Raw genomic sequence first — 71,479 nt, forward strand, 5'->3', positions numbered from 1 at the left:
CCAACTTCTTTTCAACTACTTTCTCTCTCTGCCAAATAGTTTTCCTCTGTCTGTCCTTTAAATACACCAAAAGGTTTGCATGCTTGGCTTTTTTCTATTTAAGGTTTGTATCTTCTTGATAAGTAGGCTCAGATTCTACTTTTGCTTTAAGAACTATCTCTACACTAACAACTTCCAAATCCATATCTCCAAAACTGCATGAGCTTTCTTCACCAATACTAGATCAGTACTTCTCGTATTAACTTCAAATATAACATCTAAAATGCAATTTTTGGGGTGCCTGGGTGGCTCAGTCAGTTAAGGGTCCGACTTCAGCTCAGGTCATGGTCTCGCAGTCCGTGAGTTCGAGCCCTGCATTGGGCTCTGTGCTGACAGCTCAGAGCCTGGAGCTTGTTTCCGATTCTGTGTCTCCCTCTCTCTCTGACCCTCCCCCGTTCACGCTCTGTCTCTGTCTCAAAAATAAATAAACGTTAAAAAAAAATTTTTTTTAATAAAATGCAATTTTCCTTTCTGACTCCATCTCACCTACTTTTCCCATATTTATTCACCCATTCATTCAACACATAGTTACCAAGTGCCAGCCATTATTGATGACACATTCTTCCAAGGTAGACACTTGGGAACCAACATTCATTCTTCTCAGCCCTTCTTCTGCTCAGGTCAACTGTGAATCGTAACTCAGAGAGGTCTCTTAGATTCAGACCATTTCTTCATCCCTACTAACATTTTAGCCCCAGTCATCATAATCTCTCACCAGGATGCCGGCTGCTGCAACTTCCTATACATTTTTCCCTGCCAGTGAAGTCAGTCTGTTTTCCACACAGTTGGCAGAATTATCTTCCTAAAAATAAATCAGGTCATGTCACTCCCTTTTCTGAAAAGCTTTCACAGCACATAGTGGTGGTAGGGTCTTTGAACTAACTGCATTGGAATCAGCTGGGGAGCTCATTAAGCTGTCACTTCCTGAGCCCCAGACGTACTGCATCCATCTCCTTAGAGAGAAGGCCTAGGAATCCCCATTTTTAACAAGTTCCCAGGTGATTCTTGTTTCTACTAAAGGTAGAGGAGACCTACTGGCCTGCAGGAGAGAACCCAAACTCCTTAGGCAGAAATACAAGGTACTTCACCCTCTGGGCCCAAATGGTCTCAGTTCCCTCCACTCAATACCATGCATCCTACACATCTCTCCTATCTAGACACCTCAGGCCCTCCCATACCTCCACACCATTCTCTATACACAACTCCTCTGCCTCCTTCTTCACCTAGCAAAACCCTGGTCAACCTTCTTCAGTGAATCCTTCCCTAACCACCAACTCTTTCTCCATTAGTATTGTCTCTTCCTCCTTTGTTCTTCTTTCTTCATACCTTCATTGTGGCCAGGCACTAGCCCCACTGAAACATAATTTACCTGTTCATGTGGTGGCCTCCCAAATAGACTGTGACCTAATGGTATTATCCGGCAAGTTAAAAAATCTTTATAAATGTTTAATGGGTTAATTAATTACTTGATTCACTGGGTCAACCAATTTATTTATCTAGTATTCATTTTGGGTCTATAAGAAAAAGCTAAAATTCTTGTACAATAAGGAAAAACAACCATTGCCATGCAAGCCAGGCCTGCCTCTGGAATTTACAGGTTCTAACCTTATAACAAGTTAGATCATCAAGAAACTCCCTGTTTTAGCTGCACACACTCCTCATAGAATTATAATTTCATGTAATGCTCTATTGTAATGATTAATTTTATGTGTCAACTTACCTGGGCCATGGGGTACCCAGACCTTTGGACAAACATCATTTTCGGTATATCTTAGTGTTTCTGGATGAGATTAACATTTGAATTAGAAGACTGAGTAAAGTAGATCGCCCTCCTTGGGGTGGGTGGGTCTCACTCAATCTACTGAAGAACAGAGTAGAACAAGAAGACTGAATAAGAGGAAACTCCTCTTTATACCATCAGCTTCCCTGATTCTCAGGCCTTTGGACTCAGACTGGAACTACATACATATTGGCTCTCCTGGGTCTCCAGCTTGCCAAATTGCAGATTTTGGGACCCCTCAGCCTCCATAATCACTTGACCCAATTCCTTGTAATAAATCTTATTTGTTTATTTCTTTAAATACATATCCTATTCTGTTTCTCTGGAGAACCATGGCCAATATAGTCACGAACTGGCCATTTGAAAACTATTTCTATATCAATCCCCATTGAAAACCTTGTCTATTAATTTAAGTGCTCCATTGAAATAGTAATAGATACAACTTGAGTGTGCTGCTGATGCCCAAATGTATATCACATCCCTGAGTTCCATACTTACGGATTCAAGTGTCCACTTTACATCTCAACTGAATTATCTCATAAGTAACTCAATTTGACCATGTCCAAAATAAAACTCCTGATCTTGCTCTCCAAACCAGCTTATGCCCAGTCTTTGCTATCTTAAAAGATGGATCATCATTCATCCATTTGTTCAAACCAAAAACCTAGAACAATCTCAATTCTCTCGTTCTCTTCATGCAGCTAATCAGCAAGTCATATTGATTCTGCTTGAGTCCAAACACTTAATCCCACCTCCACCAACTTCATCCTGGACCAAGTCAGCATTTTCTGTCACTCAGACTTTTGCAATAGTCCCAATAGGGACTCCAGTAGAAGACCCAATTGTTCTCCCTGCTTCCACTTTTGCCTCCTGCTGGCTGTTTTCCGTATAATAGCTAGTGGGAATCAGAATTAGACACTACGAAAGATAACAAAACTTTGCCTCTTCAAAATTTCCAAAAGCTCCCCAATCACACTTGGGGAAAACAATCCAAATCTCTACAAAGCCAAACATGGCTACCTTCTCTAGCTTCATCTCCTACCAGTCCCCTGCCACTCACACAACTGCTATATCCCTCTCCAAGTTTCCTCCAGTCTTACTGGTTGATTCTCAAATATATGAAGTTTTTTCCTATCCCTGGTCCTTGGAACTTGCTGTTTCCTTACCTGAAATGCTCTTTGCATGGCTCTTCTTATCATTCATGGTAAGTGCTCATATGTCACCTCCCCAGAGAGACCTTCCCCCTGCCTCCCCAGCACTCTCTATCCCATTAATCCACTTTGCCTTCAGAGCACTCATCACTATCTAATGAGTTCTTGACTCTCTCTCTTCACCAAAAACCTCATGAAGAGAGAGAATTTGTTTTTCTTATACACTTCATATCCATGGTCTGGAACACAGCACTTGCACAATAAGTAACTGAATGGGCAGATTCTTCTAGTATGTAATACCTAAAAAAATTCAATGTTTGCAAACTGATATGTATCCTATGATGAGACATGGAAATTATATAATTCATCATGTTTCTCTTTTTTCTTAACTTCTAGGAAGCCCAATTCCAAATTTTGTATTTAACAAAATTTTAATTAAGTAAAAAATTTTAATTTAAGTAAGAAAGCAAGAGTTATCTACATAAAAAAGAGAAATTGATTTGGTGAGCTGGACACGGAGGACCCACAGGCAGAGCTAAGCTTGACATAAAACTTAGTGGAGAGAAAATCTAGAAGGGATGAAATGTTGTCCAAGAAAATTCTCCTGGAAAAACTGGTAGAGAGAAAGTGACTCAAGAAGAAAATAATTTTAGGATGTCTGAGGAGGGCCTAGAAGAAAGGTTAAGGTATGGATTTAAATCTTGCTGGAGAAATAATGAAGAACCCTTGGCAAGGTGGATGAGATTGAGGGGAGGTGGGATAAACGTGGGATTAAAGGGATGGGTGCAATAGATGACTTTGTCATTAACAATGACTGAGGACTGGAGGTAGGGATGCTAAAGACATCCCTTCCATCTGCCTGTGGGCCCCAGACTGAGGGGAGAGACACAAGACAGGGGAAAAGACAGGGAGAGCTAAGTTCTGATAGAAACCTGGCAGGACTGCCCTTCTCTGTTAGTTCCTGACACTCAGCCTAATGTCCAGCAGACATGTTAAAGACCAGCACTAACTGTGAAGGCCAGGGGCAGGAGTAGATGCTGGCATGGTGGATATAGCGGTTGTCCCCAGGGGCATCTTTCCAGCTGGCTGGGTACTTCACAAAACTCTTTGGCAGTGGCTACAGTACTAGACAAGTGCAAGGTTTTGGATTTCTGTAGGTATTTCCCCATCCCCACATGCCCCTTGATTCCACAATTTGCCTCCCTCACACCAAGAGAGGGCCTTGAGATCCTCCTTATTAAACAAAATGGACAAGCACAATCGAAGGAACACAGTAGACATCCCATATCCACAGCCTGTTTCAGCACCCAGAGCCTTCTAATGGACACTTTACTCAGACATTACTGTCTATACAGGAGCCCAGAAATAGCAAGGACAAAATGTGAAGTTTCCCCTGAAAATTCTGCCAAATGACTGCATGTTAGTCAGAGTGACTCATATAATATGTTAGGGTCTTTGTAGGGGTTTTTTATGCTGAGTACAGTTTTCCATCACTGAGACATTTACCTATTCTAGAGCAGGGAATAGATAGATGGTAGAGCCAGTTTTTCAACATGCAGGGGAGAGCACTTTTGCTCAAATGACTTTTGCCTTATTTGGGGCCAGACCTAGAACCACTGACATGTCATTTAAAACCCCTCATAAGCATTCTTTAAGAGACACATTATTAACCCTACCAAGAAATCAGGCTACACTGATGCAAGACCTAAGAGGTCATTCATAAATCTAATTGGTATAGGCAAACCAAATGGAATACATTCATGGTAAATCTTGGAAAAAATGGTCCACTAACAGCTTCCATTACCTTCCATATGGCACGGCCATATGCATGGATGGAGGATCCCCTCCATCCTCAACGCACGTGCTCATTCTATACTTACCACACATACATACATCACATTTCATACTTACTATCTTCCAAGCACCATGTTTACAGCACCATCTCAAAAAAGCCTCCCAACAACCCTGTGAGGCAAATACCACTATTACCCCATTTCACAGATGAGGTAACTCAGCAAGGTTAAGCCCTCACCTGGTTGGTAGAGCCAGCATTCAGATCCAAGTGTTCGGACTCAGGAGTTCCCATTCTCAGTCTCTAGGCTATGCTGTCTCCCATCGGATGGCATAGGGCCATTAGTAGAAATGCCAACATGCAACTGCCTCTGAAGAGAAAGAAATGTTCCAACTGACCAGGATGGATTATGCGTCAGAGGCAGAGGAGATGGGTCATCTTGAAGCTCTGAGTATACTAACTCTGTATACAAGTGGTTTTGTTTGCTAAATTAAATCATATTGTCAGCTAAGCTTACAGTAATGCAGCAATCACTTTCACTTTCTTCTAGTTTATAATATTTGAAGTTTCCTCCTAAAAAACAACCACTTAAGCTTAAGAAAACACCTTCTAAATGATTTCTGAAGAGATGAAACAATTGTAAAGACTTTGCTAACTGATCCCAATGCAGAGAGACTCTTAAACCAAAAACACTTTTTAATAATTTTTTATTTATTTTTGAGAGAGAGAGAGCCCATGAGCAGGGAAGGGAGGGGGCAGAGAGAGAGGAAGACAGAGAATTCAAAGCAGGGACCATGCTGTCAGCACAAAGCCTGATGTGGAACTCAAACCCACAAACTGTGAGATCATGACCTGAGCCGAAGTTGGATACTCAACCAATTGAGCCACCCAGGTGCCCCTTAAACCAAAAAGTTTAAGCTCTGGGTCTCAAATCCCTGCAGAACACCACACACAGACACACACAGACATGCACACATACACACCCCACATATTCATCACACAAACATAAAACGCACATACTACACAAACAACACACACCACAAGCAAACACACCACACACATACCACACACTCCACTCACACATCACAGCACACATTTATTCGTCACAAAAAATATACCATAAATAGCACAATACACCAAACACATGTACATAACACATATATGCCCAACACACAAACCACACACCCATCATATATACACACATATACCACACACACAACACACACTCAGCATGTACACACGGCACACATACACGCTAACAGTAGAGTTGCACCTGCTGCCTATGCTTGTGATACTTAATTGTGGTGTGATATTTATGATGGAATTCATTTTCAATTTGAAGAGTACAGCTCCATAGGGGCAATTGTTTAAACTTGAGAATAAATTAAATGACAATTTTAGTTAATTTTTATAGTCAAAAATGCAGTTTATATTAAAAAAAAAAGTATGAGGCTTCAAAAATCATACTCTTAAGCCTACTGAATCACTGTAATTTTAAAATCTTGAATCTGCTATTAGTGGGGGGAAGGAAATCTATTTTGCAATCTGGCACATTCTTATGATGAGTTTCTTACTGTGACTCATGCCATAGATACCTTGTGCAAATGTATAAGAAAATAACCAGACTGGTATGTGAGGAGAATTTCAATGATGAGAGAAAAGCTGTTTGGGTGCATCAAGCCCTTCCCAGCCTTCCCAGCCTTCCCAGCCTTGGGGCTACTAAGGCTGCACACATCATGCCAAAAAAAAAAAAAAAAAAAGTATTCTCGCAGAGTGGGGAAGAACTTCATAGGACACCAGTAGGGAAAAAAAGGGGGAAGAATTTTTAAACTTGCCCTATGTCCACTGAAAACCACTCTTAAATCTAATAGCTTATATTCTAGCTCTTTTCTTCTCCTAATTCAAAATCTTTTAGCTAAATAGAGCCCCTCAACTGTCTTCAAGCTTAGAGCTAGGGAGAGTGAATGGAGGTGACGCAAAAGAAGGAAGTTGAGGAAGTTAATGGGAGATTAGGCTTCCTCCATGAGTGGGCTTCTCAAGAGGGAGAAAAGAAAGGTTGAAGCGCACAGGGCTGAGGAAAGTGCAAGATGCACATAACTCAGAAGTTCTTGCCTAATTCTTGACATAGTATGTGCCAAAGAAGTTTATTAAATCCATGATGTACATTCCTTAGTGATTTGGGGTTACACTGCAATTTGGGGCTATCCGTGACCATGTAACTATCTCACCCTATTACTTACTACATTGTGTTTAAGTTTCAGGGGGCAAACTGTCAAGAATTCTTTTATCTTTTTAAATCTACTATATTGAAGAAATCAGGTGTATTTTTTTTTTAGTTTTTTTAATGTTTATTTTTGAGAGAGAGAGAGAGAGACGGAGACAGAAGCAAGTGGCGAAAGGGCAGAGAGAGAGGGAGACACAGAAACCAAAGCAGGCTCCAGGCTCTGAGCTGTCAGCACAGAGCATAATGCAGGGCTCGAACCCATGAACTGCAAGATCACGACCTGAGCCGAAATCCAAAGCCTAACCGACTGAGCCACCCAGGCACCCCTCGGGTGCGTATTTTTATATAAATGTTGCTTACAACCAGTCTTTAAAGAAGATCCTAGAAGTTTACTGTGAATCATTTACAACAAACAACATTTGAGACATTCATTATTCTCTTTAATAAAAACCACTATTAAAATAATACAATTTGTTTAAATAATATTTCAGAAGTGTTAGAGACAGCAAATTAAACAATGGGTTTATTATGTGCTACAGGAAAGGAACAGATTTTTTAGTACTAGAAAAATTCTTATCTTCTCCTTGGGTGTCAGGAGCTTCAAAACAGTTACTCCAATGAAAGGAAATGCATTTGTCTTAGATACTTTTCTTGAACCTTCAAAATCCAACTAACAAGTACTTTACTGATAAGTTGATCTTCTGTTCTTAAAGTGAAAAATCATATTTCTGTTCGTATAATTTTCTTTCTTTCTAAAGAAGGATTTATGTGATTTTCTTCCATACCCCAGTTGACATAATTTGAAAACACATTTTCATGGTCCAGGTAATTTTCATGTTCTAATAATCCATTACAGAGCATTAAACTTAGGGAACAATTCCCTTCATTTAATAAATTATACATATGCCTCGGGCACCTGGCTGATTCAGTCAGTGGAGCTTTGTGACTCTTGATCTTGGGGTTGTGGGTTCAAGCCCATGTTGGGTGTAGAGATTACTTAAAAATAAAAATCTGTAAAGTATACACAGAGATACATATACATATACCTGAATCGAAAAACAGAAAATGAGAAACCAAGCCCCTTAAAACATAGACATAAGTTTTAGGATCAAAACTGAAATATCCAATATTACAGCTATATTTAAAAGTTCCTTGAATATTTTGGCAAATGGGGGTAGGGAGAAGGCAATAAAAAAAAAGTATAACTATCAGAAGAGAGAAAGAATTCTCACATGAGGGTCTATTTAAAAGCTTCAGGATATCAACTAATCATAACTCATCAGAATATTCACTGAGGGGCTAGTTATGAAACAAATTATCCAAATTACTAACTTTCCTATATATTAGCAAAACCCAAAAACGCGATGAAAAATTTAACTCCAAAAGCAAAACTCTTTACATGTAAAGAATAACCACTATCAATAAACTCAAGAAATGTGGAGGATATACTTTGAGAGAAAATTACAAAACTATGCCATAAGACATAAAGGACGATTTGCACCAGGTCCAGGAATGTTCAAGAGTTGTACAACTGAAGTCCTCCCAGGTCCACTGAGGCCCCACTGAAGGCCAAAATCAGTGACTCTGTGATGCCCAAACCCAGAGAAATGGGCTTCCTTCAGGACCCTTCAGGTCATCCATCAGTGGACAACAGGTAAGAGACCATGCCAAAAGGCATGACCTGGGCCATTTGCCCATGTTAGTTCACACACACACACACACACACACACACACACACACACGGAGTTGAACTATTTCCACAGGCTGCCAGGTTTCCTGGGGTGGGACTATGCTACTTTATATTAGTGAAAGCAATGCTTGCCACTGTGAAGATCAACCCCATTTTCTTTTCTTTTTTTTTTTTCTTTTTTAGAGAGAGAGAGAGAGAGAGAGCACAAGCAGAAGAGAAGGGAGAGGGTGAGAGTAAGAGACAGAGAGAGGGAGAAAGACAGAGAGAGAGAGAGAGAGAGAGAGAGAGAGAGAGAGAGAGAGGGGAATCTTAAGTAGGCCCCATGCTCAGCATGGAGCCCGATGTGGGGCTCAACCCCAGAACCCTGGGATCATGAGCTAAGCCAAAATCAAGAGTCAGACACTCAGCTAAGCCACCCAGACACCCCCAAACCCCATTTTCTCAATAGCTGAAGAAATGGAAATTACTTTTTTGCATATTTATAAGTCCAATCAGCCTGGGATAAGGAGAAAGGACAGGAACCAGGTTGATGGGGACCCTGCCATCAACAATACAAATAAGAAGACTCTTATTTAATAAGAGTTAATAAAATAAAAACTGATTTTTTTTATAGACCAAAAAAAAAAAAAAAACTAGAGTTTTGAACTCAATCTCATAAACAGAACAACTTCCAGGAATATGTTGATGACTTTCTCCTTGGAAGACTTCTGCCTAGAAATCTGCTGGATACCATTTTTTTTTTCTTTTTGGATACCATATTAAACAGAGTTTCAAGAGCCATCAAAGTTCTGGCAAGTTTATAATAACCAGAGCCACAGTCTAACCTATACTAGAACTTTGAAGAAAATGCACTTAGCTGGGAAAGAATTCTGGATAACTATACTGTGTTATAAAGGCTTTTCAGAATCCACTTCACTTTTCTAACAAAAACAGTGATCATTAAGTGTGTGAAACCAATATTTATTTAGTAGGTTTTTTCCTCCTGGTATATACTAAGGGGATTCCACAAGACAGCTTCTGCCTAGCATTTTCTCCCTATCATGCATGAATCTCTATAAACATGCAAATGGATTAAGGCATGAACTCCACAATACTCTTGTTTAAATGAATACATTCACTGGAAGAGTAATGTATCAGTTAAATACTACCACAAAAAAATGCTGCTTAGCAGATTACCCCAAAACCAAGGAACATGCTACAAGTATTTACTCTCATGTTCATAAATCTGCAGGTCTGCTGAGACAGCTCAGCCTCACACTGTGGGTATGTGAGTCGGTTGGGGCAGCTCTGCTCCACGTCATCATTCTTCTGGGTCTAGGGGAGAACTTAGGATATGTTTATGGCAACACAGAAGCACAGGAGGGCAAGCCAAAACACATCAACATATTTGAAGCCTTTGTTGTCATCATGTTCACTAATATCTCATTGGCGAAAAGAAATCACATGGCCCATCCCAACATCAGTAGGACAGAAAAATATACTACACCTCTGGTAAGAGGAACCACAAAGTCACCTGGCAAAGGGTGGCTTAGTCAGTTAAGCATCTGGTCATGATCTCATGGTTCATGAGTCTAGCCCCTAAGCCTGCACTGTCAGTGTAGAGCCTGCTTAGGACTCTCTCTGCAGCCCTCTCAAAATAAAGAAATAAACTTAAAAAAAATAATAATAATCTCTCTACAATGCCATCAGCAAGAGCCAAATTATGGAAAGAGCCCAAATGTCTATTGACTGATGAATGGGCAAAGAAGAATTCCACACACAATGGAATACTAGTTGGCAATCAAAAAGAATGAAATCTTGTCATTTGCAAAAATGTGGATGGAACTAGAGTGTATTATGCTAGGCAAACTAAGTCAGGCAGAGAAAGATTTCACTCATATGTGGAATATAAGAAACACAACAGATGAACATAGGGGAAGGGAAGAAAAATACGATAAAAACAGGGAGGCAAACCATAACAGATTCTTTAATACAGAGAACAAACTGGGGGTTGCTAGAGGGGAGTCAGTGGGAAGATGGGCTAAATGGGTGATGGGCATTAAGAAGGGCATTCATTGGATGAGCACTGGGTGTTATATGTAAGTGATGAGTCACTGGGTTGTATTCCTGAAACCAATACCACACTGTATGTTAACTAACCTGAATTTAAATAAATTAAAAAAGAAGAATCATCTCTCTGCAACAATCCTCTCTATAAAAAGGTGTGTGTATGTGCACGCGCACGCGTGTGTGTGTACAAAATTTTTCTTTCAAACCAGGTAGATCAGAAACTTCCTAGAATTTAAACCTTGAACATAGTGACACAAAACTGAAAATGGTAAGAGTTCACTCATTCTTCTGGTTGCCCTGAAGATGCCATTTTGTGATTACTGCTTTCCAGATTCTCAGAGTTGCTCTATACTTCTGACCCCTCTGAGTCCCCCTCTTCACATTTCCTTCAACTCTGTGAACCACCCTTTCATCCTACCAATAAATATATTTTTGGGTAAATATATTTACCCAATGAGTAAAATTTATTTCTGTTGCTTTCAAAGAATTCTATCAGGTGCAGATCCCTTTCCATTTTCTAACCTCCAAGGAGATGAGAGAGAGAGAGAGAGAGAGAGAGAGAGAGAAAGCAAGTGCAGTAAAGATGTCTTAAAGCAAATAATAAGGCATGCCTTCACTCAAGAATCTAGTATCTAAAATCATTTCATGAAAATGACTGTTGCCGTGGCAACCTTTCAGTGTGCATTCAGTGACTTTATGTGCATTGATTAACATTTTAATGTAAACCAAACTGTATTGGCTTATTTGGCCTTGATTCCTTTTTAAATATAGATTGTTCTGTCTCATAAAAGTAATCAGAGCTTCTATTCAAGATGGCTGACTAAACAAGTAAATTTACTTTCCCCCTACTGTTCCTATTGGAATGACACTGTAAAGGAAAGCCCTCCATGTTTATCTCCCACCCACCATTCTATACACCTACATACGCACGTACACACACATACACACACACTCATGAAAACCACTAAAGTCCCAAGTCCTGTCATCAGAATCTGTTCTGATGATCCAACATGGTCAATAAGGTTAATATCCCTCCCATTAGTTGGTAAATTAAATACAGTCAAAGTCAAAATTCTGAGACTTTTTTATTAGATTCTGACAAGTTGAATAGGAAATTCATCTGGAAAAGAAACTGTAGACAAGACAATAAAATGTTAAAGAAGAACACTGATCGGACAGGCCATGACCATAGAGAAAGTCAAAGTGGATAGCAGAAAAGTGGCCCAAAGAGTCTAGAGAGATAAAGCTCTAGGGAGAGGTGTGCCTATTTATCATCCTACTGAACCACCCACAAGCACTCCCTTATTATCTGCATCCAGGACAAGTTCAGCCAGAACTTTAGGTAGCAAATTGTTTCCAAGGCCGTATAAACCACTGAGCACCATGTAACATTCATGTGCTACCTGATTCTGAGATTCAGCAGCTCATTGACTCAGAAAACAATTTCATCCTTCCTGAAGAAACCAGTCAGGCAGTCAAAAAAGATAAATAAAAGGAAATAAAGAGGTGGATTCACGTGTATTGATGTCAACAATTGATTTTACATCTTCAGAGAACTTAGGGAAAATGTTTAAATATAGTCATAAAAAGAAATAGATTTTATACACACACAAAGGATCAAAAGGATGAAGCACAAAGAACAAGTCAACTATAAGCAGCAATCCATCCAATGGCAGCATCTCACACAATGCAAGACCCAGAAAGGTGACATTAGGCAGCAAAGAAACGCAAAGGTGCTGAGTACGAGAGGCACAAAGATTCTACAGTGAAGAAAACAGAGATGGAAGCTTGTGCCAGTTTGTCTCACCCTCATAGGAGTGTCCTACAAGCTCAGCTAGGTGAAATGAAAGTAAGAGTAGAGAAAGGAGGAGGAGTGGGGAGGAAAAGAAGAAAAAGAGTGAAGAATAAAGAAATTCTACAAAACCATGGTAACCAAAATTGAGAGTTTAGTAATAGCTCAATATAACTGAAATAGGGAGCCCATAACAGACTTGTGTATGTATTAAAATTTAGTTCACCATAAATGTGGCATTTCAAATGAATGAGAATGAAGGCTAGTTTAAAACGAGTTGGAGTTAGATAAAAATTGAAAAAATAAAGATGGATCCCTATGTCACACTACCAAAATTTAAATGCCACATATAATGAAGATCTAAAGTAAAAAAAAACAAAAGTATAAAAGTACCAAAAGAAAATATGAGAACATATGGATAAGGAAGGCCTACTTGAGCAAAATATAAAATCCAGAAACAAGAAATTAGTTTTATAAAATGGAATGCCTGGGGTACCTGGGTGGCTCAGTCGGTTGAGCATCCCACTCTTGATTTTGGCTCGGGTCATGGTCCCAGGGTCATGGGATCAAGTTCCGCATCAAGCCCACATTGGGCTCTGTGCTGAGCATGGAGCCTGCTGGGGATTTCCTCTCTCTGCCTCTGCCCTTCTCCCCCCTTCATGTTCCCTCCTCTGTATGATGAGAGCATAAAAAAATTAAAGATTATAAAATTAAAAGGTAATATTTGTAAAATATTTGCAATATAAGTAAAAAATTTACTTTCCCCCTACAGTTCCTATTGGAATGACACTGTAAAGGAAAGCCCTCCATGTTAAAAGAGGGAACTCAAATTTTTTTTCATGTGCAAAGGAATACTGGTAGACACTGTTCAATGTCTCTAATTTACATTCTATGCTGCTTCTGTAATAATAAAAATTTTAGCTGAGCATGGATTTACCAAAAATAAAGGTTATATTTCACAGCTGCCCTTAAAGCTTGGTCACCTTTGGCTTGTGGCTGAATTCTGGCCATGGTAATACAAAAAGAAGAATCATGGAGGAGATTCCAGGAAACTTCCTCAAAGAGTATGTGTGAATCCTTGATCCCCTTCTTCATCTTTTCTTCCATCCTCCTGCCCAGAACACAGATGCTTCCATCTTGGACTTGTGGTCAAGGTGAGGAGTTGGATTTGTATAGGAAGGAGTTCCCCTTATCCTGTGGAAGACAGTCAAGAATGGTATGCATGTAGATGAGTGGCAGCAAAGGGATGGAAAGTTGAGCAAGATAATACTTACTGGCCTCAATGTGCTTCATGAAGCAAGAGAAAACCTAGCTAAGAGTAAGGGAAGTGACAACTTAAGGACAATGGTACCGACATGGCACTGTTCTTGAAAACAATGAAGAAAGAACCTGAAAACAGCAATGCCACAGAATGAAAGGAGAACCTAGCAAGAATTTAAGGCCATAAATGTGTAGTGGTACCAATCTGCAAGGTTTATTACAAGATCTACTGATACTTGTCTCTAACATCGACTAGCTTATCTGAAGATAGAAGCAAAGGAAGCAAATTGAGGCATCAATCCATGGTTGGGATATAATAGAGTGGGTTTAGCAATAGAATAGAAGTAAAAGGAGTATTTATGGGAGAACATTTTTTTAAGATTTTATTTTTAAATAATCTCTACACCCAACATGGGGCTAGAACTCACAACCCCGAGATCAAGAGTCACACACTCTGGGGCACCTGGGTGACTCAGTCAGTTGGGCATCCAACTCTTGATTTCGGCTCAGGTCATGATCTCACAATCACGAGATTGAGCCCCACATCAGGCTCCATGTTCAGCACGGAGAGATTCTCTCTCTCCCTCTGCGCCTCTCCCCATTCACATGCTCTCTCTTTCTCTAAAATAAATAAATAAATAAATAAATAAATAAATAAATAAATAAATAAATAAATAAAAAAGAGTCACATACTCTACCAACTAAGCCAGTGAGGCCTCCTTATGGGAGAATATTTTAGATGATCAAACATGAGGCTCATAGAGAAGAAAGAAAGCCTAAGATGGGTTTACTAAACTGGAAGGAAGTGGCAGGACCAAGAAATTGAAGATTTTGACAATGGTGAAAAACAGAGTGGAAATGAAGCTATAGAAAAGCTAAGGGCTGGACCCAAGGATCAGGATACTTGAATTTTACTCAAAAAAATGTAATGAAAATTTTCTTCTAAACATTTCTTCTGAGGTGCCTGGGGGGCTCAGTTGGTTAAGCATCCGACTTCAGCTCAGGTCAGGATCTCGTGGTTCATGAGTTTGAGCCCCACGTCGGGCTCTGTGCTGACAGCTCAGAGACTGGAACCTGCTTCAGATTCTGTGTCTCCCTCTCTCTCTGCCCCTCTCCCACTCACACTCTGTCTCTTTCTCTCAAAAATAATTAAAAACATTTTTTAAAATGTTTAAATATTTCTTCTAAAAGGAAGATGTTCTAGAAGAAGGCCAGTTCCAGAATATGACCATGGAAGAGACAGGAAAAGTGTAGCACAGTGGTTAAAAGCACAGACTTTGAGCCAGGAAGAATTTCTGTTACTAGTTTTGTTATTTATCTTCACCATGCCTGTTTATAAGATTGTTGTGAGGAATAAAAGAAATAAGTTGCTTAAAGAGCTTTGTTCAGTGTCCAGCACATAATAAGCTTTCAATAATTGATAGATTTAAAAAAACAAAAAGGAGAAAAAACATAGACATGCCCTATTATTCTGTCTACTATTAATTAAGATACACAACACATTATGAAGTGGGAAAATGTAATACCTTTAACACTGATGGTAATTTTGCCTATGGGCAGCAAACATTTCCAAATTGTAATCAAATATCTAATAAGAAACAAGTGAAAAGCCTAATCCAATCATGAGCTCTTCTTTGATTGAAAATGTCTAAGAAAATGAATACGCACTATAGTTCAGAAGGAATGCCTATTACAATGAACAAAGTCAGCAATTACAGCAAAAACTCAACCCCCTCAACTGAGCCAACATTTTGAAAAGAGGAAAGAAGTATTTTTAAATGAAAGATATTTTTAATGAAAAATATTTTAAATGAAAAAGAACCGATTTCCAGATAACAAGTAAAAAATAATCGTAAGTAAACAACCATGGAGCCAGTAGGCTTAGAGATAGCAGAATTATTCTTGGTAAAGCTGGAAAGGATGTCAGAGTTACCTAGTGCAGTCAGCATGATCGGTGTCAGAAAGCTTTCCCTAGTCCATATGCCCTTATCACTCCTCCTTCACTCTTTAAATTATCACCTGAAGTATGGGAAATGTGTACTGCACAACAAAAGTATTAAATAAACCAATTCAGCAGAAGCCCTTACAATGCAGCTGGAGAAAAGGTATAGCCCCTGTTATGGGCTAAAGGAATGACTGCACACTTGTTATCTGCTAGTTAGGTTTTAGGGCACATGGTTTGTTTGTTCTGTGATATACCAAAATCCATTTAACTCAAGTGGCTTTAGACCACACGACTATTAGGCAATACCTGCTGTTCAGTGCCTGGCACATAGCAGGTACTCAACAAAAGTTATTAAAATCCATTTGTTTACTTATGTACCCAACATTTAGTGAGTGCCTAATATGTGCCAAACATTATTCTAAACATTAGAAATACAGCAAACCCATTTTTAAATTTTGTCTTTATTTTGGTGCTATTTGCATTATGAAAGTAATGCATGATTATTGCTCAAAGTGAAATACAAAGACATATCAAAATTTTCTTTGTGGTCAAACATGGGATCAGCTGTTTTAAATGTTCCATGAACATATGGGGAGAAAAGTGTTTCTTCTCTATTCAAAGGATGAAAGGTCTTTTTTCTATATTTATGAGTGCATGTGCACATGTGGGTGCTTGCATACACATGCAAAAAGTTTACTTATTCTACTGTTCAAGTCCTACATGTCTTTATTTTTTTACCCCCTGGAGATGTCCAGTTTTGATATGCACACACCAAAATCTCTTACGATAATTATTTTATCTCACCAATGAAAATGGAGATTGAAGAATCATACAACAATGAATTGAGATGCAAGAGCTAAAGTAATCCCTTTGTTAAGCACCAAATGAATCAGAAAAACATTAAATGAGTTGTTAATAGAACTGTCTATAGCCAGACTTCAAGCTGTATTACAAAGCTAATATCAGCAAGACAGTATGGTACTGGCACAAAAACAGACACTCAGATCAATGGAACAGAATAAAGAACCCAGAAATGGACCCACAAATGTATGGCCAACTAATCTTTGACAAAGCAGGAAAGAATATCCAATGGAATAAAGACAGTCTCTTCAGCAAGTGGTGCTGGGAAAACTGGACAGCGACATGCAGGAGAATGAACCTGGACCACTTTCTTACATCACACACAAAATTAAATTCAAAATGGATGAAAGACTTAAATACAAGACAGGAAGCCATCAAAATCCTCGAGAAGAAAGCAGGCAAAAACCTCTTTGATCCTGGCCGCAGCAACTTCTTACTCAACACATCTCTGGAGACAAAGGAAACAAAAGCAAAAATGAACTATTGGGACCTCACCAAAATAAAAAGCTTCTGCACAGTGAAGGAAACAATCAACAAAACTAAAAGGCAACTGACAGAATGGGAGAAGATATTTGCAAACAACATATCAGATAAATGGTTCGTATCTAAAATCTATAAAGAAGTTATCAAACTCAACACCCAAAAAACAAATAATCCAGTGAAGAAATGGGCAAAAGACATGAACAGACACTTCTCCAAAGAAGACATCCAGATGACCGACACATGAAAAAATGCTCAACATCACTCATCATCAGGGAAATACAAATCAAAACCACAATGAGATACCACTTCACACCTGTCAGAATGGCTAACATTAACAACTCAGGCAACAACAGATGTTGACAAGGATACAGAGAAAGAGGATCTCTTTTGCACTGCTGGTGGGAATGCAAACTGGTGCAGCCACTCTGAAAAACAGTGTGGAGGTTCCTCAAAAAATTAAAAATAGAACTACTCTATGACCCAGCAATTGTACTACTAGGTATTTATCCAAGGGATACAGGTATGCTGTTTTGAAGGGGCACATGCACCGCAATGTTTATAGCAGCACTATCAACAATAGCCAAAGTATGGCAAGAGCCCAAATGCCCACCGATGGATTAATGGATAAAGATGTTGTATATACATATACAATGGAGTATTACTCGGCAATCAAAAAGAAGGAAATCTCACCATTTGCAACTACATGGATGGAACTAGAAGGTATTATGCTAAGTGAAATTAGTCAGAGAAAGACAAGTATCATATGACTTCACTCATATGAGGACTTAAAGACACAGAAGAGATAACCCAAGGGTAGGGAAGCAAAAATAATATAAAAACAGGGAAGGGGACAAAACATAAGAGACTCTTAAATGTGGAGAACAGAGGGTTACTGGAGGGGTTGTAGGAGAAAGGATGGGCTAAATGGGTAAGGGGCATTAAGGAATCTAACCCTGAAATCATTGTTGCACTATATGCTAACTAACTTGGATGTAAATTTAAAAAATAAAAATAAAATTGTATACTGTAAAAAAAAAAAGAACTGTCTATAGCTAAATACATTGTGGATTAAATGATAAAATGTTTTTTTCTTCAGAAAAATCCTTTTTCTGTTGATGTCAAATTAAATCCCTCAAAACACAACAACTACATATCAGATCATTTACTTCTTCTATGAGTCATAATTATTCCTGTTGGCTCATTTTTAATGTGGGCTTTTGTATGGTTGAAAATGACTGTGCAATTAGGTAATTCTGTTAAAAAGACAAAAATTAGGTTTTTCTCTCCAGAAACAGAAGCCATATGAATACAGTGATGAGAAACTAAAAAGCAGTTCAGAAACACTTTTAACTATAATACAAAGTCCTGTTTGGCTAGCCTACAAACATGATTGTGAGCAAATAATCTGCCTGCATTGTTCATCTTTAAAGGTCCTTCGCTTTCCTTTTAGACAACTCCCCTTCAGGTTTCAAATAAGGAGCAAATAATGTGCAAAACACAATTATGTTACGTGTATACAGTAGCCCAATCCAGAAAGAAATGAGCCACAGAAGGAGATGCCCTGCTGATCATCTTTGCTATTAGTCACATTGTTTAAAGCTTCATAGGTTTTGTATGGATAGAACACAGAGAAAACCTTTCCATAACAAAGGGCCCAGAGGATGGATACTATGGTAAGAACAGGTGTTTATAGTTCTACAAAATGTTTACTTTTCATACAGTACAACAAATGAGTTCATCCACACCTGGCCAAATGACAGGGAGTTTAATCTTGAAGTTGACCACAGCTCCAAACACTTGTGAAGTAAATTCGCTTAAAATCTTCACTCATCAGATTATTTTCCCACTTCGAAAACTTAATACTTTATTAAGTAATGTAGAAACTAGTGCTGCAAGCCCTTATCTTTAGAGGAGGGACTAAAGATTATTTAGTTTTTCCTGAAATTCTTTTACATTAAAATGACTTGTTTTGTCAAGAACACTTTATTTGGTCTGAGGGTATATTTGGCACCTACCAAAATGAATCTAAAAACTATTCATTTCTGCATCATTCCTTATGTGAGCAAAAAAAAAAAAAACAAAAAAACAAAAACAAAAACAAAACAAATAAGAATTCCTATGAATAGATTGAACCAATTCTACCATTAAGTTTCCTTTGAAAACAATTCTTTGCCATAATCATCATAGTTATTTAGTGACCATCTACCCAGTGCTTTACCCTCATTATTTCATTTAATACTCTCAATCATCCCACAAGGAGTGCCTGGGAGGCTCAGTAGGTTAAGCATATGACTCTTAATTTCGGCTCAGGTCATGATCTCATGGTTTGTGAGTTCGAGACCGACATCAGGCTCTGTGCTGACAGTGCAGAGCCTGCTTAGGATTCTCTCTCTCCCTCTCTCACTGCCTCTCTCTCTCTCTCTCTCAAAAATAAATAAACATTTTTTTAAAATATTCTCAGTAATCCTTAAGGGTAGACAATATTACAGGTGACCTTATGAAGAGGACTAAGGAAAGTATAACATAACAAGGCCATCCAAGTTACTGCCTTCACCTCAGCCAGGTTTAGTCATTCTCAACTTGTCTGCTAACATGCCGTGACATAAATTCAAGGCTCAGTAATCAGTTTAAGGGAGATGTTATGTGTGGATGCAGAAGGGGGCACCTAGACGTAAGGAAAGAGTTCTAACTTCGGATTATCCAATCCCCCACTCCCTACCTTAGACTGGGTCATTACCACACTGAGCTGTAAATTCCTCAAGCAAAGTGAAACTAAAGCCATCTTCCCCGTGGCATTGCTGCCAAGGCTGGTGACTGGCACAAATGGAGCCTCAGTACTGTTTATCTAGTGCCTCTATTCCCAGCAGACCGTATTACCTAGTTCTTAGCAGGAGAGGGAAGAAATCTCATCTTGAAGGGACCAATTTCTATTTCTCATGGCAAACATAGCATGGCAATTCCTTTTGTCCCCAAAGACCTCCCTGTCCTCACTGCCCACCTCCATGCCTGGGCAGCCTAACGCTCTCTGTGCCCATCTTGCTCTTATGAATGAGTTCCCATCTCTTTCTCAAAAAGTAATGCCACTCTGGTGTCCCTGCCACCACCAGTAACTAAAAAACAAACTCTGCCTTTATAGAACACTGTGCTCAGCAGGTCAGTCAGGCTCCTGGAAATGCAAACTGGAGTTTCAAAAGGATGAAAAGATTCCTGGAGGATTTTGTGGTGTTTTGGAGAGTTCCTCTGGGCAGATCACACACTGTGACAAGTTCTTTCCAAATTGTAACAATTCAGTCACACCTTCTACAAAGAACTGATTTTTTCACAGTTACCATGGTGGTAGCTGCCCTTGCTCATTTTCCCCCAAATCTTGAAGTGACTTGGGATTATGATACTGATGCAAACGCATGGTTTTCTAAACACTGCTCCCATTCCAAGGTGCCTATGAACTAGCAAATAAGAACAGGCAGGAGGTGAGGGAACCCTACTGATGGCCACAATGGAGTTGGAAACAGTTTGGCACATCAGGCCCAGGGAAGGCATCCCACTCCCCACTCCCACTGTTGTCAGAGGAAGAAAAACCAGCTGGACGGGAAGTGGAGGCCTCACACTCTAGTCTAAGTTGCATGGCCTTCTGCTGGCAGTTTTACGTTTCTCCCTTGAAATTCTTCTCTTTAATCACAGATTCTCATTACAGGGAAGAAAACATTGGGAGGGAAGGAAGAAACAGACACTTCATATAAAAAATTTTCCCCATTAGATAATGCTTAAAAAGTCTTTAACTAGACATTCACAGGCAAAGAAATAAATGAATCTAGACACAGACTTTATACCTTTCACAAAAAATTAACTCAAAAAGATCACAGACCAAAATGTAAAATACGAAACTATAAAACTCCTAGAAGACTACATGAGATAAAATCCAGGTGACCCTGGGTTTAGTGATAACTTTACAATACCAAAAGCACAATCCATAAAAAATAATAATAATAATAATAAGTTGTAAAATAAATAAATAAATACATACATAGTACTTCATTAAAATTAAAATCCCTCAACCGGGACAAAATTTTTTCTTGTACAAACAAAGCTGAAATGCGAACTCCAATCTTGAAAAGATAATGTTGAGGTTTAAAATCATACTAAATATAAAAGACTAACATCAGATCCTTGTCCAGGCCATACTGTTTCATTGTTGTGGTGAAGGTAAGGAGAAAAGAGATGAGACTACCCTAACACAATTATTTATAAGAAAACAGGAAAGAAAAATATTTGTGAAACACACAAGGAACAAAACCTTATCCTAGGGAGGGATAACATGATATTTTCATTTTACCACCTTGAACATATGACTTCTCTGACAGACACGAGGAAACCTGATGGCTCAGGTGCTGAAATCAGATTAAACATTTCCTTGCTATCAACAGCCAAGGCCATCTCCGTAAGTCTCAGTCCAACCCAGCATTCAATTCACAGTCTTAAATATTTTCACTATTTTAAAAATTCTGATAAAAAGAGATGTCTTAATACTAATGTATATGAACCCGGTATTTGACTCAAAAAATATAGACAAAATAATAAAGACTAAAGAATTAGGGCAAAAACAAATTATAAAGACAGTCATGAAAGTAACAAATCCAAGAGTTACTTTTCTGAAAAGTGACACTTTAATTTTTTTTTTTAATGTTTATTTATTTTTGAGAGACAGAGTGTGAGCACGGCAGGGGCAGAGAGAGAAAGACACAGAATCTGAAGAGGCTCCAGGCTCTGAGCTGTCAGCACAGAGCCTGACACGAGGCTCGAACTCACAAGCCGTGAGATCATGACCTGAGCCGAAGTCAGACGCTTAACCGACTGAGCCACCCAGGCGCCCCTGAAAAGTGACACTTTATAATAAAGTGTCAAGAAACACATAATAAAGATACGAGAAATAAGAACAACAGAGACCAAAATTTCAAAAAAAAAAAAAAAAGAATATATAATCTTTGCTAACATCTATCAAAAACCATTGAAGAGATCCAATTTCTACCCAGGGGGAAAAAAACCTTCTCCAAATTCCCCTCCTATATTCTGTAGTTTTCTAGACCTCTCCAAAGTTCCCACTTCCCAAAGGCCTCAAAGTCTTCCCCAAATGTTCACCTCATGTATCTCTTTTCATCCTTCTCCTCCCTCCCTCTTTATCATGTAGGGTTGGTTATCATGTAGAAGTCAGATCTCCATCTCTCCCATTACTGGAATTCTCTACCACAAAGGATACCCTAGAACTAATCCAGCAAGCCAAACTCCTAACCATTCTCCTCCTGATTTTCAGGTCCCATTTGCTCCTCCTCTTCTCCTCATGCTTTACATCAGAAGTCTGGGTTCCAGGCCACAAAGCTCTCACACATGAACTAATATATAGAATTCACCCCCCCATCCCCATCCATCAAAAATATATCCTCACGTCCAAGCAACATTGAAAGAGTAGCCCTCAGGAACCAAGAGGGTCATCCCCAGAACTCAACGATGGTCCAAAATTGGAACTTAATATAGCATGCCACATCAACATAATACTCAAGATAAATTATGGGACCTAAATGGCTGCTGAAAGACATTTATAAATACAAATAGGAAGTTGCTAGGACAAGAATTTTGAACAAAATATAGTTGATATCTCTGTGAAAGAGACAGAGATTAAGGTTGGGGGCAGACAAATCTACTTTTCTAGATCTAGTAACAAGGAAATCGGATCCCAAACTTGAATTTACCTTCACTTGTGTCCTCCTCAGGCCCAACTGAATCTGTTATAGCCTGAAATTTGGCCTTGCAGGATGTCTTTCTGCCTCTAGAGGTCTGGAGAACTTATCTTATTAAAATTATTAGCCATTTTTTGTTTCATTGGCTATTAATATAAGTAACTGAACGTGGATTACATTCTGTGATCTATTTTTTAAAAAATAAAATCTAGGTTTTCTCACATTCACAAATACATATTCATTGTACCTGATTAGAAATCTGTGTAATAGGGGAGCCTGGGTGGCTCAGTCAGTTAAGTGTCTGACTACTGATTTCAGCTCAGGTCACAATCTCAGTCACAGACTCACAGTAGTGAGATTGAGCCTCTCTTTCTCTCTCTCTCTCTCTCTCTCTCTCTCTCTCAAAAAAAAAAAAAAAAAAAAAAAAAGAAAGAAAAAGAAATCTGTACAATATAACAAAATTTAAATTACCTACATTCTCACCATCCAAAAATGACTACTAATTAACATTTTAGTGTATTTTCTCCCAGCATGAATTTGGGAATATAAGCACTCTTGGTGTTTAATAAGGACATAAGTTTGTCACTGGAGTTATAACAATCATTTCTGTCTCAAACCATTCAATGGGACATCAGAGGCTACTAGATTAAAGAGTTTTAACAGAGTCTCAAGGCAAGAGATTAAACATTTGTCTACCCAAAGCACCAAGGGCATTAGATGCCCTTCCATGGTATTCACAGAGTGAATTTCTGTGTGTGGTTTGGAAAAAAAGCCCTACCAGATGGTTCAAAATAATTAGGGCCTATGTGACTTACACATCTCCACATACACACATGGACACACATACCAGTTGAGGAACTTTGCCCTAGGAATTCATCGATGACTGATTTGTTTGAAAATGTATGGAGAGGGTCCATAGCTTTCACCAAATTCCCTGAACCCGTGACTACTTCAAAATGTCAGGAGTCCTAGTTTTAGAATTCTTTCCAGCTCTAATATTCTGACACTGTTTCAGGCTGGGGCATTTTTCTGCCTGCTTAGATGACAAAACTCTTAGAAAAGCTGGAGGATATAAATGAAGCTGAGCTCTTATATCAGAAGGAGATTTTGCGGGAAGCTAACCCATGGAAAATGCACACATACCCCTTTACCTTCCCTGTATATCATTTGTCTCACTTTGACAGTGCTTCTTCTAATATCAAAACACCAGAGACTTAACAACAATTACGTCAATGTAAAAATAACCCCACTTTTCAAGGATATGCCCAGAAGTGTCTGCTCCCAGCACTACTGCTCCCAGTTATACTTTGTGATGAGAATAAGAGTTACTAATCCTGGGGTCAAATTAAGAAATGGGAGGAAATAAGCTATCATATTTTCAAGGCCTACCATGCATTTGACATGCCTTAAAACCTTCATCTGATAAATTCCAGAATCAGGCCTCAGCCGTGGCTCTAGTTAATGTTAGAGTCTAACCTCCAAGCCAAACCTTCTCCCCTTATCATCAATCATGCATGTTTTACATTCTTACCAACACCTTGGTTGTCTCTCAAACTTCTATCTTAATTAGGAGATCAGTTAAACACACACCAGCCTTATTAAAAAAAAAAAAAAAACTTACATATTTTACTTTGAAGCATTGATTCTGAAACATAAAAGAATTTTGTAAAACCATTTTGAATTATAAAGCAGATTAAGAATTTATTGTTCAAATACTGCCATCTGGTGGCCAAAGATAGTAACCCAAAAAACAGATTTCTCCTAGAAAAGATACGGAAAACCCCAATAGCCCTGATCACCTGGTTTGTTAGCAAAGATTGAAATCTGGAACGTTACATAGGAAAATATTATCTGGAACATTATATGAGAAAATCTTAACATGTTTATGTTCCACTAATTCTGATCCATAAGAGATACGCTGTCCATAAACAATGGCAACAGGATGTTTATCAAAATGTTTCTGAAAGTCAAAGATACAGCCTCACAACACATTTGACAGTTAAATTAGCTGTAACAGAAAGAGTTCTGTTTTCTTTTTTGCTTTCAAAGCATGACATGAGGTTTCATTCACTCAACAAAATTTTATTGGGATATCGTTATGTTCTACGTTCACTGAATTTCATTGGTACTTGATGGAACATCAGTAACATGTTATAGAGAACATCATGGCCTGGTGAAGAATAACATTCCCACCCTATACGATTGGGCATTTGTGCCGTACCTGGGCCTCTGCTTCAGGGGTGAGTGTGGGCTAAAAGCTCCCGCCTGCAGGGGCCACCTTCTTGTCATTCACATTAAGGGGACATATAGTCTATCAGTTTCTCAGGTAGGTAATTCAGATAGGTGTGCCTACTGGGGACTCTCCAAAACCTTGGGTCTCCTACCTAATGCCTGACCAGCCAGATGGATCACATTTTAGTATTTGACCTACTTCCTACCCTTGCTCTGTCATGAACATTTTCCCTTTTCTGGGTTCTTGAAAGCAAAAATAAGTTTCTGTTCCCTAGTCACTGGGCAATTCTCTAGGTACTTAGTAACCTAGAGAATATTTATGATAATGGAAATGCTGTCCATAGTGGATAAGAATCCAGCTGCTCAACTGGCTTTTTAAGCACCCCTGAAAGCCTCCTTCTCTGCCCTGGCCCTAGGCTCCTATCTCCAGAATGCAGCCAATGAAAGAGCAGCAAAGGCTGATGGTCTGCTGGTGAACCAGGACATAGAGATGCCCAAGGACCCTGGCAACTCCAACCAGCATTGTAAGAGTACACCCTATAGTTTCTGGAGAAATTTCTGCAAAAGGTCCTTTGCCAGTAGCTAGTCATTAAATTTGAAAATATGATATAGTTTTTCTTCCAATCAAAGCAAACAATACAGGACAATAGTGGGGGCAGTGGATTGTGTCAACTTTTCAACTTGGAGCTGCCAGAAGTCCAGAACTGTTTGCCTCCTTTTCAGTCTTAGATTCCATGGCAACAGTGCAGAACCAAAGAGCTACCAGCACATGGGGATGATGTGTGCAGTCCACATGAGTGGTAAACAACTATTGTTTTTGCAAACTGCTTCTCCCTTGTCCATGAAATTCTAGTGGGGCCAACAGTCTTGTGGCCCTCCACCCCTCACCTCAAGATAGTCCTGTTACTTGAGATGGCCAGAGTATGCCACCCACCTAAGAGACACAGTAATTAGTCTAGAGATTAGTATGTGACCTAAGCAAAGAAGTCAGGGTCCTTTCTGTGCTTTGGCAGAAATGTGGAGGGGTAAGGGATGGAGAGGATTGAGCTCTCTCACTCTGAGGCCCACAACTGTTCTTACTGCTCCCTAGACAGTCAACCCAAAAAAGCAGAACTAAGAAATGAAAAGGGAGCCTAATGATGTCATTTAAACCCCTAGAGATTCAGCCATGCTCTTTGCCTCCCTGATAGGTCCAGAACCAGCACAAAGTGGGACAAATGAAGACTTCTTTAAAAACTTACTTTATAGATTAAGGCAGGAGTGCAAAGAATTTCTTGTGCTTTAGAAAGCTTATTGGCTAATTTCAGTCTTAGAAAAAAAAGAAAAAAGACCCAGAGGACAGAGCAATGGGAGCTAACAGGCTGAAAGCTGAGGACTTGTATCTTACAGGGAGGGACTTTAAGTATAATCTAATCCAAGGCCCTGGTTTTAAATATGAGAAACCAAGGGGCACCTGGGTTGTTCAGACGGTTAAGCATGACTTGTGATCTCAACTCAGGTCTTGATCTCAGGGTTGTGAGTTGAAGCCCCGCATTGAGCTCCATGATGGGCATGAAGCCTACTTAAAATACATACATATATACATACATACATACATACATACATACATATGAGAAGTTGGAAGGTTCGAAGTGCAAAAGAGCTTGCTTGAGAGAATATTCACTGAGGGTTCACAGATCAGATGGGTTTAGTTTGGGAGAGGTGTTGCGACCGGCGCAACAAACACCGAGATCAGGGTCCTGAGGGTAGGGGAATGTAAGAAAAAAAAAGAGAAGAGAAGCCAGTTTGGGAACAGGAGGGCCCCTGGGCTGATGGCCCAAGTGACGGCTTTATTGTTGCTGTACACAATCTTTTATATCAAGACTCTTATGGATCAGGTCATTCTAAGAATAAACAGGTTTCACATGATCGCTGCCAGCCAAAACATTTAATTCTGTGTACCTTATGAACTTTCTAAACGGTCACAACAAGACCTTGTTGATAGATTGCTAGCAAAACACAGTTCCCCTGTTTGTTTCTCTTTGACCCAGGGTAGAAAAGGGGGGTAACATTACTGCCAACACCCACAGACCACAGGCTTCAGGAATTAGCTTTCTCAGCCTTGACAAGGCTTTCGTATCCCTTTGCAAGTGGGGGAATGAAAGGGGGAACCACCGGGTTGGCTGAGTCAACAGGGAGCCATTGCTCGACCCGGTCTCAGCCTGGCACCGGGGTCCGGCCTCCCAGAGAGGAGACTAGGACTGAATGCTGGACCATCCCACTACCAGGTCCTTTCCACGTTCATGCTTGTTTAATCCTCAGTCAACATGAGAGGTACATATTTTAGTTCCATTTCACAGATGGTGAAATTGATGCCAGAGAGGTTAAATGACTAACCCAGTGCCACACAGCCAACATAGAACAGAGCTGAGCCTCGAATACAAGCTTAAGGTGATTTTTTTTTTCTACTCTGCATTTACATGAAAAAAATATTATGAGGCAGGACAGAAGTGAGTGGGACTTAGGAGAGTAGCTGATCCTTATTCTCAAATAAGATATCAGTGTCTATGCTGCCTGGCTGGCTCAGTCAGTACAGCATGCAACTCTTGATCTTGGGGTCGTGAGTTCAAGCCCCACATTGGGGGCAGAGTTTACTTAAAAAAAAAAAAAAAAAAATCTCAGTGTCTGAGAGGATCCGGGAACAAAGAGATGAGTGCAATAAAGGCCAAGATCTGGTTTAAATTGTTAAATGAGCCCCTTAAATCTCCAAGTCCCAGCTGCCTTCTAAAAATTGAGGAAGTTGAAATAGATGGTCTCAAAATAAATTTGCAAAATGGAACAGGCAAAAAGAGTTGAACAGTGAGTGGCCCAGAATCCTAGAGGTCTAAACTCCTTTCCCACTGCCCCACATCCTGGCCACTCCCTTCCCTAAAGTTTGGGTAGACAGCGGCTGCTGACAAAGGAACACTCAGGCACTTGAGTGTATCTCTGATTTGATGAGTCATTCAACAATGGCCTAAATAATGCTAATAACACATGAGAACACTAATCATTAGTAGACTCTAAAACTCAAAACCCATTCCTTTATGGTAGAGTTTGTTTGTTAAAAATTTTTAAAAAGAAAGGAAGAAGAAAAGACAAAGTTAAGAAATTAAGATATTAAGAGTAGATTACTCCCGTTCAGAGATTCTAATGGAATTTGAGAGCCCTTTTCCCCAGCTCTGACTTAAGATTTGTCATAAACTATTTAAGGTCTACTCTTCATGTTCTCATATAAAGCATTCACTTGTTCAGTTTCAGGTTTCCAGTTCAGCTCTGTCATCATATCTACCTTCTCTTTAAGCAACAAAGGAACTCCATTTTAAATCTGGTTTCTTGGCTAGAGTTGAAGTAACCATATTCAACCATTTTATTTTAATAAAACAGCTGCCTTGTCTAGGTATGACGGGGCTAAGGTAAGAGGATAGTCCCTAATGGAGGAAATACAACTTAGAGTCACAAATGTGAGTCATGTGCATTTGTCCTATTTTTTCATGCCACTATTCCCTGTTCCTTGAGAAGACTCCACCCAACTACAACACAGTAATAAGTCTGGGATAAATAGGCAAAGTAAGACCATTTTTTCTAGTGATCATGTAACAATAGCCCACTTGGGAGAGGGGGTGGCATGGGACCTATATACCTCAATATTTCATGTCCTTTTTCTGACTCCTCATTTTCTCATTTGTTCTTCTAAAACTTCTGTTGTTCAAGGTCACAGGGTAGCCTGGCTAAACAAAGAATGTAAAGGTGGTCACCTCACTCTTCAACATTTCCCTCATTATATCTCACATGTATCACATATATCATCATATATCACATACACTGTGATATAGTCTCTCCTTGGTTGCAGTTTCTTACCATTCTCATTGTGATTTTAATATCAACATGCTAAACTATATAACATTGTTGATTAGGTAGAAAATTAACTGTTTTGGCAATACCTATTTTTAAAAAGTTCACTGGGCACCTTATCTGAAGTTCAGTTAAATGTTCTGCAATTCCCAAGTACATTGGCTGAGGCCTCATCGAAATCTCTGCCTTAGTCAGAGATTACTTACTGAATCCAGCACAGTTTGTACTGTTAACATACTGTACCCAAGAGATACTGCCATTCCCACTATCCTGGATACATTCATGACATAGCTGATCTATTTATGCAGATGACTGGTTTTAGTAATGTAGATTCACTGCCTTTTAGATAGCTCATGATAAGTCGGCCAGTCAGGGTTCCTGAACCCCTCAGACCTGCTGAAGATTTCTCCATTTCCCAAGATTCCTGCCTGAATGTGGTGGCTAAACTAGAGCGAGCAGCTCCTGGGCCTGAATTCCATCTCTAGTCAGAAGACCCCAGGATGTGCATGCACCAAAGGGCTGAGGAAGGAGCAATGACACCAAAGGAGAGCATCTCAGGGATATCCTGGAGATAAGGTCTCTCCCCCTAGTCCTCCCAGACACCTCCATAGGAGGGGATCCCAGATACTTCCTAAGCTCCCATGCAAAGTGGTGACTTTTTCCTTCAGAGCAGAGGTTAAGTTGGGGTTCACAGACCCCTTAGGGAGTCCATGGAAGCACTTTAAGTGTACATAAAATGTGTACACATTATTCTGGGGAGTGAGCTTCATGGCCTTCATCATATTTTTTTTTTTTTAATCTAGTCTATGGAAGAATCTTCAGAGCTCTGTGGAGATCTCCAAGTTGTAGCTACTGGGACAGAGAGAGGCAGTTAGGCCAATTCTGACAGAGATCAATGCTGAATCTCTGACATCCAGCCATATCCAGTGTATGTGACTGATTACCAGATGCCAGACTCCAGGAAGCATCCCTGAACCTGCAAGGACTCTTAGTGGACCATCTCAAGTATGGTCCGGTCCTGGAAAGGACCATTTGTACCTGGATATCTCAGACAGACCCAGAAGAGGAAAAATATATAGGCTCTGAGCCTAAGGTTAGCTGAGTTCATCACAGGTCCCAGACCAAGCCTTTGTGACTGATGTCTGAGCAGGAAGGGATGGGAGCCATTGAAAAGAAACAGTTGGGGTGCATAGGTGGCTTAGTTGGTTAAGCACCCAACTCTTGATTTTGGGTCAGGTCATGATCTCATGATTGGGTCTCATGATCTCATGCATGGGCTTCTCTCTCTCCTTCTCTCTCTGCCCTTCCCCCCTCATGTGAGCACATGATCTTTCCCTCTCTCTCTCAAAATAAATAAATATTTTAAAAAAGAAAAAAGAAAAGGAAGTCATCAGCACCAGGCCTGGTCCCAAAAAGCTTGGAGCCAGGGGCGCCTGAGTGGCTTGATTTCACTTCAGGTCATGAACTCAGGTTCATGAGTTTGAGCCTCAAATCGAGCTCCACACTGTCAGTGCAGCCCTGCTTGGGATTCTTTCTCTCTCCCTCTCCCCCTATACCTGCCCTGCTCTCTCTCTAAATAAATTTTAAAAATTAAAAAAAAAAAAAAAAACAAAAACAAAACATGGGGCCAGGGGGCCTCCCCCAAATCCTGCAGAAACAAAGGGCTGGTCCCTATAAGTAGTCATTCTCCCTTATCTAATGCCCAAAGTCTCCCTGGGTCCTGAAATAAAATTGACCATGCAGAGGGAAGGAAGGCCTGCAACTAGCCCAGAAAACCAACCAGGAAACTGTGTGTGTATCCTGGCAGGGGACAGTCTAATCTGGAACTTTCAGAAATGCAAAGTGCTTTGAAGCCCAGACTTCATTTATATTGTGGTTCTCAGACTTTAGTATGAAAACGGTCATCCTGAATGTTTTATAATACAGATTCCTAGGCCCAAAGGATTGTGATTCAGTGGTTTTGAGATAAAGCCCAAGTGTTTACATGTTGTAGAAGGACACTAGCAATTCTGATCTCAGGTATCCATGGAGTGTACCTTTAGAAACAGTTTCTAGGGGCTTTAAGGCATCAGATGTGGAAAAGGGGCTTTAGAGGAACTGACTGTCCTCAGAGAAATCAATGATAAAATGCCACGAAGAGCTTTTGGTCAGCACAGACCCAATGCCCCTATGAGTCTATGGCCCCTACTGGTTAGTAATACATTTATATTCTTCAACTAATAGGGAAAATGAGTTTGATGCCCCAGAACCAAAACCAACTTTGAAGCCCAGGGTCCTTTACAGATTATTAAATTCTTCCCCTTTATTTATTTATTTTTTTATTTATTTTTTTTTTTAAACATTTTTTATTTATTTTTGGGACAGAGAGAGACAGAGCATGAACGGGGGAGGGGCAGAGAGAGAGGGAGACACAGAATCGGAAACAGGCTCCAGGCTCCGAGCCAACAGCCCAGAGCCTGACGCGGGGCTCGAACTCACGGACCGCAAGATCGTGACCTGGCTGAAGTCGGACGCTCAACCGACTGCGCCACCCAGGCGCCCCAAATTCTTCCCCTTTAAAGGGTCATAACAAGAATACCTACCCCCACAGAATTACATACAGTGAGAAATGGGATAATCTGAAAAAAGTATTAGAATAATGCCTAGATGCACAGGAGTTGAACAAATGTTAGCTGCTATAATCATTAATTACTACTATTTAGGACTATATGACTATACCCATGCTCAACCAAAAAACCACTGTAGCATTCTGTTTGTTTATGAAAGATTGAGGTCAGATACGGTCTCCACAAATTGGTTTTCTCCAGAGAGAAGTTATTATTAAGGGTATTCTTTTATTTTTTTAACAAACTCAAGAGCAAAAAGAGCCACATCCTCAAATGGATCACCAATGCAATCAAAAGCAACATTTTAGATTTCCTTTTACCTTTAGTTCTGACATTATCCAAAAACAGATTTGCTCCAACAGTGACATCCAAATTTGTTCTGAGTAAAAAATGAAGCTATGGGGTTCTATGCAACTTTTCAGTTAACGATGATCTCTACATGCATCAGAACGGAGTTTGTGACTATTACCTGAACTCCCAATAATTTTCAACTACCTAAGAGAGCTGCCCCAAACAAATAACTTTATTTTCAGACAAAAGATCCAAGCAGGCCAGCAAGAAGGCTTGACAGCTGAACCCTGATGAACAAACATTTGGCCGAGTATTTCCTCATCAGCCAGGAACCCCTGATATTAGGGGAAAAAACCCATCTCTCCACCCCCTCACCAAGCCTATTTGCTCAGAGTGAATAAGTACTGGTGAGACACTTTCTGAGAAGGAAGCATGGATGGTTTTGGATAGAAAGGAATGAAAGGAACAGAAGAAACTAATTTCTCCATGAAGAAAGGAAAGAGTCAGAGAAAGACAAATATCATAGGACTTCACTCATATGAGGACTTTAAGACACAGATGAACATAAGGGAAAGAAAGCAAAAATAACATAAAAACAGGGAGGGGAACAAAACATAAGAGACTCTTAAATATGGAGAACAGAGGGTTACTGGAGGAGTTGTGGGAGGGAGGATGAGCTAAACGTGTAAGGGGCACTAAGGGGCACTACTCCTGAAATCATTGTTGCACTATATGCTAACTAATTTGGATGAAAATTTAAAAAAAAAAAAGAAAAAACCCTGAAGATTTAAAACCAAATAAATAAGCAAATAAATAAGTAAATTAAATTAAGTTAAAAAAGAAAGGAAAGAGAAAGAATATTACAGAACAGATTAAGATCAGAGAACAAGACCAATTAGTACCTTTAAGCTAAATACCAGACCTCTCGAGCTTCTCTTCCTCTGGGGAGGAAGGATTAAATGTACAGAACAGAAATATATAGCCTGCTCTCTGATTCCATATCTTGCATTAGGTCAGTGTGAACATGGCTTTGCTCCCCGTGAGTCAGACCTGACATGGATCCTGGAGATCAGGGCTCAGGCCTGTCCCAGCCACCATCACCAGAGAACACATCCAAAACAACCCCAAATTCCTAATTCTTGAACTATTTCAGGTCATCCCATATTGGAGCCACTCAGGAACAGAAGAAGCTTTGTTTGGGCGGGGGAAGCTGCATGTTTTAATTCAAGAAATAAAAGTTCACAAGCAATCCAGAACAGGTGTCAGAAATTTGCTCTAAACAATCAGCCACACCTGCTGCAAAAGTTCAGGCTCCACAGAATCACTTTGGCCAGTGTCTCCTGAGATGCTCTTTCAGCTGAGGAATGGAAGGCAGCAGCTGCTGGCACTCGTGACAACGGAGGGGCAGCTTCAAGAGCTCAGGCATCCCATCTCGGACACTCACTCTGCCAGCGGTCTGTACCATCTCTATCACAGCTGCAGGCAAAGGAAAAAAGTTCAGAGCCCAGCTACTCTAGAAATCCAATACAAGATACCCCCCCAGAAAAGAAACTCTGACTCCACATAAAAATATGCCAGGTATCCTAAAGCTAGTAAACTTGAGGTTAAACTCACTGCTGGGAATCAGATTCTAAATCTGAGCAATCTGTTTTTGAGGTAATTACATTCCTTCAGGACACACTGTAAGGAATCCATATTATTACATCAAAAGCTTGTATCATAGTGCTTTACCCTTGGTTAGCCCTTGGTCAGTGGTAGCTGCCATCATTAACATCCCAGCATACTGAAGTTCCACAGTACATACCCTGGGAAATGCTTCCTTCTATATATACACAGCCTTCCCCTGTTAATCAACCACTCCTCACATGAGGCAGCCCCCAAGCCCCTACCCAGCTGATGGCAGAAGAGACAACTGTTAAGAGCTTTCATGTCTATGAACTCCAATAATTCTCAGGACAACCTTTAAGGCCCCTGTTGTTAGAACAAAACGTACCTTTCTGACTCTGACATAACAGCTTTCTAGATCTCTACCCTCTAACCCCACCAAGAAGGCTGCTCACAGCAAAGTGGCAATCCTACTGAACCCAAATAATCCAGTTTATTTTAATGGGTGAATCTTTATAGGGAACACAAAGCTGTACATGGGCTTTCGAGGCCAGGTTATTATCTAGGAAAACAACTAAAGCAAATATAAGAACAGGTGAGAAAATGAAACAAACGTGAAAACTAAACAACACTGTTTACCTTGCGATTCTATGAAGTATTCTGTATTGAAAGAATTCCAATGTTTTTTGTTTTTGAGGCAAGGAGAATCAAAATCCTGGCTGATCACATGAAGATGTACATGGCTAGGTGAGAGGGGGGAAAAAAAAAGACCATTAAATCCATTAAAAACTATGGCTTAATCAAAATGACAAACAGTAAAAGTACAGGTATATAAAATATTGCTAGTGTTTCCATTTAATCCAATTCATTCACCCATTCACTGAAGAATATGTAATGCTTGTTAAAGGGCCAAGGATTATTCTAGCACTGGGAATTTATCAGTGAACAAAATGAGAAAGGCCTCTGCCCTTACAGAAATTATATTCTAATAATGAAGACAAATAAAAAATAAGTAAACACATAAACAAGGAAAATTCAAACCATTAACACTAAGAAAAAAATAAGCCAGGGAAATGGGACACAGAGTGCTCAGGGAGTAGAGGTTACCGCTTCATCTAGCCAAGAGTGTTCAGGGAAGGCCCCTCCCAGGCAGTGATTTGGTCTGAGAAAGCAATTAGGCAAGCAAAGATCTGGGGAAAGAGTGTTTCAGGGAGTGGGGAGGCCAAGTGCAGAGGCCCTGAGATGAGAAAGAACTTCGTGCAACTGAGGAACAGAAAGGTGATAAATACATCTGGAATGGCTGGAGCCAGGGAGGTAGGGGCCAGAACATAAAGAGTCTTATAGGTTGACAAGGGGTCTGCACTGTATTCTGCTTACATGGTCTCTGATTTGCACTTTTAAAAGATCACTCTGGCTGGCCTGCAGAGAAGGAACTATAAAGAGGATAACGATGGATACAGAGACAAGTTAGCAAGCTACTGCAGAAGTCGAAGCTAGAAATAAACACACCTTAGATTAGAGCTGTAGTATTAGGAATACATTTTGCACTCGAACCAGTAGGACTCCCTAATGTGGAAGGATTGGATATGGTTTGGGGGAGGTGCCACTTACAGAGATGGGAAAGCTTAAAAGAAAAGCAGGTTTGAGGAAGAAAATCAAGAGTTCTCTTTTGGACTTATTAAACCAAGTAAGATGCCTTTTTGTATAGCTTTGACTCTTAGAATCAGTAATATTCCTATCCCCGCAATAAATAATCAAAACCAACCAATACATGCAGGAATTCAAAATGGAATATAGGCAGTAACAAACCTAACAGTATTACAAACAAATAAGGGAACCACACTGAAGGGGGTCAGGAAAAAAATAACTTGCCAAGTGAACTTTGAACAACAGTAGTTTGGATACCGTAAAGATAAAAAAAAGCTGTATACAAATACTGTGCCCTAATGAGTAAATGTGTTTCTCACAGGGGTGTGGGTTAGCAATTCTGTAACTATTTTATGTGTACACTAAGATCGAACAGGTAAGCGAATTTATGATATCTAATGAGAGCCAGATTTTTCACTGTTGGACAAAGAAATTACAACAAAAGAAAGGGGGAGACAAGAATGAACCTTGCAGAGTTGAACTAGAGCGAGAGGTATTAGTATAAATTTTTGCTTTTCCATACACATACACAAGTAGAGAAAGAAAGAAAGAAAGAAAGAGAGGAAGGAAGAAAGAGAATGTCTGTGTGGGTTAGGATTCATGCATGTATTTCCAGGCTCTATCTGCTTAGAGGACCTAGGAGCAAAGGCACTCTGGAATCAACCACTTCTCTCAATATAGAAACTTAGTATGCATGTCTTGGTTTATAAATATCATTATCCAATAAAAGAACTAAATAAAATAAAAGGTTCCTTCCAGGGCTAGAACAGAAAAAAATAATATAAGATGAAGCTGGAACGTCTTGCTCCAGAAAATAAAGAAGTGCTCAAAAAATGTTAGGGCCATATCAAAATGATACAGGACCCAACGTAAAGGAGCTTCCAAGGACCAAAGCCAGAACAATTTGAGAAATAAAATGAGTGACAAATTAAAACCTATAGAATAAAATAAACATCCATGAGTCCTTACTGATAAATAACTGAATAGATACATAATGGGGGAGAAAGGACAGCTCTTCCATACAGAAGAATTCTAATAAATAAATTAAAGAGAATGACGGAAACATAAAAGCACCATTAGGTAATGTGGGAAATCAAATAGCTCTGTCCTGGTTAAGGAGATTATAGGGAATGCATTACACTGCTTTCTGGCTCTGCTGAAAACAGCTGACCAGTATCTAGTTAACGTGTATTTAGGGTTGCGTGTGCTCATGAATTCCTTAGACCATGTTATCTATGGAATATCTTATCTTGTTCACCACCCTGCTTTCCGGCATCTGCTCTTTTGCAGTCTGGGGAATACCTTGTTTTTTTGCACGCTTACTGGCACCTACGTGCCAATTTTCATATTGCACAGTGATTTCCCTATAATGTATGCCTAATAAATACGGGAGCCTGAGAGCAGCTTGGGGTGCCTTCCCTTAGCCTCCCTTTCACGTCTCTTGACTTTTGGAGTCTTAAGTAATCCTTTCTGCTGTCCTCAGCTTTGCTGGACAAAGCCAAAAGCCAAACCCACAACTGGTGACCCCGACATGATAAGCTAAATCAGCAAGATAAACACCACAGTAATAACTGTTGCAGGCAGGACCTACCAATAAATCCTAAAACCACTGGGTAAAAGTTTGAGGACAAACAGGATAGCAGCACAGTTCCAAACTATTCAGGATATTCATCAATTACAAAGGGAAAACAGTAACTCAAGAGAGAACCCTGGCAGACATCACCATAACAAAGTGATCAAGGTTAATATCATGAGTAAAAAGCCATCTCAGCATTATGCACTCCTTGATATGATACACTTAGAGGGACCCAACATCATCTCTGGTGTTTTGAAAGGAGGAGAAAAAAAAAGAAGAAAAAAAGTATAACCTCAACCTAAACATGAAAAAGTAACAGACAAGCCCAAAATGAGAGACATGCTATAAAACCAACCAGTATTCATCAAAAGTGTCAGGGTCATGAAAACCAGGAAAGGAGGAGGAAGTGTCACAGATTAGGCGAAACTAAGGAAAGACAATAAATAAATAAATGCAACACAGGATCCTGGACTGCATCCTGGAGCAGAAAAACATAAAAAAAAAAAAAGTGAAATTCAAGTAAGGTCTAGGGCTCAATTAGTGGTGATGTTATGGAAGATCTTTGTTCTGCTTCATACTTTATTTTTTATATTTTCTAAATTTTTTACAATAAAAAAATTTGTTACCTTTTCCTTTCCACAGTGTTTATTCAAAATTACAGGGATCTTAAAAGGATATGTAAGCAGCAACTTTACTTACTGCTCATTTTGCTTCCCACCCACACCTGCCATAGCTTTTTTTAGCATTCTTAGCACAACAGCATTTGTTATATGATGAAGGTATGGACACCATGATTACTATGTGAAAAGTGCTCTACAGTCAAGGGCTCTGTTAGCCACAGGCTGCACAGCACTGGAGAAACAGAATTATGATTATGGGTGACTTTTGTCCTAAATTTTTTAGTAAGGTTCTAACAATAAACCTTATTAAACATATACAGTTGATCCTTGAACTGACCCCCTACACTATCAAAAATCCAAAAGTGTAACATTTGGCTTCCCAAAAACTTAACTACTAATATCCTACTGTTGACCAGAAGCCTCACCAATAACATAAACAGTCCATTAACACATTATTTTGTATGTTGTATTATATACTGAAGTCTTACACTAAAGCAAGCCAGAGAAAAGAAGCTGTTAAGAAACTCACAACAAAAAGAAATACTTTTATAGTATTTTACTATACTAAAAAAAAAATCTGCATATAGGTAGACCTGCACAATTCGAATCTATGTTGTTCAAGGGTCAACTGCATTTTTAAAAACATTTTTTTAATGTTTATTTATTTTTGAGAGAGAGAGAGAGAGAGAGAGAGAGTATAAGCAGGGGAGGAGCAGAGAGGGAGAGGGAGACACAGAACCTGAAGCAGGCTCCAGGCTCAGCACAGAGCCTGTCATGGGGCTCGAACTCACTGACCGCAAGATCATGACCTGAGCCAAAGTCCGACACTTAACTGACTGAGCCACCCAGGCGCCTCAAGGGTCAACTGCATTTTTTTAACTGAGTACAACATACATCTACCCTTAGACCTAGCAACTTCACTTGTAGGTATTTACCCAAGAGCAAAAACATGAAGTATGTCCATGATATACAAGACAATATACATGAATCTCAAAATCACAATGCTGACTAAAAAAGGTCAGACACATTATATGATTCCATTTATATGAAGTTCTAGAACAAGCAAAACTAACCTATGTGGAAAGAAATCAGAACAACACAAGGGTTGAGGAAAGGACTAACTGGAAAGGAGCACAAGGGAACTTTCTGGGATATGACAGAAATGTTCTGTATCTTAATCAGAGTGATAGTTACAGGACGTATATGTTTGTCAAAACTGACCAAACTATAAATCTGATGCAGTTTGTTGCATGTAAGCTAAGCCTCAACTTTAAAGAAAGAGTACTGGGATGCCTGGGTGGCTCAGTTGGTTGAGTGTCTAACTCTTGGTTTTGACTCAGGCCATGATATTGTGGTTCATGTCCTGGCAGTGCAGAGCCTGCTTGGGCTGCTTAGGATTCTCTCTCTCTGTCTATCTCTCTCTACCCCTCCTTCGCTCATGTGCTCTCTCACCGTCTCTCAAAATAAATGAATAAACTTAAAAAAAAAAAAAAAAAAAAAAGGAAGAGTACTGATGGGGAAAAAATATGGCACAAAAATTTCATTTGGTTAAAGTCACCCATAATTTAAGTCATAATTATCTAAATAAAATGTGAAGAATGTTGTTGGGTAGTTAAAAAAAAAAAAATAACCAAAACAAATTCTGATACATGCTACCACATACATGAACTTTGAAGACATTATTCTAAGTGAAATAAGCTAATCACAAAAAGAGTTTCTGTAGGATTCCACTTCCATGAATCACCTAGAGCAGTCAAATTATTAGAAACAGAAAGCAGAATGGTAACTACCAGGGACTGTAGAGGGGAATGGGAGGTAGTTTGGGAAGATGAAAAAGGTCCTAGAAAAATGATGGTGATGACTGCACAACAATGTAAATATACTTAATGCCAATAAACTGTACACTTAAAAATGGTTAAAATCCTACTCCTGAAGTCATTATTACACTGTGCTAACTTGGATTTAAATAAAGTTTTTTATTTTATTTTATTTTTTTTTTTAACGTTTATTTATTTTTGAGAGAGAGAGAGACAGAGCATGAACGGGGGAGGGTCAGAGAGAGAGGGAGACACAGAATCCGAAACAGGCTCCAGGCTCTGCGCGGTCAGCACAGAGCCCGACGCGGGGCTCGAACTCATGGACAGCGAGATCATGACCTGAGCTGAAGTCGGCCGCCCAACCGACTGAGCCACCCAGGCACCCCTAAATAAAGTTTTTTAAAAAAATGGTTAAAGTGGTAAACTTTGTTACGTGTATTTTATCACGAAAAAACAAATGAACAAATACAAGATAAAAACTGCGAAATCCAATTAATCTGCTTATCTTGTTGCTTAGCTCAGAAGAACTGGAGGGGTGCCTGGGTGGCTCAGGTTGGTTAAGTCCGACTTCAACTCAGATCACGATCTTTGAATTCATGAGTTTGAGCTCCATGTTGGGCTCTGTGCTTACAGCTCAGAGCCTGGAGCCTGATTCAGATTCTGTATCTCCCTCTCTCTCTGCCCCTCCCTGCTCACACTCAGTCTCTCTCAAAAATAAATATTTAAAAAAAAAAAAAAAAAGAACAACAACTATGGAGATCTGCCTTGGTTGAGTTCTTTGAACAGGTTCTGCATTTTTCTCTCATTTTATTTTAAATCTTAGATCTACTGAGCTATCATGACAAAAGTCAGTGATGTTTGTCTCCTCCAGAGCAATGGTCCTTAATCACTAAGGAGTTATAGATGCTTCTGAAAAATCTAATAAAAGTCACAGGCAAATCAGGGAGAAGGGTGGAAGTTTCAGCCCACCTTCCTTGGAAACATCCCACCCTACTCCCCTTGGCCTTGAGACTATCAGCACACCCAAGCTGAATCCATCTGTCCACTTAGAACCAGAATACACTAGCACTACCCACAACACTTACCTCATGCTGGGAATGGCATGGTAACCCAATCGGAAGCGGAGTTTGCTGGACCCAGCAAAATCTGTAATCATCTTTTCCCCCACAGTGTGCATGTGTTTAAGGAGCTCAAGATGTTCCCTGGTCACAGCCTTCAGACTGGAAATGGAAGCCCATGGTAAGACCAGCCAGTGGTGACGAGCCTTGGGGTATTTATCCTTAATCACCACCACCTGCTCATCTTTGTAAACCTAGGATGGGGCACAAGAGAAGGAAACAGATATCTACCACACATGTTCTGTGTGTCAGGTACTGTCATATTCACTAACTCACTTCATTCCCAACACAATCTTACGCAAAAGGTGTCAGTATCCCAATTTTGTCAGATGACAGCAGAGACTCAGATGAGTGTCTTGCACAAAGTCACATCATTACTAAGTGGGAAGTCTAGGATTTCAAACCAGATCTAGTTGACTCCAGAGCCTGTGTTTTCAAGCACTACACTACAGAGAATACGCAGGAAATTCACAGTACAAAATAGTTCCTATGGATTGGATGTAAAATCCCTGCAGGCATAAATTCAAAGGCACCCTTCTCCACTCTAACACAGCAGACCATGTGACACAATCATGTGTTCCAAGACGCCCTATCAGATCTGGCCCCTTGTCACCCAAGAATGTAACTTAAGAACTCACAGACTCCTCCCAGGATGACACCTGACTATTAATCCCGGGGCAGCCCAGCAACTGCAGTCACAATACATTACCTGACACTCCCGTGAAAAAAACCCCATAAAGGTTAACTCAACTTCCCTTAATAGCACCCAGAAGTTTAGGAGGAATAAGGAAGAGGAGATCTTCAGTTGAAGAACTTAGCTTCTCTCCAAAGAATTCCAGTTGCTAACTTACTGACAATGGGAAAAGCCACTTGTTCTCACCAAGTAGACCAATAAAACAAACCTCATTCAGAAGGATTGATCTCCTTTGCTTTCATTTATCCTCACTCTGTGGAGTAGTCACTTAAAAGACATGTAATACATTTCAATGCCAAAATTTTATTCTGACCTGCATTTTGGGATCCTGCATAGAAATTTTTAAGCCTTGACTCCAGTGGCCCAATGATTCCTGAAACAAAAAGGGGCAATGTAAATTGCAAATGTCAGTAGCTGTATTTGGCATTAGTTAATATTGTATGTGTCAGCAAAGTGCAACCAAACTTAGTAATGATTCATTTTTTTTAACCCTCTCTCAAAAGGTTACTGAATTTATTTATTTAATGTTTATTTATTTTTGAGACAGAGCATGAGTGGGGGAGGGGCAGAGAGAGAGGGAGACACAGAACCAAAACAGGCTCCAGGCTCTGAGCCTGACTGACTGAGCCACTCAGGCATCCCAAGTAATAAAATTCATTTTTAAGATTTAAACTATATCTGGGGCACCTAGGTAGCTCAGTCGGTCAAGTGTCCAACTTCAGCTCAGATCATAATCTCGTAGTTCGTGAATTCAAGCCCCACATCGGGCTCTCTGCTATCAGCACAGAGCCCATTTTGGATCCTCTGTCCTCTCTCTGCCCCTCCCCTGCCCGCGCCTGCTCACTCTTACTCTCTCTCAAAAATAAGCATTCAAAAAAAAAAAAAAAAAAAAAGAACTCAACTATATCCACTTTACTCAATCTTTTCCCTTTATAACCATAAACCATTTCCATTTTCTTCCTATACAGTAGTGAGAGCTGTGTGTCTAGATGAAAGCTGGAAATGCCAGAGTGTGAACTGCATCTTCTTTGCCCTCTCGCACTCCATCTACAGCCTAACTACATTTCCACTTTGACATCAGGATGTGAATCAGATGATCTATGAACAGCGTTCCAATGCTAACCCTCTGCAGATACACATATGACTGACCCACTTTAGCAGTACACCGCCATTACCTCCCTACCTTCGGGTGGCTTACCTCAGGACTTCAAGAAAAATGTACATAAAGGGACATTCACCCAAGTGATTGGTGACACAAACAAGTGACTCTTTCATCATGGTTAATAACCCTTGTCATGGTTAATAACCCCTTACGAGTATTTGAGCTTTACAGTGTACAAAACAATTAAGCAGTCATTATATCTCATTTAATCTCCATGTCATCTATCAGGCACACCACCCTCACCTTTTTGGTAGATGCATCTTTCTCCTTCTTTGAGGGCACAGAGCATTGGCCAGGGTCACTCCCAGGTTCCAGTCCTGTATGGGAGTCAGCTTCCTGGGCAGCACCCCTTTCTATAGAATCATTGTTGCCTGACCTCTTTCTCTTCCTGTGTGTTTCCAGGCCAGGGCTCTCTGCCTCTTCCTCAAACTCTACAATATATGGATAAAGTTCATTCACCATGTGGAGAACCTGGCCAGGCTGCAGCTTCACCTCTTGGTCCTTCCCAATTATGACTGAATCAATGCTGGTGGGATTGACCCCTACCTATAGAAAAATCAGAAAATAATTACAATGCTAGCAATAATACCATAGCCACTGCTATGCTAACCACTTACTGTGTGCCAGATACCATGCTTAAGGTTCACTTCTATTACCCCATCACTTCCACACATGACAGAGAAGCTTTCACAGGTTGGTACAGACAGCATAAGAAAATCATCAAGTATAAAATGGAAATCCAAATTAGAAACACACATACCTGCTTTACCTTGACATATCCTTTGTTACACTCTGCTTTCAACTGTACTGAAAGAGATTGAAAAAAGTTCAATCTAAAGGCCACCAAGAAGCAAGCACATGCTCCTGTTCTTCCTACAGGACAATGAAGCCTCATTCCAGGAGGCAACTTGACAGGGGTTTCCTCAAAGGCCCATGAGCAAAATCGCCTATTATGGAAGTGGCTGGGCTCCAAATCCTTCCATAAAATTTCCAACAGCATACATACTCCTTTAGCTACTGCTAACATTCCTATGAGGCAGGTTTACAGAATCCCCACAATCCCTATTCCAGAGTCCTTGGCCCACTCAGGATCACAGACTCTGCAGTCAGGGAAGGGACCCAGTTGTTTCATAAGCTTTTGGCTCATTGTTAAATCAGGCTTCCATTATTTAATAAAACTATCAGATGCCTTCAATAAAGAAAGGTAAAAGATACATTATTGGAAAACAGAAGTTCAGCTGGCCTTGGGTAGGCAGAGTGCAGAGAATATTCTAGAAAGAGGACTGCAGGGACAGAACAGTCTGAGCATATGTCGGAAGAAGTAACATCAAACACTTGTGAGTGAGACAAGGTGCAGAGACACCACAGCTGCTCTTCAGGGAGGACAGGCAGTAGACAGGCTAACATATACATTGCTCCAGTTGCTGTTGTGAGAAGGGGACAGAGAGTGAGAAGCAGTGTCTCCTTCTGTCTTGGACCCAGCCAGCTCAAGCATGGCTTTCCCCCCACCCCTCACTTAGATTAACTCTTGTGGGAAAAACCAAAATCACTATTGCAGACTCCAAGCACTGAGAAACCCTGTTCTGAGGAACACACTGCAGGCGGAAGGCCTGGTTGCAGTGAACAGATCAAGAGTTTACATGGAACAAATAAGTACACGGTACAGCTTTTTCCTAAGGACCTTCATTTCATTAAATCCTAGGAAAGACATCTCAAGAGCTGGATGCCATAGTCTTATAAAGACGACACCCTCCGTGTGAGGCATTATATAAAGGATGGAAGTATCCCATCACTTCTCAGACATGGTTTCAGGCTGGAGATCCCAGAATGCAACTGTCTCACTGCCCAATGGGAATCTCCCCAGGCAAAGTAGGGTGCGGGATTCAGTTCCACCATACTAACAGGATGGAACCTGCCTGCTCCCAACACTGAATATTAACCGCTTCCAGAGGGTGGAATCAGGGGTGAATGGGGCCCTGATGTTGGCTAAGAGAGCTCAGTTCCTGAGTTTTGTTTATGGCAGACAAAAGGTTTCTATCAATAGCTTCCAGGAAATGTGCATCCTTGGTTATCATTATCCTAAGGAACAAAACACAGTACTGCACATTGCTATGACCAATTACCTTGCTGTCGAGAACATTTCTTGTCAATGATCTTGGTCTCTGGGCCACGCCCAACCACCACTGCCTCCAAATGTGGAAGTCTGATTCGCTGGTGCCGGCTATCCTGTCTCACCAACCAGCACACCCGCATCATTACTCTGAGAAACAAAACAGAAGAGAATCACTGGAAAAATTAGCACACCCCAGCACCACCACACATGCCAGCTACCAGCTATTCATCTTGAGGCCAGTGACTTCACCTAGGTCTCAATTTTCTCACTTGTAAAACGTGATAATGACAGGACTCATGAGGCTGTCGTGAGAATTAAATAAGATAATGCATGTACTTACCTCTGTGCCTAAATCATGCGAAGCAATCAAATATTTATGTTTACTGATATACTCTATATGCTGGCCATTAGGCTACAAGGTGAGGATAAAAGAATAATTAAACATTGTCTCTATCCTTGAGAGGCCTGGAGTATTGTGGGGTAGATAGACTCATATGTCAATTATTACAATATGATGTGATAAGCATTATAAGGGAGTAACCAAATATGGCATTTGCCCAGGGAAAGAAACAACCAACTCTTGTGGAGAGTATCAAAAATGGCTTAACGAGGAAAGGATATTTATGCTGAGTTTTCAAGGCATGAGAAGGAGTTTGCCTGGCAGAGAATTAAGGACATCAGAACAGAGGATGTTCTTCAGTCCAGAGGCATCTTTATGCGGATTAGAAGGTTTCCTTTCCTTGGGGTACCTGGGTGGCTCCGTCAGTTAAGCATCTGACTTTGGCCTGAGCCCTTGTGGGTTCATAAGTTCGAGCCCTACATCTGGATCTCCACTATCAGCACACACACCCAGAGAGCCTGCTTTGGAGCCCCTCTGCCCTCTCTCTCTGCCCCCTCTCAAAAATAAATAAAACATTTAAAAAAATTTTTTTCCTTTCCTTAATTGTCGTAACATACCAACATTAGAACAATACATTTTACTGCCATCTACCAGAAGATTGTCATGATAAATACACAAACCTACAATGTCTAAAGAGTGAATGTGGCACCTTTGTGCTATACACAACCTGCACAATAGAGAAGGTGCCAGTTTTCTTTTGAAAACAACCTGTATGGCCATGGAGAGTATCAGTAGAAGGGAAAGAGCCAAGAAATTTGGGAGAGAGATGAGGCCTGAACAAAGACAATGGAGAGGAAGAAGATCCAGAAGAAACTGTGAAGGTAGATTTAACTACTGAGTGTATTTGGGGAATGACAAAGGAGTAGAGGGAGACACAAACCAAGACTTTGAATTTGGAAATAGCCATTGACTAAAATGAGCAATACACAAGAAGACATAATTTGAAGTTAAATGGCAGACGAAGAAGGGATGCTTTCAGACTGAAACACAATTAGATTACATTGCCTGTGAAAGATCCACAGGTCAAGGTAGGATATATGGGTAGAAAGCTCAGGGAAGGAATGGACTGACTGTATGTATTTGAGAGGCATCAACATGTCAGAGAAGGTGAGGCAAAGAGAGCATGAGATCACCCAGAGAGGTAGAGCAGGGAACTATGGATAGGGACAGGACTAGGATCTTTGGGATACCTCCCCCGACTCCAGAAGCTTACTGCTCAAGCCTCTAATACCCTCTCTTTGAGAAATGTGCCCTGCAGGCAAGGCAGCACTTATCAGGCGCTCTGCACAAGCTTTGTGTCCAAAGGGAAGAGAAAAGAAACAAGATTTTTGAAAGTCAAAGTTTCATTACCATCTGCAAAGGATAGTGCAAAGCAGGGCGAACAAATGATTGCTGAGGAGGTGCAAAGTCACAGATATTGGATCAGTCAGGAAAGGTTTTGGAAACCACCCAAATGAAAAGGCCAAGAAGACTGATAAGGAAAATAAGTGAGACGGTATATTCCATTTTTAAAGGCACAAGCGACAAGGCAGATTTCAGCAATAAGCCATGGGTGAGGGGTGGAAAGCAGACCCTGTTGGCTGACCCAGGGGAGCTGCTCCAGAGTCATCAAAAATGGCAAAGGTATTGAACACTATGCTGAAAAGTTTAGATCTGACAATCAAGAAGAGACAACTGCCAGGTTAATGAGCTGCATGGCAAAGTGAAACGACAGCTGGGCGTGGGCAGGCTGGAGTGGAGAAGTCGAGAGTCTGAGATTAGTCAGGAGGCAGTCAACATAATGTGGACAAAAGTGAGGTCCAAAAGTTCAGCAGGTCTTCGTGAAGGGGTGAATGCAAGGCATGAAGAGTCAGTTGTAAACCTAAAATCCTCAACCTGGAGCCTCAAGTGATGATGGTGCTATAGGCACGTTCCATTTTTAAATGCTATGTATTCAGAGGCACATCTGTTTGCACTTACTGGAAACTGATGAATGAGCAGGAAGTGGACTGAGAAATGAAGTATGTCTTCATCAGGCTTTGAGAAAGTAGTCACGTGGTGACTGACAACTCACAGTAATAACAAAAGAAATGTGAAGAGAGCACAGTTTGAGAGCAGGGACAGGAAGGAATCTGATGGGCAGCTGAGAGCATGGCTGGCTGTTGCAGGATAATAGAAACTACCCCTCCTGCCCTCCACACACACTCATTCTTGTCAAAGTTCTCAAGTTATGATGTTTCTATTTACAAATTCTTGAGAAGCTAAAGTAGTGACTCCACAATGCTTATGCAACTAACCTTGACCAACTTTTTAGCCCATTTTAGTCTTCAGATCCATTTTCTAGGAATGAAGCATTTTAGAATATGGGGAATGCATGATAGGCGCTCCTGAATCTCAATATAGTCCATACATTGAAACTCCATAAAGTGCAAGCTCTAAAACAGCAGAAGTCCATTTTTTGCTTACCAATATATCCCCAGCACTTAATACTTGACATACAAGAACACAGTACATACTTGCAAGTAAATGACCAGACAATAATCCTATCCAGGTTCTCTGGCCTTCCTTCTCTTTCCTCTGCTCTGGCTCCTCTTAAGCCATCTTTTGCTCCTCTCCTTGGGCAATCCCATCCTCACATCTATGTGGATAAATCCTAATTCTCTATTTTCCAACTCCCTACTTTTCATTCCAGAGTTGTCGGGATTAGTCAGGAAAAAAAAATCTAGTTATATCTTAAGGAACCAAGTGATCTGATAGGCCATGCAAGCCCAGCAATCTGAGAATGTAAAACAGTGATGTCCAGTAGAATTTTTTACAATGATGGAAGGGTTGTACACCTATGTTGTCCAATAATGTAGCTACCATGTGACAATCAAGCATCCAAAATGTAGCTAGTGTGACAGAAAACCTCAATTTCTTAGATTTTTTTTTTAATTTACATTTAAATAGCTACATGTGGCTGAGGGGTATCATGATATCCAACCCAACTTGCCCAACCCTGATCAGTCCCAAATTCCTCAAGCCTGAGGTTAAGACCCTCGTACTCTAACCCCACAAAGGTTACTTATGTCACCTCCTACTTCTTTCATAGAACTAGCCCCACCTTTCCTTTCCCCCAGACTCACATACACTCATTCTTACACACAAATACATCCCTCAGGTATGATATACTGAATCATGTCTCCCAAATAAGTCATTCTCAATATGATCTCCAGGCATTCGATCACTCTTTCCTCCCCTCCAGAATTCCAAATCCTTCTCAACTTCCAAGCCCCAACTCCCCCCAGAGGTCTTCTCTGAATTATCTTCTCTTCCCTACCCCTACATCTTGCTATTGGGTGTGGTTAATTTACCTTCACAGTTCTCTGAAAATTAAATGTGGATGTAATTCCACTCTCCAAATGAGATTATAATCTCCTTGTAAACAGACTGCATCACTGCCCATCCATACAAAAACTCAGAGGAAGGGTCTCTTAAAGATCACTGCCCTGGGCTAAGCCTGGCCTTATACTTCTGGATCCCCTGGAGTTCAGCATGCCCTTATCAAGTGCATACTAAGTGCTAGGCACTTGTTAAATGTCTTGCTTATATCATCTCATTTAATTTTCACAACTCTCATCCTAAGAAAGAAAAATTTAAGGCTTAAGAAAAAATAGGCAACATGTACAAGCCACATAGCTAATACGTGCCAGAGTTAGGATTTGAATCAATTCTAAAGAATGGATTCTTGGGGTGCCTGGGTGGCTCAGTCGGTTAAGCATCTGACTCTTGCTTTCAGCTCAGGTCATGATCTCACAGTTCTTGAGTTCACGAATTCTGTGCTGAACTTGAATTCGGGCTCTGTGCTGGACCCTGCTTGGGATTCTCTCTCTCTCTCCCTCTCACTCTCTCTCTCTCTCTCCCCTCCTCCCCTTCCTCTGCTCCTGCTCTTGTGCACTCTCTCTCTCAAAATAAATAAATAGACTTAAAAAGCGGGGAGGGGGCAGAGGCGCCTGGGTGGCTCAGTTAAATGTCCGACTTCAGCTCAGGTCATGATCTCATAGTTCACTTCAGGCTCTGTGCTGACAGCTCAGCGCCTGGAGCCTGCTTCGGGTTCTGTGTCTCCCTCTCTCTCTGCCCCTCCCTTGCTCACACTATGTCTCTCTCTCTCTCTCAAAAACAAATAAACATTTAAAAAAATTTTTAAAAAAGAATGGTTGCTTAATCACTACACCATATACCTTTTGTCTTCACTCTTTTGATCAATCAAAATTACTGCATGCCTACTATGTGCCTTGTGGTATTCTAGTACTGTGAATAAAGAAATAATGTGTCTCACTCATATGATGCAGGTATATCATTCCTGTCTTCAAAAGACTCAGAGTCTTGTGAGGGAGAGAAACACAGAAACACTTACAACAATTGTAGTAAGTATAATGATTGGTCTGTGCAGAGTATTATGGCAGCAAAAGGCTGGAATACCCAATACAGACTTGGAGAAAGGAGATGTCAAGGAAGATTTCCTATAGGAGGCAGACCTAAAATGAGTCCTATATATAAACTAAGTTAACTGGTGAAAGGGTCATTCTAATTAGGGGAGAAGGAAGTGGATAGAGAAATGGAGAAGATTCAAGTCAAAGGGAACAGCAAAGGTAATGCATTAAGAAACAGCATAGTGCACATGAAAAGGAGTTCAGTGTTGCTGCAATCTAAAGCATGAAGCAGAAAAGAGGCTAGAGACACAGGCAGGTCCAGAATAAGCAGAGCCCTGGGTGACTGGTGAGTTCAAACTTTAGAACTTCCACTGGATTTTGCAATTCAGTAAACAATAAATATTTGCTAAATGAATGAGAAAAAAGATCAAATGAATGAACAGACAGATCTTTAAAGATTATGAAGCAGGGCTTTGTCACAGATTTGTTTTCAAGGACTGGAGGTGGGGAAATCCGTCAGAAGGCCATCATATTTCAGGTGAAAGATAATGGTACCTAAAGTAGTACAATAATAGGGATGAAGAAGAGAGCACAGATTTGAGAAATACTTAGGGAATAAAATCCTCAGGACTTAGGGATGGATGTGATAAGAGCAAGTTCAGGGAAGACACTGAGTTCAGTTTCAGGCCTGTGAATTTGAACTGTCTGTGGAACTGGTAGGCAGAGCTGTCCAGCAGTGCGGTGAGAAGTGAGCAGTGTGGTAAGAAGTGAGAGGGAAGGTTAGAAAAGAGGTTTAAGCTGACAACTTTGATTTGGGAGCATGTAGAAGGCAGTTAAAACCAACCTAGTTGATGTGCTCACTCAAACAGTGTGTACAGAATGAAGAGAGAAGTGGGCCAAAGTCACAAGCCTTGGAAGCACCTAAAATTTTAGGGAAGTAAAAAGACTAGCCCACAGGAGAAATGGCTGGTGAGAGAAGCATATGGAGAAATAGCTAGAATGAAAGCTCCTAATGGCACTTTGTCTTCCTCATCTCTGCATCATAATAAATATCTGTTGAATAAGTCAGGTCATAATCTCACAGTGAGTTCGAGCCCTGCGTCCAGTTCTGTGCTGGACAGCTCAAAGCCTGGAGCTTGCTTCGGATTCTGTGTCTCCCTCTCTCTCCCCGCCCCTCCTCCGCTCATGCTCTCTCTCTCAAAACTAAAACACATTAAAAAAAAAAAAAAAAAAAGGCAACAAAGGGATCCAGTAGTGACTGAAAAATATCTATCTGATTTGATAATCACTGTGACCTTAAGGTTAAAATTTCAGGAGAATGATAGGTCTGAAAGCTAGACTGGAGAAAGGAGTGAAAGGTAAGAAAATGGAGGCAGAATTTAGAACACTCTTTAAAAAAGAAGGGGAATAGACTTACTGGAAGAGAGCTAAAGGAAGACGGATCACTAAGAACTTTTCCTTCTTTCTAGTTTTGGAGGGTAGAAGCCAGGTGACCAGGGATCTCAGAAACCTATGTTCACATATGACTAGGACATAGTCAGGGGCAGAAAAGACAAATAAAAACAAGGTCTCATAGATGAAAACATAAACGAAAGGTGAGAAGCAAAGATAATGGGATTCACTTTGATCAGAAGAGACAGCTTATCCTCTGAGAGTAAAAGAAAGGTAAGAATGGGTGTTAAATGAGATGACTTTTCAAGAAGGGAAAGCAGGGGCAGAAATTTGAGGGAAAGCATATCCGATGACCTCAATTTTCTCCATAAAATAGCAGACAACAGTGAGGTGTTCGGGAGCTTAATGAACAGTTAAAAAAAAATCAATATAACATAGTGGAGAACATCCAGCCTCTTATGTGCAACTGCCTGAGTTGCAGCATCTAGTCACTGTGTGACTTGACGCCAATTATTTAACCTAAGCCTTTATTTCTCCAGCTGTAAAACATTAAGACTTGCTGTACAACAGAGAGGTAGCATGAAGACTGAACGAGGAAGTACGTAAAGCTCAGTGTCTGGTCAAAAGCATTCAACACTCCTGTCACTGGTGAACACTGAAGACAGGATAAAAGCAGAGGCTAAGGACGTATACAAAGATCGGCCGACAGCAGTGACTGTGCAACTAAGGTGGAAGGGCACAAATCCGTATTGTCTCTCCGTAAAGTACAGTCCTGTCTCAAGTATTCTAACGATTCCCAATGTAAGTTAGATTCTCTAAAGGCTCTAAACCTGGACCACATTGATTCCATGTAGAAATTATACCCCTGCTTTGTTGAACCACTACCACTGTCCCTCCTATTGGACCTGTTGAGGACGCTGTGAAGGCCCCTCAAGTTCCTTTCACGGAGAGTTTCTGGAGAAAACCATGTCCTTCCTAACAAGCCGAGCCACCTCCTTGGGCTAGACAGTACCCACTCTCTAATCTTTTCTCTGCTTGTGTAGTGACCAAGCCAGTACAGGTGTCCGGGGTACAGGTTGGTGGGGCGACGACCAACGACGGGGTCGCAGAAAAACGGCCCAAGGGAGTTTGAGCAAAGTGAGAAGCCTAGAGCCCGAGGATGTAGCAAAGCCTGCCGGGAAAGAAGCCATAAAAGCGTTATTCAAAGAACATCATTCAAGGGTAGTAATGGCCCCGACCCAGGGCCCACACCCACGAATTTCAACCGGGTCAGTAGAGGAGGTAGGCCGACGACCGCCTTACCTCGAAACAGCGGACACAGACAACCTCACGTTTCTCTTCCGGGACGCGCCACTTCCGGCGCCGTGGGCTGACGTCACGAGACAAGCCTAAGAGCAACGAGTGACGTCACCAGTGCCTGTACAAAGATTGGCTGAAAGGGTCCTGCCCAAAACGCAGATCCGGAAGCGTCCGCTCCGATCGGCCCCTCTGGGACCGAGGCCATAGTGCGGTTCCTAGCAATAATCCCTCTGCGGACGACCACCGCCAGCCTCTCCATCCGGGAATCTCTTCCCTGTCACCATCTCTCAGTCTCTGAGTCCGGGGAGACTTTAAGCAACTATTCCCTCTGTGGCCGTTTCTAGCCAGCTGATGCAGTATCTTGACACTCTTTTCGTTAGCAGAAGCTCACTACCCTTAAGGCCATCTTTCCTGCTGTAGACAGTACCTGCTGTGACATTGTTTTTCTGCCCCCTTTCAAAACTGCAACCGGCTTTCTCCCTTTTCTGGAGAGAAAGGGCTGGAGGAACTAGCGGTGCGGAAACCTGATTGTTTTAACGCTGGCTTCACTAAATGAACTAGCTGACAGCCAATTAGAGAGGAGACAAGAAGCAGGATGCTGGGATGAGATGGGTTTACTGATTTTGATAGCAATTCCAGGATGTTCCCTAAGAGTCATGTATTGCAATTATTCGAAGTCATTTTGGCAGATGGAAAAATTCCTATCTTATGAGTGAAGGCATAGTTTATAATTTTTCTCAACCTCAATAAAAACCGAGGCTTAAGGAGTCACATTTCTTGATCAAGATTGTTTCCTTCCATAGAAAAGCAGAGTCAATAGTATGATAAAGATACCAAAACTATCAAAACAGGATGGGAGAGTCTTCCAGGAAACACAGAAAAGAGACTTCCTCTTTTTTAGCAGAGAAGATGCAGGTTTATATTAAGGTCACACCAGGAAGTGGGCGAGCACAAGAAGCATCTTGGCCACACAGCCCCCATGGTGGTGGAATGTGATTCACACTGCTCCAGGTAAAATGAGGTGGCTCTTGTCACCCGACCAGTTCCCTCAGAATTAAGCTTCTCTTAGCTTCAGCTTCTACCTGACCTGCCTTAGTGTGTCTTGCATTCAAAATGGGATTGGATTATTCTAATTGGATTATATACCATATATTGTGCAAAACTGGGCAGTTTCCATGCCCAGTATATTAGGTCTAGCCCTTCATCTATAGCATATTACTGGCCAGAGAAGCAGGGTCACGTGGCACAAGGACATGGCAAACACAACTTTCACAGACCCCAGAACCAAAGATGTATCACAAACTGATACATAGAAATTAACAGAGAGTTGTAGTCTGTGGCACTATCTATCTAATGTAGTGGTCATCAAAGTGTAATCCTTGGATCAGTAGCAGTAGCCTCACAACACCAGGGAACTTGTTAGAAATGCAAATTCTCAGGCTTTCACCCCAGGCTTACTGATTCAGAAACTTTAGGGGTGTGGCCCAGCAATCTGTTTTAACAAGCCCACCAGGTTACCCTGATGCATGATCAAGTTAGAGATTCACTGTCAGAAGGCAAACACTTCAAAGTGCACATCATGATAAATTTTGTGAGCCTGCTTAGGGCTTTGCTTTTTTTTTTTTTTCTTTTTCAAATTCAAAAAAAAAAAAATTCTTAATTGTGGCAAAATACACATAACATAAAACTTACCATCTAAGCCATTTTTAAGTATACAGCTCAGTAGTGTTAACTATATTCACATTGTACTAAATGTATCTCCAGAACTTTTTAATCTTGCAAAACCAAAACTACATGTTAAACAACTATTTCCCCTCTTCCAGTCCTTGCCAACCACCAATTTACTTTTGGTTTCCATGAGTGTGACCATTCTAGATACTGCACATAAGTGAAATCATGCGGTATTTGTCTTTCTGTGACAGACTTATTTCACTTAGCATAATGTCCTCAAATTTCATTACTTGTAATGTGTCAAAATTTCCATTTTAAGGCTAAATAACACTCTGTTACATGTATACACCACACTTTGTTTACAATCTATTTGTCTATCATTGGGTGTTTGGATTGTTCCCATCTTATGGCCATTATGAATAATGTTGCTATGAACATGATTGTATAAATATTTCCCCAAGATCCTCCCTTCATTTCTTTTGGATATACACCCTAAAGTGGGATTGCTGTGTTGTAAGATAATTCTGTTTTTGATTTGAGGAACAAAATACTGTTTTCCACAACAGTTGCATCATTTTACATTGGACACAGTGTTCCAAATTCTCTACATCCTTTACAACACTTGTTATTTTCTGGTTTGTTTTGTTTTTTTAATAGCAGTCATCCTAATGGGTGGGAGGGGCTATCTCATTGTGGCTTTGATTTGTATTTCTCTAATGATTAATAACGTTGAGCACCTTTTTGGTTTGTTGGTCATTTATGTATCTTCTTTGGAGAAATGTCTATTCAAGTCAATTTGCCCATTTTTTTCTTCTTTTTTGGGCCCCCATTTTTAAATCAAGTTATTTTGTTGTTGTTGCATGGTAGGAGTTCTTTTTATAGTCTAGATATTAATCCATTGTCAGATATATTATTTGCAGATATTTTCCCCATTTCATAGACTGCCTTTTCACTCCATTGATTATGTCCTTTGATGCACGGAAACATTGTATTTTGATGTTGTCCAAGTTATCTATTTTTACTTTTGCTGCCTGTGCTTTTGGTATCATATCCAGAATCATTCAAAGATTTTCCCCTGTTTTATAGTTTTAGGTCGTATATTTGGATCTTTGATCCATTTTGAGATCACTTTTTACATGGTGTAAGGTAAGGCTCCAACTTCATCCTTTTGCATGTGGATAACCAGTTTTCCTAACACCATCTGTTGAAAAAACTGTCTTTTCCCCATTGCATGGTCTTGAAACCTTTACTGAAAATCATTTGACCATATATGTAAGAGTTTACTTCTGGCTTCTCTATGCTATTCCATTATGCTATATGTCTGTCTTTATACCAGTACCACCTGTTTTGATTACTGTGGCTTCATAATAACTTCTGAAATCAGGAGTGTGAGACTTCCAACTTTGTTCTTCTTCAAGATCATTTTGGCCATTCTGCTCAGGGGTTTTAATTATTTTTTAATTCCAACAGTTAGAAATTGAAAGATCTTGCATGAAAATCAGGATTCTTGGTCTTTTGGGGGAAAAAAAATGTTTTAATCCAGCAAATTACAGTAAAAAGTAGCCAGAACTGTTAGTGACCACCATGTGCTCCCCAGTTTGCCACTGTCTCCACCCACACATTTATATAACCTGTCTGGTCCCTGAGGGCCCTTCTTTCTTTGAGAATCCTAGTCTCACGGAAAGGCAGTTGGAGCCAGAGGACCAACCTGGGGAGATTGCAGTGGTCTGCTCCAGAGATCTGCTCAGAAGGAAAAGTACAGAATCCTGGGAGAGGATATAGCTAGGAAACTTCATTCTGTTTTTAGGGGGTTTTTTTTTGGGGGGGGGTAGTGTAGGAGGAGATTGGGAGGGGTGTCAGAAAAGACCAATCTGAGGAAAGGAAAATAAACCAAGCTCAGAAAGATGAAAAGAAAACAGACAAGTGAAGACCTGATAGAAGAATATTCCAAGTCTATGATCTAGACTGAAAAAAAGAGCAATATACAAAAGCCCTATAGCAGTCCTTAAGCACATTCTTTCAGACATGACAGAAGTCCAGTGGAGCTGAAGAGTAGACAGTGAAAGGAAATGGTGAGATCTGAGCCAGGGTCAGATAGTAAACCATTTAGGAACTGTATGTGGATTCGTCCTATATTCAATGAAAAACCCCTGAAGAGTTGGCCTGGGGAATAATATTATTTGATTTTTGTTTTATTGGATGTTGTGGCTGCTGTGAGGAAGAATGGATGGGGTGGGGGTAGGGCAAAAACAGAAAGGCTGACAGCAGTTAGGAATATAGTGATGTAGTGCAAAGGATGTTCACAGCCTGGACATGAGGAAAAAGGTATACTGATTCAAGAGATATTTTGGAGGCAGCATCATCTGGACAAGACATTTTCTTCTCTGGGGGCAGGCCTAGGTCAGATGCCAAATAAGAAGACACTTAGTGGGGGATAGGAACAAAACCTAGTGAGCTACAGAAACTTAGCTGCATGTTTCATATATCCAAAAACTTCTCACTGCAAGCATCCACAACTCTGCCTGCAGGATTCCTCTAGCCCCAAGAGCCTTTCCTAACTGCAGATAGGCCAGAAATGAGGGGATCTATGCCCCTGCGAGCACTTGTGAATAATGTAAGGAAGTGGGTGGGTAAACTTGTTTCCTCACCTCAGGATGAAACAACTTTGAAGTATGTACAGCACTGTCTCCCAGAGGCTCTCCAGCAAGACTAAACCCCAGATGCCCTGAGGCGCAGCCTGCACACTGGCTTACTTCCCACCCCAGCCTTGCTTCTCCACTCCCCTACTGGTACTTCTTGGGATCAAATCCTAAATGACATACTCAAATCCTTGCCTTAATGCCTGTTTCTCGGGGAATCCAACCTAACAAACTCCTCCTATTTTCTAAGATAACATTTTATTTCCCTTTTTATTTAAAAAAAAATGTTTAATGTTTATTATTTATTTTTGAGAAAGAAACAAGAGCGTGAGCGGGGGAGGGTTAGAGAGAGAGACACAGAACCTGAAGCAGGCTTTAGGCTCTGAGCTAACAGCACAGAACCCATGAACCATGAGATCATGACCTGACCCAAAGTCAGATGCTTAACCAACTGAGCCACCCAGGCACCCCTTATTTCCTTTTTTAGATAAGCTAGTAATTCCCACTGGTTCCCAACTTTTTTTTTTTTTTAACGTTTATTTAGTTTTGAGACAGAGAGAGACAGAGCATGAAAGGGGGAGGGTCAGAGAGAGGGAGATACAGAATCCGAAACAGGCTCCAGGCTCTGAGCTGTCAGCACAGAGACCGACACGGGGCTCGAACCCACGGACCACAAGATCATGACCTGAGCCGAAGTCGGCCGCTTAACCGACTGAGCCACCCAAGTGCCCCGGTTCCCAACTTTTTAATATCACAGCACAAAGATTAAGTCACATTCACAGAATACACTAGGGTAAACTTATGAGAAACTAGGTAAAAATAAATGACTACATTTTATTTATAATTAACTATGATAAGAAAAATTAAAAATGGAGTACTTGGAAAAGTAGTATTTATTTTGGCTAAATATTCAAATAGAATATTTTTAATGTTTTTTTTAATGTTTATTTTTGAGAGAGAGAGAGAGACAGAGCTCTAGTGGCGGAGGGGAGGGGAAGGGGGGGCGGGGAGACACAGAATCCAAAGCAGGCTCCAGGCTCTGAGCTGTCAGCACAGAGCCCAACACAGGGCTCAAACCCACGAACCATGAGATCATGACCTGAGTTGAAGTCAGACACTTAACTGACTGAGCCACCCAGGAGCCCCAAAAATGTTATTTATTTTTGAGAGAGAGAGACAGAGACAGAGCATGAGCGGGGGAGGGGCAGAGAGAGAGGGAGACACAGAACCCGAAGCAGGCTCCAGGCTCTGAGCTGTCAGCATGGAGCCCGATACAAGGCTTGAACTCACGAACTGCGAGATCATGACCTGAGCTGAAGTTGGACACTTACCCGACTGAGCCATCCAGGCGCCCCTCAAATAAAATATTTTTAAATTTTTCATAAGAAACTTTAGCATGTTTCTGAAAATAGCATTTTTTTTGACATTGGGTTTCATGATGAAATAAAATACATATTTTCTGATTAAAATTTTTAATGATAATTTTTTCAAATTCTTTGTAGTCACACCTATAATTGACACACTAGTAGAGAGGTTCTGTCCCATACATTGCAGTGTAAATGTGCTAATGTATCCATAAACTATACCATACAATTTAAATTTTTTTTAATGTTTATTTTTGAGAGAGACAGAGACAGGATGCGAGTGGGTTAGGGGCAGAGAGAGAAAGGGAGACACAGAATCTGAAGCGGGCTCCAGGCTCTGAGCTGTCAGCACAGAGCCTGACACAGAGCTTGAACTCACGAGCTGTGAGATCATGACCTGAGCTAAAGTTGGATGCTCAACTGACTGAGCCACCCAGGCACACTTATACCCTACAATTTATTTTAAGATCTTCCACCTACAATTTATGCCTTATTGTTTTCAACTCCTGCTTTTGGGACTAGGTTAACTTCCTACTATGGGTTGATTTCATAGCTTAACTCCCCCAAGGTTCTAAATTTCCGAGAGTTCAGGAAATAGTCACCATAATCCCAAGTAGTGACATTCATACCATTGATGGTTCATGTTGGAACTTTTATTTCAATTCAGCAATTCTTATTTGTATAAATCACAGATGTTGTGCTGGTCTCTCCTTAAATTTCTTACAAGCATACTAAGAAGAAAGTCACAAGAAGTTTTTCTAACTTATCCTGCCTTACCTCCCACCATTTCTTCATTGCCAGCCTTGTACCAGTAATACTGAACTTCTTACCGTTCAACCCCTTTCTCCCCAATACTCTGAGATATATAAGCTGTCTCTCCTTTTTTTCCCACCTAAATAAACAAATATTTATTGAGTATCTGCTACAAGCACAGTTTCAGGCATGAGGAATACAGAAATGGACAAAATAAAGTCCCCCCTTCAGTCTAGTGGAGAAAGAGCTGACAATAACACACAAACGTATGTCATAAGGTGATTTAAGTGTTATAAAGGGAAATAATACATATTATACCATGATGATTAAAAGAACCCTACTCAAGGGACCCCTGGTGACTCAGTCAGTTAAGCGTCCAACTTCAGCTCAGGTCATGATCTCAGGGTTCATGGGTTCAAGCCCCACATCAGGCTTTGCACTGACAGCTCAGAGCCTGGAGCCTGCTTCAGATTCTGTGTCTTCTTCTGTTTCTAACCCTCCTCCACTATGCTTTCTCTCTCTCTCAAAAATAAATAGGGGTGCCTGGGTGGCTCACTTGGTTAAGCGTCTGACTTCGGCTCAGGTCATGATCTTACTGCTCATTAGTTTGAGCCCTGAGTCAGGCTCTGTGCTGACAGCTCAGAGTTTAGAGCCTGTTGCAGATTCTGTGTCTCCCTCCCGTCTCTGCCCCTTCTTATGTTCTGTCTCTGTCTCTCAAAAATAAATAAATTTAAAAAAAATTTAATAATAAATAATCATTTAAAAAAAAAGAACCCTACTTAAAAGCATTCATACTGATGCCATTTATATTAGGATCTAGAACAGGGAAAACTAATCTAAAATTATAGTAGAAAAAAAATCAGAACAGCTATTGCCTCTCTAAAAGTAGGGACGGGGATTGACTGAAAAAGGCACTTGAGAGAACTTTCTTGGTGATGGTGATATTCTGTATCTTGATAAGGGTTTGGCTTAACCCATATGTACATTTGTTGAAACTCATCAAAACGATACAGTTAAGACTTGTGCATTTCTTTCTATGTAAACTTTACCTTAAAAAACCTTAAACAAATATCTAACTCTAGTTAATGATATGCAAGCTGAAGTGTTGAAAAGCAAAATATACTGATATCTTCAATTTATTGAATTGTATTTAAAAAGCAGATGAATAGAGAGAGATGAAGAGAAATGAGATAGAGCATGCACAGTAAAATACCAATTACAGAATCTAGTGGTGGTTATATGAGATGAGCTAAGCTCTGGCCCAACTGCAATGCCCAAATGTATTCCTTGATGTTGATGCTATTTTCTGGAATGTTCTTTTCTCCCTAACTCACCCTTGCTCCCTCTAATCCATTCACACTGCAGCTATAGAAAACATTTCAAAACACAATCTGACCATGTCACTCCCCTACTTAAATCCTTTCTGTGGCCCTCCGCTGCCCATCCAATTAAGACTAAACTCATTGTTCATTCTTACTTTTACAGAAGGCCAAAACCCATCTACCACTCTCCCCTTGCCTGTCCTCATACCCAAACACAGGGCCTTTCTTTCAGTTTCTTGAACCCATACAGTCAAGGTTCTTGAAAACTACTCTAGCTAACTTAAAGATGATGGGGCTGCCATTGGTACAATTCCCAAACCATGAGTCCTCTACTATCCAGACCCTCAACCTCATAATTACAGATGGTTAACAATAACTCCCAGAACAGAAGGACCTAAGATCTTAGAATTGTCAAGATCAGCTCTTCCCACTAGTAAAGGGACGTGACTGTAGGAACCCACATGGACACCTGCATCCCACATTCTCCAGTGTCTTACCTCTAGCCGGATGAAATCAGAGAGTTCTAGTTCTCCATTGGCTGGTACACTTGTTTACTCATTCAACAAGTATTTCTGAGCACCTTCTACTTGTCAGGCATTGTTTTAGATATATGGCTACCACCATGAACAAAACGTTCCTGCCTTCAAAGAGCTTACAATCTATTGGAGATGGACAGACCATAAACAAAGAAATATACATGTCATGTGGGGATAAATGCTATAAAGAAAAAGCAGGACAGAAAATTATGAGGATATTCTGTGTATTATGAAAGGGCTTTTTTGAGTACAGACCTAAAAGAAGCCATGTGGATATCTAGATGAGATGGCAAATCATCAAAGGATTTTAATCAGAGGAGTGACCTTTTTTTTGAGCTCCACCACCACCAACCACCCCACAGTGACATATTTTTAAAGGATTATTCTAATTTTTTCATGGCACGAGGATCTTAAAATGAGAGAATGGTTTGCAACTCTGTAGTTTCTTCAACCCCTAATGTCTACATGCATTCGCCACTTAGAGTGCCTTCTCTGTATTAGGCAGGGAGCTAAGTGTTGAAGATGGAGAAGTCAAGTGAGACACAGCTCCTCCCTTTAAGGGACTTTCAGTCTGGTGAGCACAGGGCCAGCATATACCCACCATTCACAGACTTACCTCTGAGCTATTCTACTCTCCTGAGCCTGTTGGTATCCTTCCTTCCTTCCAATCCTTCAGACACTGATCTAGCTGCTCTTATACTTCAGATTGGATGCCCAGTGGCATTTTGCTGACCATGGTTTGGCTCCTCTTGGCAACAGATTTGTATGTCTACGCTTTTACACTATTCAGACAACCCCAGGACACTCCTACCTTGTCATTCTTTTCACCAGCAAAGCTCCATCTCTGCATGTCAAAACAACATAGTTTAATGAAATTTAATCTTTCTTTCTATACACATAGAATAACATAACTCTAAATTATATCATTTGTAACAAAAGTTTTTAACCACTCTCCAGATGGCTTTTGATACAGAAGAGACCTCACCTCCCACCTATGTGACTTCTTCCTGATGTCTTAGAGATAGCGAATATGGCAAACTGATTGAAGAGAAAAAAGAACAAAAACATTTTTTGGAAAATGTAGATTTACCCTGTCTGTGGTAATCTATTACTTTATTAGACCCCATTGATTCTCATCTTGCAGAATTTTTTCCCTTATACAGTCCCTCCCCACACTGACTCTGTACTTGGCCAAAGGACTGGCTGTAGCCAGTGGGACGTTAACAAGTCCAAACCTTGATAAGTGCTTGCACATTATGGCCTATCCTCTTGGGGTACTCCTCTTCAGAACCTAGCTGCCATGCTGTGAAAAGCTCAACTTAGCATGCGAAGAGATCATGTGAAGGAAAACTGGGGTCCTAGCCAACAATCCCAGCTGAGCTCCTGGCTAACAGACAGCCTGTGAATAATCCAGCGTGGAAGGCCCCTCCAGCCCTAGTTAACCCTTCCCAGCAGTCACCACACAGAACAAAGATGAGCTATCCCTGCTAAGCCTTGCTCTGATTACAGAATTTTGAGAAAATAAATGACTGTTGTTACATTTTGAGGGCAGTTTGTCCCATGGTATTAGATAACCAGAACACCCTTTTCTTAAAAAAATAAAAACAAAAGGGCACCGTTTCTACTGTATGCTGGAATTCTTAAGACTGAAATGTATGAATTTCAGGTCAAGGTTCAACTTCCTTAATAAGAGAACTGCCTTATATACTTGCGTAGCTGTTAGCTTAATGTCTGTGCCCCCATTCATCTGTAACCTCCACTAGGGAAGGGATTTGTGTGCCATGGTGAACATTGACTCCTTGACCTAGAAAAGACCCTAGCACATAGTAGGCACTTAATGAATAATTTAGTAAATCAATATCACGTTGACTCACTTACCTATATTAGTTCCTATGTTTAAATAAAATAGTAATTCTTTGACCATTATTATTATTAGCCAAACATTTGTTCACTACTTGTAGACACTGTTCTAAGCATTTTATATTACCTCATTATCTATTTAGTCTTCACAATAACCCTATGAACTAGGTACTCTTATCATCCCCTTTTACAGATGAGGAAACTGAGGCACAGAAAGGATAAATAACTTGCTTGTTGCAGGGCCAGAGTTCTAACCCAGGGAGTCAGTTTCCGGAATCCATATTCTTAGCCACTACATCACCTCCCCCAGTTTCTTGTCCTAAGTCTGGCAGTGCCATTGCTGTAAAAGCAAGAATAAGGTAAGGTTACACACTAGAAGATAAGAGCGTCATTGTGATGAAGATATCACTGTAGTGAGTCTGTAGACAAAAACCTACACATAGAGACTCAGTTCTTCTCTGAAACACTTCACAATGTCAATGACATTAGGAATGAGAGATGCTGACATCCTCCAGGAAGACCCTTATGCCAGGCCCTACCCCCAAGCCTCCAATTCTGCCAGCTAAAATGACCTGGAGTGCCTGGGTGGCTCAGTCAGTTAAGCATCCTACTTAAGCTCAGGTCATGATCTCACAGTTTGTGAGTTCAAGCCCTGCATTGGGCTCTCTGCTGTCAGCATCAGCAAAGGGTCTGCTTCAGATCCTCTCTCTCCCTCTCTCTATGCTCCTCCCCTGGCCTGCCTCTCGCTCTCTCAAAAAGAAACATTTAAAAAATTAATAATAAAATAAAATGACCTGTGAACTCAGCTCAACCCCATTCTCCCTACAGGGCTGTGAAGAGCCCTGAAACAGTGTCTGCTTGTTCAGCACTCTTTTTTTTTTTTTAAGTAAGCTCCACACCCAGAGTAGGGCTTGAACTCTTGATGAGATCAAGAGTCGGATGTTCTACCTACTGAGCCACCCAGGTGTCCCAGCACTGGGTCTCTTTTCATGCCCTACTGAACCTGCAACTGGGTCCTCCTGGTGCTCAGCACAGAAACCAATGACAAAGGTGCACCCTGGCATCATCGCAGGCCCTACCTCTACTCTAAAGGAAAGCCTGGACTTGGGAGTCTGGATTTAAGCCAGTAGCACTCGCAAGGTCACCTGCAAACTGAGTTCCAAGCTTGATGCGTACAGTACTTTCTAAACCCAACACCACCACTAGCACCACCAGCAGGCATACATATACACAGATGCCTCTGGCTTCACTCCTATATTTGGGGAAAACATAAGAAATTTAACATGAAAATACTGAAATGGCAGTTTAACCCAAGAGTAGAAGGATTCTTTCATAACTGTATTGCTAGATAGCTACAAAAGGGGTGCAGAGTTGGGGAGCAGGATGTTAGGTCTTAGAAATTAGAGGGGCCTTTCTAGAGAGAGTCTTCAACCTGGGCCTTCTCCATTTGACATTCACTCAACAAATACTTTTTGACACCTGCTATATGCCAGAAACTGGGGTAGGTGCAGGACATAAAAATGTTGCGGAGCCATGATCACTGAGATAGCCCTCCACCTCAATTTAACCCATTGAATCTCTTTTTGGTGTGTTGCCATACGGCTGTAATAGGCATCCTTGTGAATTGGCCACCCTGTCAGGGATGCTGTCAAGGACACTGCTCCTGATATAACACAATGTTCTCTTTATGAGCATCCCTGGGAGACAGTCCAACCTGATCTCAGTTCAAGGAAAAGTGTTACTTCTCCAGAGTAATGGGTTTGTTCATTATCAACGGACATCATGAACTGTGGGACCAATGAGGCTTGAGAGTTTAGAGATAAATTCATGTGCCAGCTGTAGCAAATGTGAAGGTCATTCCTACTCCCATTTTTAGCTTTGTCCCTGACTCTGTTTTGCCTCTACCCGTGTTTTTATTTCTTCATTCTTTGCACTTTTAATTTATGGCATCTTGGTGTGTGGGGGCATGTGTGTGTGTGTGTGTGTGTGTGTGTGTGTGTGTGATTTTTTGTTTGTTTGGTTTTTTGGCTTCTTCTTGTATCCCTAGAAATGGCTATGAACTCTTCTGGAAGTAGACATCACCATCAATGTTTATAATATACTATACACATTTACATTTATACTATGTTAGAGGTATGTCCACAGCATGATGTGGCAACACAAGAGGGCTTATAAATCTGTCAAGAGCATTACAGAAGACTTTGCATAAGGATCATTACTTGAGTTGAGTCTTTTGTTTGTTCTGTCAAAGATGTTATAGAGTTTATTCACAATGTGACAAGTGTTAAACAAAATTAAGTTGCTGCCAAGTGCAAAATACTGAAAAAAAAATCTTGCAGACTAGATTTTTATGTCATTTCAGAGGTTCATGGGACACCACAGAAATTGTTTACAACAAATTGAGGCTACTTCCACAAGTTTCCTCTCACCAAATTTTTTTCTGACAAAAAGATCATGAGGACAAACAATTCATATCTACATCAGAATTTATGTGCAGACAAGGAAATTCAGATGGAACATCAAAATTAAATTGGAAAATGCTTGATAGCAAAGTGAGATGAAGAATTAAAATATTTACCTACAAGATATATATATATATATATATGTGTGTGTGTGTGTGTGTGTATACATATATATGTACATACACACATATATATATACACAAAATGTTATCAACTAGATTATTCAAATAAAGGAGGACAAACAAAATTTAGGAATTCGAATTATGTAGATCAAGAGTCTCAGTTTGGAAAGGATATTAAGAATCATTTAGGGGCACCTGGGTGGCTCAGTGAGTTGAGTGTCTGACTTTGGCTCAGGTCATGATCTCACAGTTCATGGGTTCAAGCCCCACATCAGGCTCTGTGCTGACAGCTCAGAGCCTGGAACCTGCTTCAGATTCTGTGTCTCCCTCTCTCTCTGCTCCTCTCCTGCTCATGCTCTCTCAAAAACAAATAAATGTTTAAAAAAAATTTTTTAATCATTTAGTTCAGTTGCATACCTGTACAGCAGTATTCTTCCTTAATTCTTCATTCCATCTTGCAGGTAGACCCCAGCCTTGGACTTTCCCTGGATTGTGTGGCTGCCTGTGTGAGAACAGGGTGAGAAAAAGAATAGTTGCTGACACATTGTTTTAAGTGTGCTGGATCAGCAGATTATCTTTAAATACATGCAATTTGAGCTCCTTTTTTTTTTCTTTTCTTAAAAAAGAGGTCTAGCAATATAAAAATTCATATTGACCAACTGCATAGAGAGGACCTCAAAAAAGAAATGTCAGGATCTCATGTTTTCTACAATTTACAAAAAGACAGCAAAAAACATGTTTACATCCTCTCATTCTCCAACAGTATGAAAAATTGCAACCATCTTCCTTCACATTAGAAAAAGAAAAAGAAAAAGAAAAAGTAAGCCAGCTATACTTCATGATGCCTTTCAGTTATCAACCAGGCCTGGCACTTTAAAGGGGATACTATTCTGTCTTTGCATTGGGAAAAATTGTTGACTTTTAACTTAGAGAGACTAAGAGAATGCATTATTCTTTTTGCCCTGCTTCCTTTCTATTAGAATAAAAAAAAAAAACTTAAAACTATCAGAAAACTGCTCACTGCTAAGAGGAAAGGCTACTCTGAACCCAGCAATTAGTCATGCTGACGTTTCCTGGAAGAGGGCAGCCCAGGCCCACAGGAAAGCCACTCTTGTGCTAAGCTAGACACTTCACGAGGGCAGGAACCAACTCTGCTTCTGCACGACTATAGATACTCAGCACCTAGCTTAAAGTCTGGCACAATTCATATTCATTTATTCATTCAATGAACATTTATTGAGTACCTACTCTGTACCAGGCAATGTTCTAGATGCCTGGGATGCATCATAAAACAAAACAAAGATGCCTGCCCAAGTGAAATTTTAGTTCTATTGGGAAAGGGGTATAGAGAGAAGAGACAACAGGTAAATAATGTGCTATGTCATGAGTGCAATGGAAAAAAAAAAAAGTAGAGCAGGCTAAGGAGGATTTGGAGAGCTGAGGAGGAATAGGAGATCACAACTTTGATTAGGGTAGACATTGTAGGTCTCATTGAGGTGACATTTAAACAAAGCCTTGAGGGAGGTAAGGTGCTCAGTAAATGTTGATGAAATAAATGAATTAGAGAAAAATTAAGAAAGCAGAAAAGTGTTAAGGCATGTTCAGGGGATGATGAGGAAGCCACTTTGGGAAAGGTAGGTTACTGGAGATGAATCTGGGAAGGAGGTGGAGCCTGATTTCAAGAAGTGCCCTGGGTACAAAGCTAAAGGGTATGGATTTACGAAATTTAAAGCTTACAAAGATCTTTCACTTATAGTTATATCTCCAGCAAAGTAAATTTCATCTCCATTTTGCCAATAAGGAAACTATGTTCAGATAAGTTTAGTAATTTTCCTGAGATCACGTAGCCAATAAGATGCAAAGCCAGAACTTAAACCTGACTTCCAACTTCAGACTGTCCCTACTGCCCTGTAACCTCCCCCCAGAAAATGTACACAAGTAATAGAAAGAAAAGAGAGTTATAAAATATACTACGAAAATATAAAAATGATTACATGTCGGTTATCAAAAACAGAGATATGTAAAAATAAAAATTTAATGTAAGCCTTAATTTAAATTTTTTTTAATTTAAGCTTTTAAAATTATACATTCTATAGAGCAACAGATAGATTGTGGGAGCTCAACAAAAAATCAAAAGACAGTAAACTATGAGCCTATTTTGAATAATGTACTATGGTATTGGCAACAGAAAATATGTGGCTACAAATCTATTTCTACCATAAATGCCTTTCTTTTACTACAAACTTTTGCAAACTTTTACTTTCAGATTGAATATATGTCTCTTATAAACACAGTAATACTTTGTAACTTGTTTTTCATCAATACAAATATTATTTCTCAATTATACAGAAAATACATGAATACTTTCTTTAAACGGTTAAAGTCTTCAGTACTATCAGATTGGAACACTCTAATTCTCCAGCTCTTTTTCTCTGTATATTTGTAGATCCAAGTGTTCCTGACTACTTGTGGATACTAATGTGTTTAAAACTGAACTTACGGGGCACCTGGTTGGCTCAGTTGGTTAAGCATACTACTCTTGATTTCAGCTTAGGTCATGATCTCATGGTTTGTGGGATCGAGCCCCAAGTTGGGCCCTACACCGACAGCACAGTCTGCTTGGGATTCTCTCTCCCCCTTTCTGCCTCTCTCACTCTCCAAATAAATAAATAAATAAACATTTTTTTAAAAAAAACAATGCACTTACCACTTTCCCCTCAGAGCTAACCAGGTCCTCTGATTTCCAGTGTCAGTAAAAGGCATCACCATCAGAAACCTTACATTCCATATTTTATCTGCCCACTCATCTATCATATCTGATCATCAACCCAGTCCTGTAAGTTTATCTCTGTAATATCTTGTGTTACCACCCTCTCTTCTCCATTCTCACTTCCACTTCTTTCATACTGACTCTCTTTACCTACTAGTTCTACTACAGGGCTAGGTTCATGGGTGTGTGTCCTATGGAGTCACACAGGGTCTCACACTTAGAAGGGCCCCATGTTTGATTTAATGCTCTGCTGTCACTGTCTTGAATTTATTAATAATTTTTTTAATAAGGAAGGGCCCTGCATTTTCATTTTGCACTGAGCCTCACAAATTATGTAGCCAGTCTTATACTATTGTAATAGTATCCTAACTGGTACCCATTTTCCCATTAAGGCCCTGATACAACCCACTCTCCACAACTTTGCAGGGAATTAAAAAGAAGATTTTCCATTGGAATTAGATCAAGCAATACATGGCACAGAAGTCTGCCAAATTTGAGGCGGAGAGGTTTGAAGTATAACTTTAAATTGAAAAGATGAATTATTGAAGAATTAAGTTTCCATGTAACCAAAGAACTAACCACATAATCTATGGACACTTTTGTATTACAAGTACTTAGGGAAAATGGCCAACGTAAACACAACCCTCTATGAAGCCAGAGCGGTATGGGGAAAGAACACAGGCTTTGCATTCAGAGAGACTGAGTTCAAATTCCAAACTTGATCACTTACTGTCTGACTTTGGGTAAGTTACTCAAATTTTCAAATTTTTACTTTCCTATTGATAAAATAGAGAACACTATCTGGCAGGACTTTTGTGAGACTCACAAAATAATAGAGACCCAGTTCAGTTCAACAAACACTTACTGAATGCCTACTTTATGCCAGACCATGTTTTTACACCAATGGCATCAAGATAAATAAGACTTCCTTCTAAAGGGTACATTATGGAAAGGGGGAGAGGACTGAGGCAAGGAATAAGTTTATAATGGAAAAACCTACCAAGTGCTACCTCACCAGGTGGGATCAGGCAAACATTGATAGTGATAGATCATGTTCATAGTATAGGCTTTGATATGATACGATGAAACTAAGCACTTTAACTCTGTGGTGTTACTCTCCCAAAGTTGTTGTAGAACCAAACTAAAATGGAGTCACTTATGTCAGGGGCAAAATGGAGATGGTTAATGCGGGCATATAAAGGAAACTTAACCCAATCTTACAGGAATTTCCAGTTCTCCTCAGAAATCAGAAAGCACACCAGCCAATCCCCAAATGCCAAGTTTGTTCATGCCATCTCTGGACTTCCTCATTCCCCTGACTCAGCTACCCTGACCCAAATAAGAAAAGACTGCTAAGAAACCAATCATCTGAAAAAACCAAACAACTTCCACATTTACCCCACGAAAAATCACTTAGACTGTGGCAACTTGAAACTCATTCCTCCAGTTGCCCTGAGTTCCCCAGCTTGTAGGTAGAAAGCCTTGCAATAAACTCATCTTTCTGGTTTATTTTCTCAGTGTGCAGAGTTTGAGTTTTGACACTATAAATCCAATCTCACCATGAGAAAAACATTAGACAAACCCAAATTGAAAGGCCTTCCACAAAATACCTAGTGAGTGCTCCTTAAAACTGCTAAGGTTGGGGAGCCTGGGTGGCTCAGTTGGTTGACAGCCAACCTCAGCTCAGGTCATGACCTCACAGTTCGTGAGTTAGAGCCTCACATCGGGCTCTATGCTGACAGCTCAGGGCCTGAAGCCTGCTTTGGATTCTGTGTCTCCCTCTCTCTCTGCCCCTCCCCCACTCATGCTCTGTCTCTCTTTCTCTCTCTCTCTCTCTCTCTCTCTCTCTCTCTCTCTGAAAAATAAACATTAAAAATAAACTGTCAAGGTCATCAAAAATAAGAAAAATAAATTTTAAAAATCTGAGAACTGGGGCACCTGGGTAGCTCAATTGGTTAGACGTCCGACTTCGGCTCAGGTCATGATCTCTCGGTTTGTGGGTTGGAGCCCTGCGTCAGGCTCTGTGCTGACAGCTTGGAGCCTGGAGCCTGTTCCGGATTCTGTCTCCCTTTCTCTCTGTCCCTCCCCTGCTCACACTCTGTATCTGTCTTTCTCAAAAATAAACATTAAAAAAAAAAATCTGAGAAAGTAACAATTAAGAGGGATTTAAGGAGAGGCACCTGGGTGGCTCAGTCAGTTAAGGGTCTGACTTCAGCTCAGGTCATGATCTCAACGATTTGTGAGTTCAAGTTCCCCGTCGGTCTCTGTGCTGACAGCTTGGAGCCTAGAGCCTGCTTTGATTCTCTGTCTCCCTCTCTCTCTGCCGCTCCCCTACTTGTGCTCTCTCTCTCTCTCAAAAATAAATACTAAAAAACAAAAACAGTGACCTAAGGAGACATGATGACTAAAAGCAATGTGGTATCCTGGATGGGGTCCTGGAACAGGAAAGGGACATTTAGTAACAACTAAGGAAATTCAAAAAACAAACAAACAAATAATGAGCTTTAGTTACTAATAATGTATCAGTATTGGTTATTAGTTGTGACTACCATTTTAACATGTTGACAATAGGGAAAACTGCATGCCAGGTATAAAGGAATTCTCTGTACTATCCCTGCAACTTTTCTGAAAATCCTCAACTATTCTAAAATAAAAAGTGTATTTAAAAAATAACACATGGGGGTGGGGGTAGGGAGCACCTGGGTGGTTCAGTCAGTTCACGCATGGGTTTGAGTCCACATCAGGCTCTGTGCTGACAGCTCAGAGCCTGGAGCCTGCTTCAGATTCTGTGTCTCCCTCTCTCTCTGCCCCTCCCTGTTCGCACTCATCTCTCTCTCTCTCTCAAAAATAAATAAACATTAAAAAAATTTTCTTAACACCTGGAGGGGGGAGGTGAGGGGTTAGAAAGAAGAAGAGTTTATAAAGAAAACTAAAACTAAACCATGTATAGTCACAGAGGTAATAGGAGAACAAGAACAAATTGGTGATCCTCAAAAAAAAAAAAAAAAAATGTTTCCAGCCCCACTAGGCCCCACAGTCAATTAAAAACTAAATGTTTCTGGGCACCTGGGTGGCTCGGTTGGTTGAGTGTCCGACTTCGGCTCAGGTCATGATCTGGTGGTTAGTGACTTTCAGCCCCATATCAGGCGCACTGCTGTCAGCCTGTCAGCACAGAGACTGCTTCAGACCGTCTGTCCCCCTCTCTCTGCCCCTCCCTGCTTGCACTCTCCCCAAAAATAAACAAAAACAAAAACTAAATGTTTCATGAAATTTTTTTTAAAGACAGTTTTTTTAACGTTTATTTTTGAGAGAGAGAGCTTGCACACAAGCACACATGTGTGCAGGGGTGGGGCTGGAAGGAAGAGCAGAGAGAGGGAGAGAATCCCAAGCAGGTTCCACACCATCAACTCAATTCAGGGCTTGAACCCATGAACCTCGAGATTCATGACCTGAACAGATATCAAGAGTGAGATGCTTAACTGACAGAGCCACCCAGGGACCCCATCAAGAAGTTTAACTCTTGATTTCAGCTCAGGTCATGATCTCACAATTCTTTGTAAGATCTAGCCCTGTGTTGAGCTCCATGCAGATTTGCTCTCTCTCTGTCTCCCTCTTCCCCTCTCCCGCTCACACACACTCACTCTCTCTCTCTCTCCAAAAAAAAAAAAAAATTTAATTTATACAAGCATAAGAAACAGCATTTTAGCTGAGATTTACTTTCTATTTTATGTTTTCCAATAAAAATTTTCTTTTTTTAATCTAAAGAAAAAAGTACAGCAAGGGCACCTGCGTGGCTGAATCATTAAGCATCCAACGCTTGATTTTGGCTCAGGTCATGATCACACAGTACACTGGCAGCATGGCGCCTGTTTGGGACTCTCTCTCTCTCTCTCTCTCTCTCTCTCTCTGCCCCTTCCCCGCTCTTGCTCTCTCCCTCTCTTAAAATAAATAAATAAACATTAAAAAAAAAAAGAGTATAGCAGTAATTCTACACATCCAAAATTGGACTCATCTTCACCCTCCCCAATTCTGACCCACCACAGCCTTCTCCTCCTCCTCTTTCTGGGCTCCCCATCACAGGAAGGGCACCCCCAACCATCCTGTTGCTCAGGCCAGAAAGTTGGAAGTCAGCCATGATTCCTTCTCCCTCATCTCTGCTTCTAGTTACCATGACCTGCAGATTCCACCTCTATGTTTCTGTTTCTAGTTCTCTCTCTCTCCATTTCTATCACTTAGGCCTCAACACTTCTCATCTTCTCTCTCACCATAAAAGTTTTCTAAGAATCCTTCTTTCACATTAGCACCCAAATGATTGTTCTAAAATGTAAATATGATCAAGTCATCTA

General features: G+C 40.5%; 1 protein-coding gene across 6 annotated transcripts; it reads right to left on the bottom strand.

Annotated features, from left to right (window-relative positions):
* Positions 1–10,451: 10,451 nt before the first annotated feature.
* On the bottom strand, positions 10,452–51,720 carry APTX (aprataxin). Of its 6 annotated transcripts, XM_049624827.1 has the most exons (9): positions 51,638–51,720; positions 44,163–44,299; positions 42,800–42,846; positions 42,283–42,585; positions 41,191–41,250; positions 40,151–40,377; positions 34,045–34,148; positions 33,094–33,276; positions 10,452–13,711 (listed from the first exon to the last, which is right to left on the bottom strand). In XM_049624827.1, the coding sequence occupies exons 2-8, from the start codon at positions 44,293–44,295 to the stop codon at positions 33,122–33,124; spliced, it is 1,029 nt and encodes a 342-aa protein (XP_049480784.1). In that variant the 5' UTR covers positions 44,296–44,299; positions 51,638–51,720; the 3' UTR covers positions 10,452–13,711; positions 33,094–33,121. The 6 variants fall into 6 exon arrangements, with proteins under 6 accessions (XP_049480784.1, XP_049480769.1, XP_049480773.1 ...); XM_049624812.1 differs by lacking the exon at positions 10,452–13,711 and having other exon boundaries at positions 31,474–33,276; XM_049624816.1 differs by lacking the exons at positions 10,452–13,711; positions 51,638–51,720 and adding an exon at positions 48,752–49,353 and having other exon boundaries at positions 31,474–33,276.
* Between the last annotated feature and the right edge of the window lie 19,759 nt (positions 51,721–71,479).

The sequence above is a fragment of the Panthera uncia genome, chromosome D4, assembly GCF_023721935.1.
Source record: "Panthera uncia isolate 11264 chromosome D4, Puncia_PCG_1.0, whole genome shotgun sequence".
NCBI lineage: Eukaryota > Metazoa > Chordata > Mammalia > Carnivora > Felidae > Panthera > Panthera uncia.

Coding starts and splice junctions, on each gene's coding strand:
- APTX (XM_049624827.1), bottom strand. CDS start 44,295: ATGATGCGGGTGTGCTGGTTGGTGAGACAGGATAGCCGGCACCAGCGA. Junction 42,586..42,799: donor GATATGTCAAGGTAAAGCAG/GTATGTGTGTTT, acceptor ATTTTTCTATAG/GTAGGGGTCAATCCCACCAG. Junction 34,149..40,150: donor CATGCCATTCCCAGCATGAG/GTAAGTGTTGTG, acceptor CCTCTCACCTAG/CCATGTACATCTTCATGTGA.